The 61203-nt window shown below is 36.0% G+C and overlaps 6 protein-coding genes and 1 long non-coding RNA gene across 13 annotated transcripts; 5 read left to right on the plus strand and 2 right to left on the minus strand.

Annotated features, from left to right (window-relative positions):
* Positions 1-1976: 1976 nt before the first annotated feature.
* Positions 1977-7844, plus strand: LOC116000279 (fe-S cluster assembly factor HCF101, chloroplastic). 2 transcript variants are annotated; one of them, XM_031240344.1, is made up of 16 exons: positions 1977-2171; positions 2268-2393; positions 3362-3504; positions 3586-3636; positions 3884-4039; positions 4475-4618; positions 4686-4828; positions 5104-5173; positions 5287-5382; positions 5495-5584; positions 5998-6051; positions 6128-6251; positions 6391-6515; positions 6874-6996; positions 7393-7461; positions 7555-7844. In XM_031240344.1, exons 1-16 carry the CDS (start codon positions 2102-2104, stop codon positions 7555-7557), a joined length of 1587 nt encoding a protein of 528 aa, XP_031096204.1. In that variant the 5' UTR covers positions 1977-2101; the 3' UTR covers positions 7558-7844. The 2 variants fall into 2 exon arrangements, with proteins under 2 accessions (XP_031096204.1, XP_031096203.1); XM_031240343.1 differs by having other exon boundaries at positions 1978-2171; positions 7558-7844.
* Positions 7845-8867: 1023 nt separating this feature from the next.
* On the plus strand, positions 8868-12610 carry LOC116000289 (3-hydroxyisobutyryl-CoA hydrolase-like protein 3, mitochondrial). Of its 2 annotated transcripts, none has more exons than XM_031240357.1 (10): positions 8868-9176; positions 9541-9642; positions 10154-10206; positions 10588-10722; positions 10808-10904; positions 11036-11165; positions 11528-11706; positions 11815-11942; positions 12060-12161; positions 12351-12610. In XM_031240357.1, exons 1-10 carry the CDS (start codon positions 8915-8917, stop codon positions 12450-12452), a joined length of 1290 nt encoding a protein of 429 aa, XP_031096217.1. In that variant the 5' UTR covers positions 8868-8914; the 3' UTR covers positions 12453-12610. The 2 variants fall into 2 exon arrangements, with proteins under 2 accessions (XP_031096217.1, XP_031096216.1); XM_031240356.1 differs by lacking the exon at positions 10154-10206 and adding an exon at positions 9874-9938 and having other exon boundaries at positions 8869-9176.
* Positions 12611-14318: 1708 nt separating this feature from the next.
* LOC115999119 lies at positions 14319-21557 on the plus strand. 3 transcript variants are annotated; one of them, XM_031238894.1, is made up of 15 exons: positions 14322-14643; positions 14892-14969; positions 15154-15203; positions 15310-15363; positions 15616-15668; positions 16212-16284; positions 16463-16524; positions 17042-17110; positions 17937-18042; positions 18740-18804; positions 19409-19509; positions 20157-20252; positions 20641-20708; positions 20879-20924; positions 21203-21557. In XM_031238894.1, the coding sequence occupies exons 1-15, from the start codon at positions 14437-14439 to the stop codon at positions 21284-21286; spliced, it is 1212 nt and encodes a 403-aa protein (XP_031094754.1). In that variant the 5' UTR covers positions 14322-14436; the 3' UTR covers positions 21287-21557. The 3 variants fall into 3 exon arrangements, with proteins under 3 accessions (XP_031094755.1, XP_031094754.1, XP_031094753.1); XM_031238893.1 differs by having other exon boundaries at positions 14324-14643; positions 18734-18804; XM_031238895.1 differs by lacking the exons at positions 20641-20708; positions 20879-20924; positions 21203-21557 and adding an exon at positions 20459-20634 and having other exon boundaries at positions 14319-14643; positions 18734-18804.
* Positions 21558-31843: 10286 nt separating this feature from the next.
* On the plus strand, positions 31844-36590 carry LOC115999107 (tRNA (guanine(37)-N1)-methyltransferase 2-like). 2 transcript variants are annotated; one of them, XR_004093981.1, is made up of 12 exons: positions 31844-32038; positions 32193-32290; positions 32423-32527; positions 32710-32772; positions 32900-32973; positions 33470-33992; positions 34062-34190; positions 34312-34470; positions 34865-34971; positions 35133-35207; positions 35279-35524; positions 36345-36590. XR_004093981.1 is itself a non-coding variant. In XM_031238874.1 (11 exons), exons 1-11 carry the CDS (start codon positions 31938-31940, stop codon positions 35369-35371), a joined length of 1527 nt encoding a protein of 508 aa, XP_031094734.1. In that variant the 5' UTR covers positions 31844-31937; the 3' UTR covers positions 35372-35675. The 2 variants fall into 2 exon arrangements, 1 of the variants encoding a protein (XP_031094734.1); XM_031238874.1 differs by lacking the exon at positions 36345-36590 and having other exon boundaries at positions 35279-35675.
* On the minus strand, positions 35794-46419 carry LOC115999108. The gene is made up of 7 exons (XR_004093982.1): positions 46025-46419; positions 45448-45506; positions 45304-45358; positions 45131-45214; positions 43862-43979; positions 36168-36337; positions 35794-36082 (listed from the first exon to the last, which is right to left on the minus strand). It is a non-coding gene; the product is annotated as an uncharacterized LOC115999108 (long non-coding RNA).
* Positions 46420-47814: 1395 nt separating this feature from the next.
* LOC115999702 (serine/threonine protein phosphatase 2A 57 kDa regulatory subunit B' kappa isoform-like) lies at positions 47815-51048 on the minus strand. 2 transcript variants are annotated; one of them, XM_031239586.1, is made up of 3 exons: positions 50605-51048; positions 48862-50065; positions 47815-48433 (listed from the first exon to the last, which is right to left on the minus strand). In XM_031239586.1, the coding sequence occupies exons 2-3, from the start codon at positions 50029-50031 to the stop codon at positions 48077-48079; spliced, it is 1527 nt and encodes a 508-aa protein (XP_031095446.1). In that variant the 5' UTR covers positions 50032-50065; positions 50605-51048; the 3' UTR covers positions 47815-48076. The 2 variants fall into 2 exon arrangements, with proteins under 2 accessions (XP_031095446.1, XP_031095445.1); XM_031239585.1 differs by lacking the exon at positions 50605-51048 and adding an exon at positions 50406-50541.
* Positions 51049-55656: 4608 nt separating this feature from the next.
* On the plus strand, positions 55657-57600 carry LOC115999529. The gene has a single exon (XM_031239375.1). The coding sequence runs from the start codon at positions 55657-55659 to the stop codon at positions 57598-57600; it is 1944 nt and encodes a 647-aa protein (XP_031095235.1).
* The last annotated feature ends 3603 nt before the right edge of the window (positions 57601-61203 follow it).

The following is a 61203-nucleotide window of genomic DNA, read 5'->3' on the forward strand; positions in this document are numbered from 1 at the left end:
ATTTCTGTAATACATATTTTGGTAATATTGTCTTTGTAAAATAGATATGTCTGTCCTGGTTTTTAAAACCCAAGATAAATAAGCAATGGCTATTCTATGCTCATTTATCTGTTTTTTCTTTTGTTGTAAAGGCTGATGTGCTTCATAACTAATGAGTTACTTTTGCAAAAAGCCTTTCAAAATAAGTTTTTTCTTTAAGTAAATGCTTGTATGCATAATAACAATGTCTGTCATAAAGATTTTTCTTACTAAAGTTTGGATTCTCTTCAACAAGAGGTCTGTATATTTTAAGCTGTCTCATAACATCTCTATATTGCCTTTTCATGACAATAAACGTATCAAAATAAGTATATTCCATTAAAACTCTGTCTCAGAAATCGTAATAGCTCTGATAAGTAAAAGGGGTATGTGCCTCCGCAGAGGTGAGAGAACTAAACCTCATGGGAATAAAAATTTCTGTCTGTGATAAATCATTCATAGAGATCTTTAAGATCATCTTCGTCATCTAGATATACTCTACCAAGTAAAAGGGGTATGTGCCTCCGCAGAGGTGAGAGAACTAAACCTCATGGGAATAAAAATTTCTGTTGAGTTCCAAATCCAAATTATCTAAGATATAATCTTCTTGGAAGATTTGGAATTTTAGTGTTGTCAGAATCTTTTGGGCAAGATCCTGGTTAGGGATTCTATGTAATAAGTAACAAACTATTTTGGAATAGTTTGGGATGGAAATTGTTGATCTAATTGATATGTTTTCTGAAAGTTTGTATGTGCAGCAAAAGATGTCATAATCTGGAATAACTCTAGATGTTCTGAAAAAACTTGTTTCTGTATTTTCTGAAGGTATTGGTAAATTGCTGTAATTTTCCATTATTGGAAAGGTTTTGAAAAAGTTTTCTGTATTAAAAAGGTTAATCAAGTGAAAGGGCTTATGAAAGATCACTCCTTCACTTTATATATATATATATATATATATATATATATATATATATATATATATATATATATATATATATGTGTGTGTGTGTGTGTGTGTGTGTGTGTATATACAAGGGTATATATGTGCTGGGGCTAACTACCCCCACGGTAGCTCCACCAGTGTAATATATATTTCAAAGAAGGTTCCGAAAGGGGTAAATAAGTTTAGCAGAATATATTGCGTTTGTGGTGAAAAAATAATAATTAACAAACGCATTTGAGACTTGCGTGTTTTTTTTTTTTTCCTCAAACGCAAGTCCCAAATGCTCTTTTTTTTCTTTAAAAAAAATGTTCTTTTTCTATTTTTGTCTAGCTTTTTAAATACCATATTTTTGTCACTTTTTGAGAAAATCTTCCCATTACAATCTTTAATTCACCTACTTGTTGTATGTGCTCAACTTTTATATTGTACAATGGTAATGACTACAATAATGAACACGGCCTCCTAATAAATGCAACGACTTCCCTCCATAAGTGTAGACTCTTCAGTAATTACTGTGTGCTCTCCTTCGTAACTGCTTTTTGATGAGACAGTGTCCTACTAAGTGCATTAGACTCTAAGAATCGTTCCATAGCCTCCTGCTTCACTCTTGACCATTACCTATTCACCGTGTCACAGTGTTGATTGCTTTTACTGCTTCGGATCGAGTCCAGTTACTAATCCAATTATCCCGTTACTAACCCCTACCACCAAGCTGAGAGCTAGCTAGCGGAATATCTCATCACTAATAATAGGCAAAACATGATTTTTGCACTAGAAGATTATGTGTTTAGTTCTTATCAACATCATTTTGGTCAAGTCTATCATACATGATCTTCCTAGTCTGATTTGCCTTTCAAGTTTGAATGGGGTAGTGGGCATAAAAAAAAATTCTTAAAATTGACTTTTTCTATTTTTATAAAATTTTAAATATGTAAATTTAATAATTTATTTGCTAATATTAAAATAAAAATTATTAAAATACAGAAACAGACTTAACAGAGTCGTGGCTAAGATTCGCCAATAACGAGAGGCTGAAAACATCGCTCCATAACGTCTTCACTTTCTTGCTGCTGCGCAGTTCTACTGCTCTACTCCCAAGCAACCTCAATCAATCCTATGCAGTGATAGATTGTAAAGGAAATGCCGCTTCTTCAAGCTCCATCTTCTGCTACTCTTTCCTTTCTTCCTTTATCTTCACAACCCAAAGCAGGTAACTTTCCATGCTGCCACGCACACTCACATATACATATATATGCATTTGTATTTAATGACTTAATGCCATGTTGCTGTTGTTTCTACTTCTTAGGATTATATGTAGCAGAGAACTGTTGCCTTCTCTGCAATTCTCCTTTCCCGTCTCAAAGACACTTGAGGCCATTGAGTGTGGCATCCACCCGTTCAATTTTGACGCCTAAAGTTGCTTCTGTGAAAGGTAAATTTCTTATTTTTACCCGGAAGTTTTGTTGTTATTTTAAGGAAACCCCATTTCTTGAATTTGTGAGATTCGGTTATATTGTTTAGATTTGTGCCCTCAGTAGGTAATGTGACTTGTATGTGTAGTAAAGTTTCATTTTTTTAAGTGACGAGGAAATTCTCAGCCACTACTCAAGGGTGTGCACAGGTAAACCCCACCCTAACTGCAAAGAGCCACAAAGTGGTAAATCAGGCTATGTTGCTTATAGCTAAGCAACTCAAACCAAAAAGACCAATAGGCCGCTCCCACTTAGAGTCAATCTTATAAAACCTTATGGTTATCAAGTCAACACCATGACAAACGTGGCTAGGGTTGCCCCCCGTGAAGTTTCGTTCTTGGTTTGTCTGTGACGTGGATATGTTAGCTACAAGCTTATGGTTTATTGGTTTATGTTCAATCAGCTTCCTTTGTTTATATTAGGAATTTAACTGTGGTGTAGTCATTTAACCACTTATTTAAGGTGTACCAATAAGGCTGTGTATGAATTCCACTGTCAAAACTAGTGTTGGAAGATGCTGTCACTATATTAAATTTGTTGCTTAAAGTAGAGAGTGAAGAGATAAATGAGCAGAAAATATTGTCACACTCTAAAGTTTAAGCATGAAAAACAAATGTCTTTAACATTTTCGACATTAAAGTCATCATCAAGCAACGGGAATATCTAAACTGTGACCAAGTATTTATGCTTGGTTTTATTTGATGCCATACTGAGTTTTCCATGCATAGCTTCTTTGCTGAATTTGTGATTACTTTTGAGCCAGTCTGTAGTCAGTTAGCATATATTCTATGTCTGTTTAGCTTCGTTGTTTTTTTTTTTCTTTTTGGTAAATTTACTCTTGCTCCTATATATTTTTTGGATGCAAATACATGCTGATTATATTCTTGAGTTCCTGTCGACATATCTAACTAAACATGGCAAATTGCAGGTAGTGCTTCTGTGGTATCAAATCAAACCGCTGAGGCTGAAGTACTTAAAGCCCTTGCACAGATAATTGATCCAGATTTTGGAACTGATATAGTTTCATGCGGGTTTGTGAAGGACCTCCTTATCAATGAGGCTTTGGGAGAGGTCTACTAAGCACACAAGTTTATCGATTCCATAACTTATTTGTAAAATTTTATATTCTCTTCTAATGTTATTGGGTTGCAGGTTTCATTTCGGCTAGAGCTTACAACTCCAGCATGTCCGATCAAGGACATGGTAAATGAAACACAAACACCATTGTTTGATCAAGAATTGATGTGTGTATCAAGTGGTACATAACTTAGTTTCTATTTTGTTACCATTGGTTCATTATTCAGTCACAATGAACCTTATATTAATTCAATAACTCTTATTTTCTTCTTCCTGTAACAAATTCTGTTTTTATGGGGGTTATGTACCAAGAATCAGTGTTAGGTCAACTTTGCCTGGCATGAGAAATTTATTGATGTTCATCTTTCTGCAGTTTGAGCAAAGGGCTAATGAGGTGGTTGCTGCACTTCCCTGGGTTAAAGAGGTGAAGGTGACAATGTCAGCCCAACCAGCAAAACCCGTTTATGCTGGACAACTTCCACCAGGTCTGCAAACAATATCCAATATAGTGGCTGTCTCAAGTTGCAAGGTAAACTCCACACATTTTAAATTTCTGCTGTTATACTTTATGAGCAGTGAAAATCTGCTGAGAGTGCTGAAGACTCTGATTTAAAACTTTGCTATAATGATTCTTCTCTTTTCAACAACTTTGCAAGAAACAGAAGGACACAAGGAGAAAATTCTAGTATTCTACTGCAAAACAGATATTCTTATGTTAATATAATGCGACTATTTGATAACATGTATCATGCTTCCTTCACTTTTTCTATGACTCCTGTTCTAAAATCTTTTTGAAAAGCCAGTGGGCAAAAGATTTCCCATGTACAATTAATAAAACTTTGCATTTTAAACGAGTAACATCTCCAAGTTTGTGTCCTGTTTTGCCTATTAAAAGAAATAATTTATTATTTTTGTTATATCCTTGTTCCTGCAATCCTGCATTATGCTAATGTAAAAATCACAGGGAGGAGTGGGTAAATCAACTGTAGCTGTCAACCTTGCTTATACTTTGGCTGATATGGGTGCTCGAGTTGGTATCTTTGATGCTGATGTATATGGCCCTAGTTTGCCCACAATGGTTTCCCCAGAAAACCGGCTGCTTGAAATGGTAACTTCTGTTCCTTATACTCAAATGCATACAGCTTGCAGAAATATAACCATTAACGAACCTTTAGAACCCAGAGAAGAGAACTATTATTCCAACAGAATACTTGGGTGTCAAGTTGGTGTCTTTTGGATTTGCTGGGCAAGGGCGTGCAATAATGCGAGGTCCAATGGTGTCTGGGGTCATTAACCAACTGCTTACTACTACCGAATGGTATGATGTACTTTCTGTATAAATTGGATCTGGTTGGAGGAACCACTCTCCATTAGATTCTGTATGCATATTGAAGTTCATTGATAATTTTTACTCAGTTTTATTGCTTATTATTTTAAGCTCGTTGAAATTGTTTTACTCATGGTTCTTGTCTCTGATAACCCTTGCCCCAAATATTGCCTATTGAACCAATGAGCTAAGTCCGTTCTTGTCTCTGATATCTCTCTTCACTAAAAGTGGTTTTCTCATTGAAAATAATGCATTTCATTATGCAGGGGAGAATTAGACTACCTTGTTATTGACATGCCTCCCGGAACTGGTGATATTCAACTCACCCTGTGCCAGGTTTGCTCATACCCTGGTGACTAATGTTTATGTTTACGATAGTTCTTTAGATGTTCAGCGTTCCTCTTGTCAAACACTTGAAATAAAAACGTTTGGTTGGATGTGGGGATTAGGTTGTTCCATTGACTGCTGCAGTTATTGTTACCACGCCTCAAAAGTTAGCGTTCATAGATGTTGCAAAGGGAGTTCGCATGTTTTCTAAGCTCAAGGTCTGTTTAACATCAGTCATCTATTTTTCCGTTTTGTTTTGACTTTTCATGTGACTTAATCACGGGTTACCATATCACTGTTCCTGAATATTTATCTCCTTCCGCTGCTTAGGTACCTTGTGTTGCTGTAGTCGAGAATATGTGTCACTTCGATGCTGATGGGAAACGCCATTACCCATTTGGTAAAGGCTCAGGTGCTCAGGTTGGCTCTTTTTCTTAGATATGAGTATATGACTGTTGTTTGGTCTCCCGGCCACGAAATAGCATTTTAGGCTTCCATCTTACAGAATGAATCATATTCGGTGAAAATTTTATTGACAAGTTTAGAACCCTTAAAACCAGTAATGTAATTATTGGAATTTCCATCAAACATTCCAAATCAGTTCTCAAGTTACACAGCAATTATTGTCAAGAACCAGTAGTTTAGTCAAGTGTTAGCTCAGGATCCCGCTAGTGATCACATTTGAGTTGGTTTTGCTACTCCACAGGACCAGAACTTGAAAAATTATAATGATAATACTAAGGAAGGAATGTCTCTTCCATAATATTATCTATGCTTCTCTTTTTACAAATACTATTTCGTATAAATTGCATCATATCATTTCATCGTTACAGGTTGTGCAGCAGTTTGGGATCCCGCATCTGTTTGATCTTCCTATCAGACCAACTGTAAGTCCTAGTTGTACTGGTATAACCGACGTGCATGTGGCAATGGAAAAAAATCATTTCCCTGAATCTTAAACAGCTCTCAGCTTCTGGAGACAGTGGAACGCCTGAAGTTGTTGCTGATCCTCAAGGAGAAGTTGCCAGTACGTTCCAAGAGTTGGGCGTCTGTGTAGTGCAACAGTGCGCCAAAATCCGCCAACAAGGTACTCTTTGTTCTTTTATTCTTCTTTTTTCTCCCTTGATGAATCTTGGTTTAACCCACTAGCGTCAATCAGCTCTCGAACTCCAGTTTAGAAACTTGCTAACGACTGGAAAATTCTTTTTGTTTCCGCCTTGCTTCAGTCTCGACTGCAGTAAGTTATGATAGATCTATCAAGGCAATCAAGGTGAAAGTGCCCAATTCAGACGAAGAGTTCTATTTGCACCCTGCAACTGTAAGAAGAAACGACCGCTCTGCTGACAGTGTGGTACGTAAACAAGTTTTTTTAGCCCTGATGCTTTTTCATTTAAAAAAAAATGAAGCAAGCAGTCTAGGACACTAAGAACTACTGAAGTTTCCTTCATAGATATCCCTTTATGGTCGACTATTGTTTCTTCTGCTTAAGCTACCAAGCGATGAAGTGTTAAAGACACTAATGCAGTAATAAGTTTGGGGAACTTCGATTAACTCCAGTAACATATGCAGATAGGAAATGTTTGGGCAACTGTATATGGCCATAATCATTTTTTATTCGATTACTTCATTCAAAATTTTACTGTCTGGGGTTAGCGGTTTTGTTCCCTTGTAGCCTTACTGATTTACTTTAGTTATTGTAACTGGAACAGGATGAATGGACCGGTGAGCAGAAATTGCAGTACTCTGATGTACCAGAGGACATCGAGCCTGAAGAAATCCGGCCCATGGGGAACTATGCTGTATCAATAACCTGGCCAGATGGATTTAGCCAGGTGATTATAGTTTATTTTTCCCGTGTAGATATTTTCTTCAATCGATCCTTTTAAAGGGACTTCCATACGATCTGCACGATAGACTGAGCTCCCATGGCAAAGTCACCAAGCTACAAAGTTATTGTAGTCAGCTTTTTTGTGAAACAAAAACCAGAAACCATTGAACATTATAATCAGTGACCAAAAACCTGTTTCTTTGAGTAAGCTATGTTCTAAGCCTTCTTTCTGGCCATTGGGTACCTATAAACAATCAGTTAGTAAGCACAGCAGAATTGAGAATGGATTTACAAAATTAGTTTTTGATCGAGTTCATCAACCGTGTCTCTACATCATCAATTTCTTTCAAGTGTTAAAAAGCGGCTAAGCTCTATGTTCTGGCGTGGTTCTTTCCTGCAGATTGCTCCTTACGACCAGCTCCAAACAATAGAACGCTTGGTCGAGGTTTCTCAACTGACTCCTGCACAGGTAAAACGCGCAACCATTCTGATTCCACTAGAACCTTAAAACCTTACTACTCAAACTTATGTTGTTTTGCATTTGCTCTCCTTTTTTGCCCAGTAGCCATGATTGCAAGAAGAAAGATGGTGCTGATAGAACTGAAGATTTGTTTACACAACCTTCCAAAGTTAAAAAGATGCATATTTGTGGAGCTAAAAGGACCTCTGTGCATACTTTCTATAGATTTGTCTGTAAATTGTCAGCATGGATTTGTCATTACAACTCAAAAGTGTATCCTTGAAGTGTGCATTTAACATTCTTGATGACTTGCAAGTTTATAACAAATTCCTAAACACAACTGTTAGTATCATACGCTTATCACTACGCCAAAAGTTATTGTTCATAGTCAATGTGCAACTTTATTTTCTTATACTACCACATTTTTGAGACGCATAGTGTTGGATGCCTTGCCCAACAATTCTCCCTCCAAGCACCTGTTAGCCTTAACTGCACAGTTTTTACTTTTACTTTTGTTGGGACATGAATCTGTGACTTGGCTCTGATACCTATTTGTTGAGATCACTATCACAATTAATAAAACAAAATAGTTTCAGTCATGTAGATGCAGACACATTGTTGAACCACGTAAATTTTGTTTTCTTTACTTTCTAGCATTGCTATTGTTTCTTGTTCTAGTTCAAGATTCAAGAAAGGTGGTATATGCCTAGATAGGGGGTGCCCAAGTGGGTGTAACATGATTCTCGTACTTAAAAGTCATGCGTTCAATTCTTGCCAACACCCTCTTAATTAAACCCATTGTTTATTGGTGCACATTCTTGAATAGTGCCTGCGAGTTTTCATAGTGTCCTAAAAAAAACAAAAAGTAGTATATTTTCCTTGGTTATTTGGAAGTGGTTGTTACATCCAAATCAAACCCATCATGCATTCGTTACATTATTATTATCGTGTCAAATATCTTGTCCATTATTTTTTATTTTTGAGTTCATCTTGTCCATTATTTCGTCATTGTCATATTGTATGTTGTAACTAAGGTCTGAATTCATACCATTTAAATAATACGGAGTAAATCAAAATCTTACCCTCCTACTATATTATCAAAAGTTTTTGTTTTTGTTTTTAAATTTGTAACAGAATTAATTATGAATTTTTTAAAGTAAAAAATTAATTTCATAGAAAAATAATTTAATATGTAAACACTGTAAAAGTTAATTTAGACATAACTTTTTAAAAAGAAAAATGCTATGTTTATTTGAATAAATAAGATATTTTGATTAAAAAAAAAAAACAACTATAGTTAGTTTCGGGGGGCTATAATCCCGGAATGTAACAACCACCATCCTATATATCCAGCAGTAATTTAATACTAATTAAAGGGCAAATCCGTAAAATAGATAAAAAATATCGCACCCCCATCACTGACTCTCTCACTCTCCGACTTGTAACTTTCTCACCAAAAACGATGCAAAGGCAGTTGTTTGGAGCTTCGCAGCATTTGCTAAATCTAAGCCGATCGACCACCGCCGCTCTCGTCGCCGGCTCCGTCTCTTCGATTTTACGTGCCGGAGCTAGATTCTCAAATACGCCACACTTTCCCTCGTTCCGGACCTTCGCGATCATGGCTTCCAGCAGCTCCGATGAGTTCGTCAAAGGAAATGTTCACCCGAATGGCGTCGCCGTCATCACCCTCGACCGCCCAAAAGCTCTCAACGCCATGAACATAGGTATGTTTATATTCACCTGTGTGAAGTATCTTTAGGTATAGTATGCGAATTTCAGTTTAAAAATTGGTGATTCTGTGATTGATATGGTTAACTGTTACCATTCTCGATTTGAGATTCTCTGGTCCATTTAAGTAAGTAGTCACTGCATTGATCTTAAATATTTGGAGTGATATAGATGCAAGTCTATTGAGCTTATCGCGAGAATGTTAATATCTGAATATGTGTTTGGAGCAGCGGTTTTTTACAACCTGAATTTATTCTATTTAAAAAAAAAAAACCGCATGAAAGTTTCTATGGGATTGAGATGTTAAAGCTTTGCTTGCGGTTGTATTTTTGGAATAACGTGAGATTGAATATGATGCAGATATGGATATCAGATATAAAAGCTTTTTGGATGAATGGGAAGCAGACCCAAAGGTGAAATGTGTCTTAATTGAGGGAAGCACTCCACGTGCCTTTTGTGCAGGTAAATGACTGGTGGAAAATCTTTTAATCATTATTTTGGAATAGATACTGAGGTCTGAGGTTTTTATTTTTATTTTTTAAAATCTCAAAGTAATCTTATTGTCTCAAATCAGTCTTTTAAGGGCATACAAATGTGTGTTTGTATATGTGCAAGTGTTGTGTGACTTGTGTCTGCACTTGTATTTTCTGAGTGCTGTAAGGTGTGGAGGGTAATCATTCATTGCCAATGCAGGAATGGACATTAAGGGTGTTGTTGCCGAAATTCAAAAGGACAAAACCACTGCTCTTGTTCCAAAGGTTTTTCTGGCATCATGAGAATTTTCCTACAGCCGTCCATTAACCAATAGCTATGCTTATCTTTTGGCCGAATTCTCAATGTGTTGTGGTCATGCTGCATACTTAAACTGTAGCTTAGCTGCAGATATTGATGTCATATACTTGTATAGTTTTATCAACATCATTTTTATAGCCCAATGGATCACAGAAGTCGTTGTGTGTCATTTTACCTGCAGGTGGTGATATCAAGCAGATTACAACCAAAAAACAACTCTCAGATATTATTGAGGTCTTGTAGTGTGTTTTTCACTGTGTGATTACCATCTAGCAATAACATAACACCAAAATGAAATCAATTAAATGAAGTTGGATAATACTCAAGTAGCTCTTAATGTAAATGTGGTTTATAGCTGATGCTTTTACTCAGAAGTTGGTTGTGTTTATGGAAACTATTATATGTTGAAAGTGGAATTGTGGAAGTGACTGCATACTTGGGATCGAACTATGACTCTAAATTCTTTAGATTTCGTGTACTCTACCGCTTTTCTTCATGTCTACATTGTCAATGGAGATGGTCAATAAAGTAAAAAATCTAAGTTAGATGATGATATTTAGTCAAGCAGGTCTTACTGGATATTTAATGACTTCCAAACCCAATACAATGTAACAGGTCTTTACGGCTGAGTATTCTTTAATATGTAAGATCTTTGAGTACAAGAAGCCTTATATTAGCTTCATGGATGGCATAACCATGGGATTTGGCATTGGATTATCTGGTCATGGTCGCTACAGGCTAATAACTGAGGTGCATCTTCTTTATTAATGAAAATTTATGGTTTCTATATTTTATTTACTAATATTCACTTTTCATTCAAATGGATTTGTTTCAGAGGACTGTTCTTGCCATGCCAGAGAATGGAATTGGCTTGTTTCCAGATGTTGGCTTTTCTTATATAGCTGCACATAGCCCAGGAGAAGGAGCAGTTGGTGAGATTTCTTCTTATTTTGGTTGGATTCTTTCTGCTATGGATCTGTTAGTCTTTTATTTTTCAATCTTTAACTATGGTTGGTATCTTCTTCATAGTTTATTCTTTATTCAACCTTCTTACTTGTTTCAGGTGCTTATCTTGGATTGACGGGAAATAGAATATCAACACCTGCTGATGCATTGTATGTTGGTCTAGGAACACACTATGTCCCATCTTCAGATTTGAGTGCACTGAAGGGGGATCTCTTGGCTGCCACACTGTATGTTTTCTTCTCTTATTAACTTAGCTGAAGTTATCCATGCTATATTTGTCTTGCATATTTATTTCTGCTATATTTGAGATAGAGTGCCTAAATATGTTATATTCTTGTTGCTCAAATTGATTATGAACTTTGGCTTTTTTTTTATTTAACATTTTATTTGGTGGTTGAAAGAAAAGATTCTGCCTTTGCATATTGGTATTCCAACATGCTCAGTTCCTGTATTGGCTCATTAACACACATTTCTTTTCTAATGGAATGTGTTTTGAGTTACTTTTATAGTAAGAAGTCTGTTAGTCTGATAGAGATAGGTGATTGCATCATCTATCAACTTTATTCCTTACTATCTCACTTGTTACTAGTTCTGAGGATCCACACAACGATATTCAGAAACTACTGGAAAAATACAGCAGCAGCCCTGATTCAGAGCCACGCTTGAAGTTACTTTTACCTAGGATAATTTCAACATTTGGTGGAAACAAGGCTATCAACGATATAATGAAGGAGCTAGAAAATCATCAGGAGAGTGCTGATACATTAGGTAAGTTTTTTGTATGAAGGACTCATCCACTGGTTCCTATTAATTAATTCTACATTTGATGTGTTATTGGCATTAATCACATCAAACATCCCATTCTTTACTAAACAGTGGCTGAGTGGGCCAAGGATGCTTTGCAAGGGCTTAGAAAGGGTGCCCCCTTTTCTCTTCATCTCACTCAAAAGTATTTCTCCAAAGTTGCATCTGCTCGTGGATGCAATAACAATATCTTATCAAAGGTGAGAGTTCCCCGCTGCACCATTTCTATTATATCTTGTATTGCTTTTTTTCATGTGAGCTCCACAATCATAACTCACAGCAATATCTGATATTCAATACTAATTTGGTGTGCTCAGCTAACTGGGGTGATGAAAACTGAGTATCGCATTGCTTTGAGATCTGCTGTCCGAAATGATTTTGCTGAAGGTGTTCGTGCCGTTTTGGTGGACAAGGATCAGGTTTGTTTCTTGTAATTTAAAGCCTATATAAAACTTTCAACAGCAGCTGTACTTTGCAATAATTCAAGGCATTTCAGATTCGATGGATGAAATTGGTTTGTGTTTAATTTCAAAATAATTTAACAACACCTTGTTCTGTTTTATTTGTTCACTTCACCCCCCGCTTACTTTTGTTCCACCTTTTCACAGAATCCAAAATGGAATCCATCAAGTTTGGAGGAGGTTAATCCCAGTGAGGTGGAGGCTGTATTTGAACCCCTAAGCCCAGAAATCGGAGACCTGAATGTATAAGGTTTGATCTCTACGCTTCCTTTTTGTTCCCATCAATAGCCAATAGGGATGGAACTAGGGAAGTATTCCTCATGAATAATCAATGTAAGACCTATCCTATGTACTATTTCAAATTTAGACAGTCTTTTGATTTATGAATAAAGTTCAAATTAACGAAAGAGGAAACAGTCATAGGCCCTGTTTGGTAAATGGCTGTTGGCTGATTGGGTTGGATGTTTGGTTAGAAGGTATGATTTGTTGATAATATTAGCTGATTGTAAAAAGTTGTTTGATAAATTAGCTGTTAGCTGATATAATTTTTTTTTTCAAAAAACTAATTGAAAAGGCTACTTTGAGTAGCCTTTTGAATTTTAGCATTTTGGAGTTACAAAAAGTTTATTAACCAAACAACTAATAGTGGTCAAATAAGTCAAAATTGGCTGATAGGCTGATTATTTACCAAACAGGGTCATACTCTTTCTTCCAAATTAACGAAGTGGTTGCCTCTCCCATGAACAATTCGACAAGGGAACGGCAACCATGGTTGCTTCTGCCATCCAAATTGACACACTACAATCTTCATCCAAATTGAATGGTTATCGTGAATTCATTATCATATTTAAGGAAGAATGTTATGAAATACGGAGTATAATCTTATTTAAAAGAAGGAAGCCCCTTGTCAGCAAACAACAATATTGACGACACTTTTGGTAATGTGCATCAATATTGAGTGTTTGTTTTTTTGGGTAATGTTTTGCATGGCTGGACTAAAATATGGCTTCTTTTTAATCTTTGACAAATACATTTGCCACTTAACAAACTTCTTACTCCATGAGGCGATAAGTCTTAATTGTTTTGATAAGTTTTAATTGTTTAAGATATTCAATAAATAAAAGGGAAAAATCAAACTAATTAAAACTTTGCCAAATAAAGTACACCAATAAAACTTCTATTTCCCCCATAAATTGCGAGATATATATTTCCAAACCATATTATTCAAAAAGGATATATAAAATCGTATTTAATTTTTACTTCTTTTGCTTCCAAATTAATTTTTACTTCCTCATTATTAGGACTCTATGTAGTTGAGTCATAGTATGAGTCAACTACATAGAGTCCTAATATTGTATTAAAGTGTTCTGGGAGTTTTTGGGCGTTCTGATTCTTTTTCTTCTATTACGATAAAACTAGTTGGATGAAAAGAGCGCTCCTAAATGAAACCTTTCTCAACCTTTCTCAACTATACGATACCGCAAAATGTTTCTTCCTTCCTGATCCTTTCGCATGGGAGGGGGGTTGGCTGATGATGGGTAGGCTTGTTGTGCTTTGGCCCTTTTGTGGGCTTTCATCGAAACAGGCCCGAAACCCTAAACTGTACAGATTACATAAATATATATATACCAAATGAATCACAAGTCTACTGAGACAGAGACTCATACTATGACTCAACTACATAGAGTCCTAATACTCATCATAAAGTTGGATGAGTTTCTCTATTAATCTTTTGTTGGCCACAGTTTCATTTAGATTAGTAACTTTATTCTTGTATAATAATCTGTAAATTATATAACCTCAATTGAAAATGTGTTCATAATAATTAACTCGTAAGTTTTTAATACGAGAATTATGTTTTAAAATCAGTGTCTCAACGTCTACTACTTCTTCTCGCATATCAAGTTTTAATATGTTTTTTTTTATGAATTACATCTTAATCTATTCAATTTTATAACGTCAAAAGGTGTTAAATTTGTGAGTGGTATATACAATTAACTTATACAATTCCCTTTGATTTTTTGAGCATCCACGGCAGCGACTTTATATTTAAATTGTTTGACAGCGACTTTCTCAAGTCACAGTCAACCAAAGCATAAATAAATTCAACTAGGACGCCAAAAAACAAAAGCATAAATTCGAAATTTCCATTTCTATAATTTTCTTCTTTTCTCTGCGTTTACACAAATTGATTCGAAGAATCATTTGAAACGAGGACAGTATATCAGAATAAATGAAGTATTCTCTTCTCTGTCCTTCAACTTCAACGCCACCTTCTCTATCCAAATTCCCGCATACCAGTTTTCCCGCGCAATGTTCTCAGTATTTGCCGCCGTACCGAAGAATTACTCGCCGAGCTTTTGCAGCAATGGCGTCGTGCTCCTCCCAAGTTCCATCGCACACGGTTCGTACGGTTACGATATCCTATACCGAGCTCAAGGTGAGTTTTCTCGGCTTGGTGTCATCACCGATAAGTCAGATTATTGAAGAGCTGCACGGCTCTCAGTATCGAGTTTTTTTTTTCCTCTTTCAAAAGAAGCGTGCGTTTTTTGAAATCCTGTTCCGTTCACGTTTCAGTGTTTAAATTCGGTAGAGCGTATGCGTGCGGATATGCATTACGTTATTCTGGTGCCAACTTGTGTAGGTTTACTGATGGTTTCATTTCTGATGAATTATTGATTGAATCAGGATAAGAATGCTGACTTATCGGCGAAAATTGAAGAGGGCTTTGGGCCGAACAGCCTTGGAATTCTGTCAATTTCAGATGTAAGGAAATGATATTTACACAATACATCTGTTAATCTTTTATTTTACAATTTACTAGTTGGCTGCTATAGATAGATAGAAAGTTGTAATTGTAATTTGGCTGTCAGATTATTGAAGCTGCATTATCAGTATGATGTCAGCTTGTTATATATGTTTTGCTTTCTCATCCTTTTTGTTTTTGTAGGTTCCTGAGTATACTTTATTGCGTCGAAACCTACTTCTTCTTTCACCTAGGTAAGAATATATTCTTGACTGCAGTTCTGCACCATAGATATATGTGATGTATTATTTGGATATAACATTATAAAGAGTGAGTTGTAAAGAAATTGTTTCTTATCAGATTAGCCAACCTGCCAGAAAGTGTGAAACAGGAGCTGGAAGATCCTCATAGTAGGTAACTAAACTTATCCCATGATCAATCCTTAAATCATAGTGTGTGTGTGTGTGTGTTTTTTTTTTTTTTTCATTGTTCTATGAATGAATGCATTGCTATTCTCTAATATTTGGTTGTTTGTTCCATCCCTAATGGCTGCCATCCTCGTGCTGTCTGTATTGAACTCCATATGCAAGTTTGTGCTTGGGGATTTTATTTTCCTTTATTCACCATTTAATCTTAGATTTGCTATGGCCTTGGGACTTATGCCAGGTATAACTTTGGATGGAGTCATGGAAAGGAGAAGCTTGAATCTGGAAAGCCAGGTAGAATTGACTGTTCTTGTAATGGTTGAGAAAGAGAAAACCATAGAATTCACTTGAGAAGTTTTACATGTCAAAGTTATTATGTGAATATGTGATCATTACAATTTACAACACGTTGGTGACTAACAAATGAAATAAAAGAACCTCCGATAGAGGGCATTTCATCCCTTTATCTTATAATGAAATATTAAATGGATTGTGATAATTTTTTCGGCCTGTGGACATATTGCTACTTTTTTTTAATAAATAAAAAAAAGGGGCTTTGAAGCAGTGATTATTTTACTTTTACTCATAAACTTCATTAGTGTGTGATACACACATGGCATGCATATGCACCATCTATTTATCTATGGATGTTTTCTATAAATTATTAAATTTATATGCATCTCATGTTATGTTTAACACTTTAACCTGCTCTCTGTTGCCTGATTTGCACATGCTCACATCACGCATGGTGTCTTTATAGGTGCTGTTTTCTGAAACTTAACATATATTTCATGTTTCCTTGGACTTTCTCACTGCTACTTGATGTTTATTACGCAGATACACTGAAAGGATCCTTCTATGCAAATCCAGTATTTGATGTGCCTACAACTGAGAAATCCCTTATTGAACGGTTAAGATCTCTTCTTTAATATACATGCTATAGTCATACCTCTGATTAATTTCCATGTATCAAATCTGTAAAATTTTTGCATGTCACCTTTGAGTTTCGGCAGTTATATATTTCATATTGCTTAAAGATTATGTTCTTTACTATCCTTGTAAAGATTATGTCTTCTCTGTCCTTCTAGATATTCATCATATTGTGGACGAAATATATGGCCCCATAGCGCTCTGCCAGAACTTGAGATGGGTATATTTTATCTATTCATCTATCTATAAACTCAAAATTTATTTATTTGCATTGCACTTTTTTTTGGTCTATTTCAAATACAAATTTGCTTGATACTTGATTACAGATGGTATCTCTACTTCATTCAATGTTGTTGATAGAATAGCAACACCTAAATAGTCTATATTTTCATAGGCATCATATGATCCTGTTTTAATCAATCCTTGTACTGTAGAGGTTAATTTGACATCAATGTTTAGCCAACTGTTGGTTCTGCAATTAGTTTTTTTTGTTCATGAATCTTAAACAGTTTTTATAATACTAAATTTCTAAATTTAAGGAAAATTTATTCGTTCTTCATTCTTTTATTTGGAAAGTTATTTGGGTAAAGCTCGTGATTAGTTGACACATATGAAGACATGAAGTATTTGTTAGTTTTGATGTAGAGTTTGTGGCATGGTATCAGTGCCACACCATCTTACCCAGTTAACATGCTTGGTTGATTTATGATTTCTGAATATTTATTTTCACTATGCAGCTTTTAAAGCCCTTGGAAAGATGATTCTGGATGTTGGGTTGCTGTTGGCTCATCACTGTGACCGATACGGTAAGTTCTTAATGCTTGAGTTGCTCTATTTTTTTAGATGAATGAGTTTTCTTTTTTGTTCTTTTGTCTTGCTGGGTAATGAACTGAAGGCCATTGGCTGTTGTTTGTAGTCTTTGGGTTCCCTTTTAGACTATAAGAATTTTCAAGACTCACATTGCTGGGTGACCCATTCGCTCCTAGTTAATAAATATGATATGGATGATGGGCCCATATTTAATTTTTATTAGAGCTACATAAGGCAGAGCTCATAATACATTGTGAGCCAGCTCACTGTATCTTATTAAAGAATGTTAGAGCTTCAAATTACAAACATGAGGCATTGATAGCAACCAGCATGGTGCGTGTTTGAGTAATGGCATCTTTAATGAATCCTTTGTGTCTGTTTGGAGTCTAAAATGGATTTGTGATTTATTAACAAAATATTTAATGGTTTCATTGCCTAGGTGTCATTTTGAATAAGCTAATTTTTTAATTAAAATTTCCAAGGACTCAAAGTGGAGAAATTGTCAATTATGTGAAATATCAATACCTGGCTAAGAGGATTTGAGTTATACCCAAATAGACTGTCCTTGAATGTTACCCCTCCATCCCAGTACACAACACAGAAAAGGTCTTCCATAGTCTGTGTTCCTGTTGCTATGTAATTTGAGTTATCTATTTGCCAGTATGTTTCACTTTCTGTACAATGATAAGTAAATTAACTGAGGTATGGTGACATATTACTCCTTTCCCTTACCTGCATGTCTGCATGATGCAGGAGGGCATTGAGTTAAATTTTATTTCTTCCAACACAGATTTTTGAGTTCCATTTACTTAATTGGTGCAGTATCCAGCAGGATAAAAACAAATGAAACTGATGGCCTTGAACAGATACTTCATCGTTCTAGATGTCATAAAGGCCGATTGCTTTACTATTTCCCTGCCCAGAAAAGGTAATCTTATATTATCTCTTCTGTACCAGTTATGCTGTTATGCTTTCAGTTTATGTTGTGGGTTAAGTAAATGGCACTTGGCAGAAGACTAAAGACAGAGTCAGAACAATGACAAAGCTATTTGACAACTTGGGCTTTTCTATTTTCCTAAAATGGTTAATTGAGTTGACTGTTGGCTTGAAGCTTTTATTAAAATATTTTTTTCCACCAGTTTCCTTTGTTTCGATTAATTTGTAGTCACAATTCAGTGCCAGTTATCAACTACTATAAAATACACATATAGGACAAACTCTTTGTCCAAAATTTTTAAAGTCATCATCTTTTTTCTTTATCGTATCATCACCGGTTTGTAGCCAGCAGAGTATTATAAAATGTCATATCTCAATATGGAATTTAGTCATTCACTAGAAGTTTTTGGATGTTGAGATAATGGCCTTTGACAATATTTGTGACTTTATGGTTGATTTGTGATTGTATATTGTTCTTGTAACATTTATGAATTCTATTAGATTTCCTATTTTGTTGGTCCTCTAGATCTCTTCAAAATATAATTATAGTTTTGTATTCACTGTTTTAGAAGGAAGAAAATGGATATGAGATCTCTATATTTATAATTTAATTAATTAATTAATTAATTATTTATTTATTTTAATTGTTATGGATTATTTATTTATTTATTTATTTTTTGCAGTAGCAGCTACCAAGCTGATGAATCCATGTCATCTTGGTGTGGTTGGCATACTGATCATGGTTCACTGACAGGTAATCTAACTTCTAGAATTCCTCAGCTCCATTCTTTGAACTTATAAATATTTGCCACTTTTTGCTGTACATTCCACATACCCCACTTATGTTATTGATTTTACTATCCATATTCTGTCTGTTAATTTAAAACTGAAACTGGACTGCCACTTCAAAGGATTTTTATGAATTAGTATCACTATTAGCTATTTAGCTCACATTGATGAAAGCCAGATCTGGAGTAAAATGTTGAATTGGCTACTTTTTAATGCCTACAAAATACATATATTGTCCACAAGGGGACAATAGAGAAATGCATGCAATTGAACCTTGTAAACCCTGTATGTCAATACAAAGAATGAATTTCAATATCAGAGTTTCCTTGTGAACAGTGTTTAAAAACTATTTGAAATCTAGGTTGATTTTGAATATCCACCTTTGCAAAATTATTGAAGCCTAAGTTAACCTTGAACACTCACCTTCAAAGCGTTAGAGATACCACTATATGACTGTAATAAGACATTGTTTTCTCTCATTTTATTAAAAGAATATCTCTATATGTTACTCTTTCTTTTTCTTTTTCATCAGTCTGTCTCTCTGATTAAAGCTTGAATTCAACATGTAGGTCTTACATGTGGCATATTTATGAGAGATGGTGTAGAAATACATTGCCCTGATATTGCTGCTGGCCTTTATATAAAAACACGTACTGGTCAAATAGTCAAAGTATATTTTCTTGTGCTTGTGATATAGAGAAATGATGGTTTTGTGTGTGTGTGTGTGTGTGTATCCCTGCACTGGTGATTCTTCATTGCTTAAATTAATCACTTTTTTGTTGAAATTGCTGATGTGTATAAAATCCAGAACATTTCATAGGCCTGATATTTAGTCATTTAAGTATGTAGAGTCCATTAAACTAACACCTTCCCAAAAAAGTGTGTTGGAATATGAATCATATTGTAGGATATTGCCCTCTCTTGTTCTTTATATGATAAAGACGCTCAAAAGGTAGAAAAGAGAAGGAAAAGAGGCAAGTGGACACTAGTTATTGAAAGTGTATCAACCTTGGATTCTAGAGAAATGACATTGTCAATGAAATTTGACAAAATGAATAAGTCTAGACTGAGTGCAGTCAGAAGGTTAGAATGTCTCTCTTAGCATTCAAGAGGGAAGTGAAAAAGATAATCATATGCACTTTAGAGGCAACTAGTAATCTTGGTTAATCTGAACAAAAGCATATGCACTCTAATCATGGTTAATCTTAATTCCAATCTAGTTGAAGTTGGCTACATGGAAGCCTTATACTGATCTTTGACACATCATGCTTATAGGAATTAGGAATGCTTCTACTTGTCTGTTTTGAACTTTTTTAGGTGGAATATGGTGAAGATGAAATAGCATACCAAATTGGTGAGACAACTGAGATACTGTCAAGAGGTCAGCTCTGTGCAACACCACATTGTGTCCGGGTATTTTTCACCATTTCCCTTCTTCACTAACTTGCAGTGTTTTTGGTACAAAAGCAACCCAATAGTTGTAAAGGTTTTTGGGGGGGAGGTATTGTGCCAAAATTACAGGGGAAAGCAAACGGTTTGTTCTGCTTCTCATGCATATTGCTGTAACATATTTTCTTTCTTACTTGGTCTCCCTCTCTTCTTTTTTGGTACATCTGAAGGATGGGAAAATAGGATTTGGTCCCAGACCATGTGCCTAGAAAGGGTCTTAAGCCTAGGCTAACCCTTGAGCCCCCACTGGGTAACTTTATTTTGTAGCAGAACTGCATACAAGTCATCTTGAACTGAAACCTCTTTGTGCTGACTTATTCTACTTATAAAATGGATGCGCATAACTTCACAGGCTCCAAAAGGGGAGGATGCATCTGGTGTTGATCGTTCAACATTTGCCTTGTTCATGCAGCCTGACTGGTATGTCTATTCGCAACAAGGGAACCCCGTTCATGAATTGATACTAGTGTGTATATATACCAACCAGTTTAACTCTCTGCTATGCTTGTGTGCCATGTATCTTTGTTAAGCATTCAAGAGCCTTTATTAATTTTATTAATGTTTGATCCCTACAATTTCAATAATTTCAGGGACGAAAAGCTAAATTTCCCAGATGTGGTACATATTCACAAGGAGGTATGTATTTGGCATTGTAAATCCATTTCCAGAACACCATGCCTTTAAAGATGTGAACCATAAATAAAGGGCATTCTAAATTCCTAGTGAGAGATTTCAATATCTTTCATTATTTCCATTGATTTCCTTCCTCTTTAATTATATATAACGGGTTTAGATAACGGGTTTAGAGATTGAACTTATAATCTTATAGTTTTGTATTTTATTTTTTATTATTATTATTTTTACTTGTATTACACTTTCTTGAATTATTATGATTTGTTGTATTTTATTTGCAGTTGATCGCCTCCTCCGATGGCTCTCTAACTTTTGGAGAGTACACTGAGAAGCTGCTAGACAAGTATTATCACCTAAAACAATAAAAAGCTCAAACAGTTCCGATGGAGACACAGAATACAGTATACAACCTGGAGGTTTGGTTTCCAATTATAAAGGATGTGAAACATGTTTTCTTTTTATAGTATTGTATTGCTCTAAAATTAGAGAAATGAACTCAACAAACAGCATCAAATGGACAAATATCTTGGATAAAGCATAGAAAACTGTAATCATTATAGTCATGATGAAGCAATGATGATATGCAAGAAACTGCTTTGATGATTTTGTTGGGTCATTGCTCGAATTATTACAGAATATTTTCTAGTAGCATTGTCAACCCATAGTTAACAACAAATATAAAATATAGATATTGTTATGATAACTTTAGTGACATGTAGCCATGAAGGTATATCGGCACATTTAATCGTTTTCTTTTAATTTTGCCTATTGCTAGAATTACTTCATGTTTAAATTTTTATCATTTCACTGTTTAATAAAAATAATTAACATAGTAACATATAATTTTATCATTCAAGCTAAGTTTCTTGCTCTAATATGCAATTTTTCTCTTCCTCTTTCAAACATTTATAATTGAATAACAAAATTACATATTAGTCATATTTATAGAATGACAAATTTAAAATGAGGATTAATTGTGACAAGTAAATAAAAGTTAAGGATGTAATATGACAAAATTGAAAAAGTAAAACTAAATAATGAGTTAAGATAGAATTTGCTCTAAATAAATAAATAGGAAAATAATTTTTTCCCCTCTTAAATTTTACTTCTAATATTTTCTCTCATTCATTCATTGGGTGTCAGAATTGATTGACCCTACCACTAATTTAAAATAGAATTTAGTTAACAATTAGGTGTTGCCACATCATGAGAGATGGATTGGACGAAAAAAAAAAATTAAGAATCTCTAGCATTATTCAAATAAATAAGTGTTAAGAGTAATTTTGTAATTTGATAGGTTTGGATAAACATTATTATTTTTATTTATTTTTGGGCAAAATAAATAATGCTGTTTTTTTGCACGAGGCGTCATCTAGAAGCGGCAAACGGGGTGTAGAAACTAGAAATGCAAAAGCAACCCTAAGAAGACTAATTCAATGGAAGGTAGAGGATCATGGCGTGACATCTATTTTTCTTCTTTATTCAATAATATAATCTGTGTCATAGTACAATGAATTACGCATGTAAATCCAAAATTACAAATATATATATTTAGTCATCTCTTCCACCAAATCCCTTTGAAACATTGTGGACCTTAAAACGCATTAGTCTTATATATTTATAATGTGATTGTGACACATAAGCTAATTGAATAATCAAATTATAATCTTAAAATATCTTAATATAATTGAGTTAAGTTTTCAAAATTATCTTAAAATATCTTAATATAATTGAGTTAGTTTTCAAAATTATTTATTCAACTTCGAATCCCATCTTATACATTGTAATATTGTATAAATGGATGTCATGTTATTGACTTTTTATACAAGTTCATTTGGTTAGCATTCGGCACTATTTGACTTACCGCACTTAATAATAGTGTACTGATAAATAAATTATTAGTTGTAAATTTATGACGGTATATTGTATGAATAAAATTATAATCGATTAACATCCCTCATTGCTTATATAGAGATTAAATTAAGTTTGTAGTAATAATAGCATATAGTGTGATGACATCCCGATTGGTGGTGGATGCTTAAATTTTTTAGAGTGAAAATATTTGAGAAAGTATAGAACTGATACTCCAGACAAAAATAAGTAGCAAAACATCACGTCATAAATTACAACACAATTCCATAAGTTTTTAACGTTTGAGCGTCTAATAAATCTAAATCTAAAATAATTAAAAGACAAATTATATATCATCATCAGCAACAACAAATTATATATAATATTACATAATTAATTTGTTGTAATATCAATTAGCAAATAAATAATAAATATAGAATAAATAAAAATTATTGTCATATAAATTTTTACATGATTAATTTATGATGAATCCATCAATTTACAAGCAAGAAGTGGTACAAGAGTACAAGACCACTTAAAATTCTCTTATCAAAGGAATATAAAATAAATAAAAATTAGAAACTGTTTTTTTTTGTTTAAAAAAAAAAAGAAACTATTTTTTTTTTATTATGATAAAAGGGAATATACGGCGGGCAGCCGAGATGCTTTGCCACATCAGCGATGATAAGATGGGCCCTACTTCGGTGATATCTGTTTGATATTGTCTGTTTCAGTGTTTTGGGGCTTGCAAACAAAATGATGAGTTTCTTATTTTCATATTCATAAATACTGAAAAGAAATATAAATTCCCCTAAAATATAATCCAAATGTAATTAAATAAAAAAAATTTCATTTAATTTACAGGAATTCCAAGAATCGCTACTTGAAGATACACTTTGAGTGAAACTCATATTATGACCGACAAATTAAAGAAACGTCATAGGTGAAGTTCACCTTGTTACCCTAATCAGTATAGGATAACAAGGAGATCGACAAACCTGTTTAAGTTGTCTACTAGTTCAAATCGAAAATGTCAATAAGTCAATTGCCCTAACCAACTTGGTTGAGGTAAAATTATTACAAAATTTAAGATAAATTATCTTCATATATAATATTTTAAGAAATTATATCATAGTAAACAATAAGGAATGGCATTTGCCTTTTTTTAAAATGTAAATAACGAAAGTAAAATTATTACGGAGTATTTTCTACTTCTTGGTCATAGATCAACTAGCGGAGGCGTTTAAAGTTCGAACTTCGAAATCTTAGCTTGGTGCTTTGAAATTTTATTTTTCTTGGCATTGAAGCCATTTTTGTGCTGCACGTGGTGATTGATTATTTAGGCCAGGGTTACTTTACCATCAACTCCACTATATATCTTCAATTCATGCATAGTTCACTTGTACGTGTTAGGTATACACATTATGTATAAATAGTCTTGTAAGACTAGCTCTAGCTACTTTAGTACGGAGGATTTAAGTATGCAAGTACTATTGACTCCGTTACAATGTAGTATTTGTTCATATCTATTTTCTCAATTAAAGCACAAAGAGTCAATATTGCCTCCACTGATACTCGAACTCACTCCCTTCTATGCATAAAACAAAAAATTTGGTCATGAACTCTAAAATCGAAACCTTAAGTGCAATACACTTTCGCATTTTTGCAAGTTCAATCTTTTAATACTATATATGTAAAATGTTAAATACTAAATGTGCAAACCTGAAAAACTCTGAGAATTGCAGATTTTAGTGTTCAAGTTTGTATAGTAAAATTGGTAATAATTACGAAATTGCCGCCATATTTAAAAAAAAAAAATTGATCAGATCCGTCAAATTTTTTCAGATGCAAGGTTGAGATTGATTCTTATTTCTCTCCTAAGGATTTGTTTATATATATATATATGAGTTCTCGTATGGTTGACCTTCTCAGGTGCAGTTGTGCAGTTGCTTAGTGCGTAATTTTCCTTCTTAAGGTGCATGATTTTTATTCTTAAGGTGCGTTAGTGTTGAAACTTAAGGCGTGTGAACTTAAAGCTTAAGATGCGTGATTTTCCTTCTTAAAGTGAGTTGTTTTCCTTCTTAAGGTGCATGAATTGTTGAAACTTAAGGTGCGTCATTTTAAAACTTTAGGTATGTGGTTTGTGTACTTAAGGCACGTCAGCCTAAAGTTTTAGGTGCGCGTGGCTTGTATGTTTAAGGTGAGTAAATTGTTTACTTAATGTGTGCTATTTTAATGCTTAAGGTGCGTAACTGCACGAAAACCTTTTCTCACACCTGAACCATTATATATATATATATATATATATATATATATATATATATATATATTGACAGGAGATAAGTACTTATGTCCAATTCGAAGCATTACTACAACGATTAAATAGTCAAAGAAATGAAACATTAACAGTAATGGTCAAAACTAGGAGTTAATACAAACACATAATACAAGACCCGTTGCACTTAGGTTATGTTTGGCAAACATAGCTGAAAGCTGAAAAACTATAAGTTAGAAGCTGAAATCTGAAGTGCTGTTAAGTATTTGTTATGTTTAAAAGTGTTTGATAAAATTAAATTTTTGATAAGCTGATAAATGTAAAAAGACTAAAAAGGACATCTTCATAAAATTTAAATAGGTTTGTTTAATATAGAATAATGAAACCGATATATTTTAATAAAATATAAAGTAAGAACATATATTTGAGAATATAAAGTAAAACAAAATATTTATATTTCATAAAATTTGTTCATACAACAATTAATGTTCATACATACAAATGTTAAATTGAAATTACAACCAAAAATATTAAAGAGGAAAGACCAAAATGATTTTAATTGGGATGGGTAAAAGATGCAATTTATTTAAAATAATAAAGGTAAAGATTGGAACAAAAAAAATTAAAAAGCTATTAGCTTATTTTTGAAAAGCTACTTAAAGTAGTTTATTAAAATAAGCTCTTATTGTAAGCTACTAGCTTATTTTAGGAACATTACCAAACAGAACTTATAGTAGTAACTTAAAATAAGTTATAAACTCCTAAAATAAGCTCTGTTTGATAATGTTCCTAAAATAAGCTAGTAGCTTACAATAAGAGCTTATTTTTTAACGCTACCTTAGGTAGCGTTTCAAAATAAGCTAGTAGCTTCCTAACCTTTTTTCCATCTTTAACCTTATTATTTTAAAGAAATATAATGACATCATTTACCATTCCCAATTAAAACCTTTTTGACTTTGTCTATTCAATATGTTTGGTTGTAATTTCAATTTGACATTTGTGTTTAAACATTGATTTTTGTATGAACTAATCTTATAAATTATAAACATTTTGTTTTACTTTATATGTTTTCAAATATATGTTCTTACTTTATATTTTATTAACATATATTGATTTCACTATTTTATATTTTAATATATAAATAAACCTATTTAAATTTAAAACTATTTAAATTGTATAAAGATGTTCTTTTTAGTTTTTTTACATTTATCAGCTTATCAAAAAGCTATTTTAAGCATAACAGCTAGCTTAACGCTCTTCAGATTTCAGTTTCGAACTTATAGCTTTTCAGTTTTCAACTACTTTTCAGCTTTCAGTTACCTTTTCAGCTAGGTTTGCCAAACATAGCCTTAATGTAGAAATTGTTGTATGACGACTTGTATCCATTGCAACTGGAATTAATCCAATTACTAATAGTTGTTGTATTTGTTATTAGCCTAATATATATACTTAGTAACCCGGTGGGGTAGCTCAAGTGGCAAGTGAGCTCTCTTTGTGGGGAGAAATTTCGGGAAAATCCGGGTTCAATTCCCCACAAGTGACGATTGTGGGTGGACCCCGGACCCTTAAAAGGGCGGAGAGAAAGACCCTGTAAATTTACCAAAAAAAAAAGTATATATACTTAGTCGTTGTAACAATTAGAGGACAAGCTCTAAATTTATACTGAACAAGTTGAAGCAATATAACCATTTAAGTCTACTATATGTTTTACCATGAAATCTATTGTTAGTTTTTCAGTGTTAAATCCGACTAGCGCTATTGGTCATTATAATATTTTAATTTTTAAATTATTCATTACCTATTTTAATTCAAGTTCAATACGTAATAATGTAATATAAATCTTTTAGCCCATAATTGTTTGGTTAGATGGAAAACTGTTTTCAAATAAAATGTTTTTCTTTAAATTTGATTAAAATTGAATATTCATCAATTTGGTTCACAGAAAGCTTTTTTCACCAGAAAATGTTTTCTTAAATATTAGGAAAAAGTTTTCCAATGCTCAACATTGATATTTTATTTACATCGAGAGCAATTTATCACTTAATAGGGTGAATTTGTCCTCATAAAACTTTCTTAATTACCTTTAAACCAAAAATATATAATAATTTTTATTATATTATTATAATAAGATATATAATTATAATATTTTAATTTATGATATTCTAATTTATATATAAATTATAATATTTTAATTTAAAAATCACTATTGCTGTTATTATCATTGTTATTTTGTAGGGGCAGTAAGGGGCATATTAAACAATAAAAATAATATTCTTGATAATTTATTTTTCATAAAATTTTAATTTTATTTATTCTCGAATATTTTTTGCGAATCAAACCATCATAAAATGTTACAATTTTAATTTACACTCCCTCTAATCTAAAACTAAAGAAAAAAATGTTAAATGGTCAAAATCCCACGTGCAAGAGAGGCGATAAAATAACTTCGGCTTTGCCGGCCCACTGATGAATCTTCTTTTTTTTAACTTGGGTATTTAATAAAAGAGAAAGTTGTGTGGGGCCAGCAAACAAGAAAATACTGACGTGGCACTCAGAGTAGTTAATGCGTAGTGGGACCCGTTCACACATCTTCAGCTACGTGGAGCCCTACACCCGCCCTCTCATTGCCCTTGGCGGTTGGTTATTTGGCTTTTGTGGTGGGGGCACGTAAGTCAAAATTATCGTACACTAAAATAGTTCCTGCAGTGCAATGACCTTTCTGACCCTTGCACCAATTCACCATTAAAATATGTGGCTCAGATTCTTTTCACGGTAATTAGAAATGTGTAAAAGTTATCTAAAATTGTGGAATTCCTCCTAAAAGGTTGAATATCTAATTTCAATGGCTTGATAAAGCATTTGATAAAATGTAAATCATGGTAACTCAACTGAACACAGAGAAAAGTTCTTCACTTTGAGAAGTTGCTCCCACACTGTCGTTAGCGAGACTCGATCCCTGGTCATTATCAAGTTAATTACCTTACTAATTCGATTGAGATTGCTCTCAACAATATATAACCCTAAATTACTTTCTTTAAAAAAAAAAGACAATGTTATATGCTCCTACATCTACAACTAACAAAGTCATTATTGGATATGACAAACTTTAATAGATTGACATTTGAAATTAAAAAGTTATATATAAGAAAAAGCAAGCAAACAAACATATCAGATATTGTCACATTAATTACAGAGTGACTTTGTTTTGTTGTAAGTGATAAATTTAAGAGAACTTAGCAGTCTCTGAGAAAATTATGATAGGTGACGCTTGGTTGGAGACTTTTGTACCCATCAAAAACTTCAGATTACAAACCTAGAAGATCCCTATCATTTTTACTGGAAATTAAACTTTTTAACTGTATGGTTATTAAGTTAGCAGCATGAATTGTTTGAAACATGTATGGGCAGTTGTGTGATTTCCAGAAGCGAAAGGTCATTGTTTATTGTTTTAATAATGTACGTGAAGCCTGCCTACCCTCTAGAGTCTAGAATGGACCCTCCAGGGTGGCAAAATCTTTGGCCTATTTATAACACCTTCAACTCAATCCACGACTCAGCCTTAGCTAGCTAGCTTCTTGAATTCAACTACCTCAACCAACCAACAACCCACCATGTTCTCCTACTTCTTCCCGCCGGCATCGGATTCCCACCGGAGAACCACCCGCCGGAAAACCAGCTTCCGGAAACGCTGCCTCACCATGACGAAGCAGTACAAGACGAGGTTCTACATCCTCAGGCGCTGCATCATCATGCTTTTGTGTTGGCAGAATCACTCCGTAGCCGACTGACGATCGACATCATATTCTTAAAAAAATCTTACTTTCTTCACGAAACGTAGGTTGCAGATAATAGAGGTCGGATAAGATGCAGGATTCGAGAGTTAAGAGTTTGGTCTTAGCTGGTTAGAATGTTAGTTGTATATATGGAGTACGAGGATGCATACATGTGATGTTTGTTGAAGCTAAGGCAAGGTGAGAAGTTATATGGGATGGATGGGGTTTTCAGGTTGTACTGTGATCATTTGGAGCCATGAAGATGAGAATTGAAGAAGACTAGAAGACGAATTAACTTATATAATTTGTATATGGTATTTGTATATACACCATATATTGTGCAAAACTAAAAAGGGTTTTCTTCTGATCTTCTTCTTTGAATTTGGTTAACTTAATTCTCCAAATTTCTCTTTCTTTTGTGATGATTATGGAGGAGATCGAATCAGCAACAATTTTCAATGCCAAAATTTGTCAATTTCTTGATTTTTCTTTCCCCAATTTTCAACTTTTTCTTTTTAATAGGGAAATTAGTACCATATTTTTACAATATCTTATAGTATGCAAAAAAAATTCTGAAGCGTCAATAACACTAAAGGGGTACAATCAAAAGTGAATAAAAACATTTTCACGATTTTTATGGAGTGCAGGTAGCAGACTAGCCGGAGTGCTGATCAACACTATAACATTTCTTTATAATTATATTAATTTGAATTATGTCTTGGGACACTGTTTAGCCCGTCAATTAACCAACCAAAATAAAGAAATGTATAAAATTTTTACCTCTACAACCGGTGTTCACTTAGTATTCTAAGTTTCTAACATGGAATTGAAAGATTAAGACAATAAGACCCTTATTCTACCATTTTAGAAAAAAAAAAGGTTTTTTTTAATCTTTTAATTAAAATGACACTATAATGTTTGTTCGGTTGTGAATTGAGACAAAAAAAATATAGGAAATGTAAGGGCGGAGTCAAAAAAATTATGTGAGTGGAGACATAGACTTGTAGTTCAAATGACTTAGAAATGTTAATGACAAAATATCAAACACCTGGTTCAAATACAAAATACATTATAAATTATAATACCATATTTATAATAGACTATATGATAATTAGGGGCGAAGTCAGAACTATACTCGGGTAGGACCGTAGGGTGAAATTTTAAAACACTTCGAAATGTAATAAAAATATTTATGACAAAATATAAAACATAATCAATTAGATAAAATAGTTTGAATATAAAAGACATTATATTCATAAATACTTTAATTTTTAATTTTCTTTTAAATAGATCAACTTTAAAATTTTCTAAATTAATTTGAATACCATGAAGTATAATATAAACTTTGGACTACATAAATGATGTTAAAAAAACATTTAATTTATTGAAGGGTTGGAAGAGCTAAAATAAAGAAAAGAAACTAAAATATACAAAAATGGTGCTAATAGGATTCAATCCCAAGCTTTTTTATGTCATATCCAAGGTTACAACCAACTAAGTTAATTTAATTTTTTGATAACTAGTACATAAATATTGTTTTTATACACTATGTTACTGCTAATGAGTATATATAAGGGGGTGGGGGTTAGGGGGTAACTATTGTTTCCATTGTAGCTCCGCCTATGAGGAGATGAATATAATCTGACCTTTAAACTCTTAGACTCCAAGTTATTGTATTCATTAATATATTTAATAGTACTATTAGTCTATTATTATAAAGATTTAATTTTTTAAAATTTATCCAATATAATATTTTAATGACAATAATGATAGTGATTGATAGCCCACCAATTAAGCACAAGTTGCCTTATTATGTAGAAAATTTTGATTTGTTCATTATTTTTTTGGGACTATACCAACGAATTTGATTACATCATATGTATCTTTCATTCCATCTGCATGATGTTTCAAATGGAAAAAAGCCTTCATATTTGACTGATATATAGATAGACTTGTAAACAAGATTTGCCATAACATTATGGATCGGATCTCAATCTTTTGCCATGTTTATTTCATTGATTTCATATGTAAAACAATTAATTAACTATTACCCACAATTTGCACCGAGGAGACTTTTATTTATTTATTTATTTATTATTATTTTGGGGAAAGCGGGTTAGTGCCCGCTCTCCACTCTAGTCGAGGAACGGCGCCGTAGAGAGATCTTATCATTTTCCACCAACCTCTTGATTTTCACTGGAGGATCGAAGACTTCGATCGAAGCACATTTGTTGCTCAAAGTGATCTTAACAAGTGCAAGCGCCGAGGAGACTTTGTTCCTTAAGAAAAGCATTGGATTTGAACTTCGTAAATATTGTGTGTGTATATATATGAATTCAGAATATAATTTAAGAAATTCATATAAAAATATCATTGAAAACAATTATGTAATAAAAATTAATGATGATTTTCATATTGAGCATGAAAAACATGTTCTATGTGCTTATATTTTGAATGAAAAAGATAAATCTTTATTCCAAAAGTCTTAACCACCATTACTCCAATTTTACTTTTTGAATATAATATCTTGACTTTAAACTCATTGAAAATAAACAATTTTTTTTACTCCACATTAGTACATTTGTTTGGGCACATTTAATCCACACCTATATTGGCGCATAAACAATCTATGCTAAAACTTACTCGTCATGCCACAACACTTGAATCGCCTCTAATAGGTGGAGATGGGTTCACACATATCACATGTCTCTTTAAGAGATCTCTTGAACAACCAAGAGTAAGTCACTCTCACTCGTCACTGTCTCCTAATTAGGATTCGAATATGTGACCAGTCATTTAAGAGAATCACGTTATACCGCTTGATCATAAGACTTTGGTGATTGTTATTTTATTTTGTTGTATAAAATACAAAAAAAAAAAGTATAAAGGTGAAGGTCACCCTAGAAACTTTTGGGCCAAGCCCAAATTTGAACTATGGACTCTCCAAATTGACCCATTAACTTCTGAGTACTGACCAAAACCCTTGATCCCAAAATCCCCTTCTCTTTCCTGAGCTATACTGCATTACTTTTATTCGCAAAATTTTCATTAATTTTACTCCATTTCAGTTTTGAAATTGTAGAATTTGAGGATTTCTGTTTTCTCAGCCAGAAAAAAATGGTGGAATTGGATGAGAGCATGTTTGATATGCACCTGAAGCTGTGGGCGCTTCGAATTCCGCGCCAGCATTGTAAAATCGCCACTCGAATATTCAACGGGTACGCCATAATTTTTATTATTTCAGAGTAAAAAATTATGCTTGGGAATGCTGGGACTTGAGTATTGCTGCACTTCAGTTCAGTTCAGTTCAAGTTTTTTTTTTTGGTTTCTGGATTGATCAGTTGATGACTTAGACAATGTCTTCTGTTATAGATATATGATTAACAGGCCACGCATAAAGCCTATCGCAGAAGATCCTACAAGTGAAAAGAACCGCTACGTAATTTTATCTGAAAACATCCAGAATCCAGGTAAATCATGCTAAACCAGTTTGTACAGGTGCTGTGATTGGTCCTGTATAACATGTACCAAAATGTGTTGATCAGTTGAATTGGATAATGCTGTGAAAAATCATTCTCTATTTCTTGTCCTATGTGAAACAGATTTATCAGAAGTTCCAGCTCAAAAGCTTGCTGAACTGAAAGGTCTTTGCGAGATTGAAGTAGTTCCTTATTCACTGACATTGGGGTATTCTTATTGGAGTGCAGGTTACATACTAAGCTTCTAATAAACTCAAAATATAGTTTTTGTTTACTTGTCCATGTTTGATAAAATTTTCTTTGGTTAATTATTACCATATATAGTTTGTTTCGACTGAAGATGTTTCCAGCAGTAACATATTGCCTTAGTTTTGTTTTTGCTATTCAATGACTTGACTAGTTCATCGCAGACCATATACTAAAACAGATTCTGCCTCCTGGACTTGAAGTTCCATCATCCTTTGAGACAATAGTTAAGTACTTCATAATGACTTTTGTGGGTTCATGTTTCCTTCTTACTATTTGGACTGGAAGTTTGGAATATTGGAGCTATCTCTGTTGGGTTCTTGATGATATTGATGACATGATATTTGTCTGCAGGTCATATCGCTCATTTGAACATAACCGATGAGCTTATTCCGTACAAGGATCTCATTGCAAAAGTCATCTACGATGTACGTTCATTTAATTATGCCTTTGTTTATCAACATAAAGCTATTTGTCTTTTTTTTTGATAAACATGAAGTTCTTCTCATGTACAAGTTACTATTTTGGTCAATTTCCCAGATAATAAATTATTGTAGTAGTAGTAGTAATAATAATGATGATAGTTGTATTAGAGGCATAGAGCATAGTAAACATTGTGATTCCACTTCAAGTGAACATTTTAAATGAGTTTGTTATGATTAATTAACTAAAATTGTTGATGTTATGCTTTCTATATTTGTCTCCCTCTTTGAGTGTGTGCATAATGCTACTGTTTACTGCACTGAAGCAGTCCTGCAGATAACTGTATCATTACATGTGTTAACAGAAATTTTACTCCTTCACTTTGATTATTCTGTTTTACCAAGTCTTGGCTTTTAATGCTCTATGCCAAATATGGCAAAATATATATTTAAAATTTGGAGTTGATGCCCTTTATATTCACTTTTCTTAACTCTTTTTCAGAAAAATTACCCCAGAATTCAGACAGTTGTGAATAAAGTTGGAAGCATCACAAATGAATTTCGAGTTCCAAAATTTGAAGTATTAGCTGGGAAAGATGATATGGTAACAGAGGTAAAGCAATATGGATCAACTTTCAAGCTTGATTATCGCTTGGTTTATTGGAATTCAAGACTGGAACATGAACACCTAAGGCTGGTCTCACAGTTCAAGTCAGGAGAGATAATATGTGACATGTTTGCTGGTATTGGTCCATTTGCTATTCCAGCAGCACAGAAAGGTTGTAGAGTTTATGCAAATGATTTAAACCCAGATAGCGTCCAGTATCTGAAAATCAATGCTGAAATCAACAAGGTCAATGATCTAGTCTTTGCATATAATATGGATGCAAGGAAATTTGTATCTCTACTGATGGCTGTACCTTCTAATGAAGGCAATTTTGAATCTGATGTTCAACTGAAATCATCTAGGCCATTTGATAACCAAGCAAATGGAGGACTAATGCCTGGAGAGACAACTGTATCAGGTATTTTGTATACCAACATATGTTACCTTGATGTGAAGTATGGTTTGGCATAATACTGTCTCCTTGCAGATGAGATGAAAGAAATGCCAGATAAAATTTCAAGGAATACTGTTAGTGTTGATGGTCATGAAGGCTCATCTGTTACGGTAGATGTGAATGTAACAGCTGCTAAAAGATGTTCTGAGAGTTCTCTAGAAGGTAGTGTTATGGTCAGTTGGAGTTATTTTCTGTACAGTTAGCATCCCCAGGTGTATTTATCAAATCCTTTTCCCTTTGGAATGGTTAATAAAAACAAATGGCTGAATTTCTGCATATGAAGGAAATGATACTGTTGATGATAGCAGTGCTTCTCTGAATGGTGCAAGAAAGAGAGGGTCGAACAAGAGGATGAGAATTTCTGAGCCATCGGTTGCAAATCCATGGGAGCATGTAGATCATGTTATAATGAACCTACCAGCTTCTGCCCTGCAATTTCTTGGTAATGTGATGTAGCTCGTTTTTCCTTCTCTACATGCATGTCTTTTGATTAAAGCCAAAGTTTGTGCGTCTCTTATCATCCTACGGCATTTACTATGTAACTAGCCTCCTCATTGTCCTAAAACCCTAGTGAATCATCTACTAATATGGATGCGGAGTAATTTTTGTTTTGTTTTCTTTTTCTTCTGATTTGGGGTACACAATGGTTGTGGGGAGGCTAGCATCCTCTTCTGCTTGATAACTTGCTGCCAACCAAAAAGATATGGAAACTTGAAACTTGTCTATTTATAAATATAAATAAAATACATCTACTTAATTTTATGTCTCTTTATTTTAGTTTGCAAAGGAATAGTGGGAATTGGGAAAGTAGTTTATTTTTCAAATTTCTTCAACAGATGCATTTAGAGGCCTCATAGAAAGGAGATATTGGAAGGGCTCTTTGCCTTGGATTCACTGCTATTGTTTCATGCGCTCAACTGAGACAAAGGAATATGTAATTTCCGTGAGTATCTTATACAGAGTTTTATTTTGTAATTTTTGCGTTCTTAAGAAGATGCTCTATGTTGCATTGTTTTCTGACACAAGGAAGTAGATTGTCTACCTTGGATGCTAATATGCATTATTTTTAATTTACTATACGTTGTCCTTGTTATATGATTGCAGGAAGCAGAGACTGCCTTGAATGCTAAAATACTGGACCCAATATTTCACAGGGTTAGAGATGTTGCTCCAAACAAGGTACAAACTCACACCAGTACTGAGTTTCTTGACAGCAAAGTAGCAAACTAGTCTAACAGTAACATATGCAGGCGATGTTTTGTTTAAGCTTTAGATTACCCAAGGAAACTTGTAAAGATCACGAAGTTGACCATAGCACTCTTCATTCCTCTGGAGAATCTTGAGCAGCCTCTGAAGGTCATGTTAGATTCCCGGATATCCTCTAGTTGGAAGAATTGGCTCTGTGTTTTCCTATATTGAAAAGACAGTGCAGCAGAGGAGATGCTCAAACAATTGACAAAAGGAATGCATCTCAGATGATCTCTGCTGTCAATCAGGTATTTTGCTCACTCAAGTGGAAACTAGTTAGTCTTAACTCAGAACAAAATTCATAAAGAGGCATTCATTTTCTTCTTTCTTTGAACGAAACTTGAAACTCCATGTAGCTTTATTTTCAGATTAGCAATGAAGTTTATGTTTATTGTCTTGGTTTGCCTGGCAAATAACCATAGGGTCTGTTTGGTTCAGAGGGAGATTAATCCCACCTCCTCTGATCACGTTTAAAAGAGTCCAAAAAACTAACAAAACAAGGAATTGAGTGGGATTATTAAATCAACTAAACCTTGTTTATATAATGAAATTATAAAGCTAGACTAGAACACACCACGACCTTTACATTATTTCCTCATAACATGATATAGAAATGAAATATGAAAAGATTCCATTTTCCCCTTTATTTGTTAAAAAAAAGAGTGATAATTCCTGATTGTCCTCCATGGATCTCAAATAGTTTGTTCTGGTAGTGCTTTAACTTTCAAGGGCAACAGCAGCATAGACAGTCTAAGCAGCATTCACAGGTCTCAACACAGCAGAAACAGCAACACAAGGTGAACAAACTGCAAATTTAAGATTCAACACAAGACCAAAACATAGATTTACCATTAAAAAAAAACCAAGTAAACTGGGAGGGATCACACAAACCAGGCATAAATGCATCCTTTCTCTTCACGTCGGCGCTGAATGTGCTCATAGTATGACATTTCTTGATATGCTGGTGGTGCATTCATTTCTATTTCTTGTTTCTGTTCTCACTTTTCACCTTCTTCCTAAAGCTTGAAGTGATGATACTGAGGGAGTTTCTAACTCCGAAGCTGACAGGAAATGGAGACAGAAGGTATGGATATAAAGCAGTAAGTATAAGTAAATGACGGAAAGCAAGATGTGACACCATTGAAAGTTGGATAGCAGTTCACCATAATTGACTTTGATCCTTCTGGAATTTCCACATACTACCTTCTTAGGCAGTTAGGCACTGGAAAAATTTTCAGGTACATTCGACTATGCTATAAGAAGATAGGTTTCTCAAATTTTATATATATGAATTTATAATGCAACATTTTTGAATTTTAATGCGCCCACCAAATTCATTATTTGTTAGCACTTAGCATTGAGGTATTATGCTATTATTATTAATCATCATTAATATTATTGGTTTTTGAATATTGACTTGGTAAAATAATACCTCTCACATATGATACTCAATAGATAGGAATGAATATAATATAGTTGTCAACAAATTTACTTAAAAGAATAACTAGAAAGAAGGGAACACTTTATTCAAGTTGGTTAAACTATTGACTTGGTAATTACAAAGTTACGAGTTTGACTCTCAGCTGAAGTGACCGATTGACTTTCTTTGTTTGAGCTGGTTTACTTCTTTGTGATTTTTTACCGATGGTCATAAGATGGAGTTTATCTAGTGCACACGCTTGGACAGTGGTTAGTGATTGTGGATTTTTTTAGTCACTAAAAAAAAATCTTTTAGCAACATATGGGTAAACGTGGCTTTCCTCTATTGGCAGTGGTAAGAGCTAGACATTGAGTTCATGTGACAGACAGATGAACAACATTTATATTAACAAAATTTCGAGCCGCCATGAATAATGTGACAACTATCATCATTATTTACTTCACGGATTCAACTAAATCAGTGTGCCATTTGCTCCTTTTTCTTAGAATTTTTTTCTTTAAAATTTCATTTTTCTGAAAAGTGATTCTAATAAATTTCTGTTTATGGGAATGTGATTCCAATTTCCAGGGAATATGATATTAAGGAATTTAAATCTAGAATTCTTTACTATACATTTAAAAGTGTTAATTAAATTCCTAAGAAAATAGCTTTTTTGGGTGTATAATATATTCTGTCGCATTTTTTTTTTTTTTAAATCACATATAATTGAACAAGGCATTTATCAAAGAAATTATGGCGGCTTAACTGGCATTTGGTTAGACACTTTTATAAGCCTTACTATTGAATTTGCTTTCAATTAATATATTTGCTAGCCTACTATCAGACTCAAATTTTTTAGTATTCATAAAAATAATTTATCTTTGGCAAATTACATGGGGGACGACTGTTCATTTTTAATAGGAAAAATGGTCAAATAAGCTTTGCCTTTAAATTTTACTCAAAAAATCAATTAGGTCCTTAAACTTTTAAAAGTTGCAATTAAATTTAACATGTCATTTTGGTGCATTAAATTTCAAATATTGGAGTAGGCCACTAGGGTTTCAGCGACTCTCTAACCACCTTCGACGACTTCTTAATCTAATTTCGGTGACCCTACCTGAGAAGGCGACCAAAATGGTTGCCTTATGCTCTGTCGAAGGAGGCGACCATTTGGTTTTCGGAGTTAGCTGGAGTTGGTTGGATGGTCTGAGCTCTAGTGACCATGTATTATTGTCACTAATAAGTTTTTGCGCTCAATGCACCAAAATGACATGTTGATGAGTTTAATTGTAACTTTTGAAAGTTTATGGGCTTAATTGACTTTTTAAGTAAAATTTAGGAGTCTAATTGACTCTTTTTCCCTCTTTAATACTCCATTAAATGTACATTATTTATGTATTAAAGGTTCATTGTTTGGTCAGTACTCAAATAATATACTTTCAAAAAAATACACTATTAGTATATTAAAAATATGCTTTATGTCAATGGTCAATGATATAATGATTTTTTTTATCTTCCCCTCCCTTACTTACACACACACACCAATCATTATTACATGGACCATGGTCCATACAACTGTGTGGGCCATAAATAAAAAGTATATTTTTAATATACTAAAAGTACATTTTTTTAACGTAAAGTACATTATTTGAAAGTACAAAAATAATGTACTTTTAATATATTAAAAATGTACCTTATATTCATGGCCCACACAGCTACATGGACCATGGTCCAAATAATAATTTGCCCACACACATTGTATATGTATTATATATTTTATTTATAATTAATTAATTATTTTGATTTAGATATTTGTTAAGGAATAATGGTCAAATAGGCCATCAAACTAATTAGATAACTGAATTAAAAAAGTGCAATAATCCATCGAACAACCTAAAGTTGTGCTATTATTTTTATGTGGCGTTGATATTAATTATGTGGCGTTGGCTTAGGGTATGAAAGAAACCATGGTGTTGATATAAATTATTTTTATTGTAAACTTTTTAAAAAATATTAAAAATAGCACTGCTTTCAATTAGTCTTCGATTGGAGATGTTGGTCTCAATTGGAAATTGATGGTCTCCATCTGAAGACAAAGGCAGACGAAGCCATGGTGTTGGCTTAGGGTATGAAAGAAACCATGGTGTTGTCTTAGGGTTTAGTGTTGGTTTGGGGTTTAGGGTTAGGTTTAAGTTAGGGTTTAGGGTTTAATGGTATAGGGTTAGGGGTTAGGGCTTTCATTTTAGGGATATGGAGCTCTCCGTATCAATGGAGACCACGGATATGGAGAAAGTATATGGATAAAAAGGAGGGTATGAAAGAAACCATGGTGTTGGCTTAGGGTTTAGTGTTGGTTTAGGGTTTGGGGTTTAGGGTTAAGTTTAAGTTAGGGTTTAGGTTTTATGTTTAGGGGTTAGGGTTTGGGGTTTAAGGTTTAGGTTTAGGGTTTATGGTATAGGGTTTGGGGTTAGGGCTTTCATTTTAGGGTTTGGGTTTTGGGTTTTGGGTTAGGGGTTAGGGTTAGGGTTTTGGGTTAGGGCTTAAGTTCATGGTATAGGGTTAGGGGTTAGGGCTTTCATTTTAGGGTTAGGATTTAGGGTTTAGGGTTGGTTAAGGATTAGGGTTAAGGTTTAGGGTTAGGGTTTTGGGTTAGGGCTTAGGGTTTAGTGTTTAGAGTTAGGGTTTAGGGTTTGGGTTTTGGGCTTAAGGTTTATGGTATAGGGATTAGGGGTTAGGATTTAGGATTAGGGGTTAGGGTTTAGGGTTAGGGTTTTGGGCTTAAGGTTTATGGGTTTTGGGTTAGGGCTTAGGGTTTATAATTAGGTTTAGGGTTAGGGCTTAGGTTTTAGGCATTAGCATTTAGGGTTTAGGGTTTAGGGTATAGGGTTTGTTTAGGATTTAAGCTTAAGGTTTAGGGTTTATGGTATAGGGTTAGGGGTTATGGTTTTCATTTTAAGGTTAGGTTTAGGGTTGGCTAGGGAGGGTTTAAGGTTTTAGGTTTAAGGTTTAAAGTTTAGTTTAGGGTTTAGGGTTAGGGAATAGGGTTTAGGTTTAGGGTTAGCTAGGTTAGGGCTTAGGTTTTAAATCTCTATCATCCATTGAGGAGGTGGTAATGGGGGCTCATTTGAAAACCATCCAAAATTCAAGAATCAATCCAAGAATTATATCCAAGTGAGGAATCCAAGTGTAGAAATAATACAAGTTCCCTACAAAGTTCGAGTGTTCCTTTAGCTTCTTGCCTTATTTATTTCCGTAGCTATCTAATCGCTTACTTTGCATACTTTCTAAGGAACGAACGAGGCCGACTTAGCTATTTGAGAAGAAAAATAGCTGAGGCCGCACGAGACGTCGTTAAGGGAAATCAAGTTCGTGACATTAGGGCTTAGGGTTTAAGGGTTAGGGATTAGGGATTAGGGGTTAGTATTTAGTATTTAGTATTTAGGGTTTAGAGTTTAGGGTTAATTCTTGGCTTAGGGTTAGTGTTAGTTTACGGTTTAGGGTTAGGTTTAAGTTAGGGTTTAGGTTTTATGTTTAGGGGTTAGGGTTTGGGGTTTAATGTTTAGGTTTAGGGTTTATGGTATAGGGTTAGGGGTTAGGGCTTTCGTTTTAGGGTTTGAGTTTTGGATTAGGGCTTAAGGTTTATGGTATAGGGTTAGGGCTTTCGTTTTAGGGTTGGTTAAGGGTTTAGGGTTTAGTGTTTTGAGTTAGGTTTAGGGTTTTGGGTTTATGGTTAGGGTTTAGATTTTAGGTTTATGTTTAGGGTTAGGGTTTAGGGCTTAGGGTTTCGAGTTTAGTGTTTAGGGTTAAGGGTTTAGGGTTAGGGTTAGGTTAGGGCTTAAGGTTTATGGTATAGGGTTAGGGGATAGGGGTTAGGGCTTTCGTTTTAGGGTTAGGATTTAGGGTTTAGGGTTAGGGCTTAAGCTTAGTGTTTAGAGTTTAGAGTTGGGGTTAGCGTTTAGATTTTAGGTTTAGGTGTTAGGGTTTAGGGTTTGGGTTTATGTTTAGAGTTTGGGGTTTAGGGTTTAGAATTTAGGGTTAGGTGTTGGTTTAGGGTTTAGGGTTTGTTTAGGGTTTAGGGTTAAGGTTTATGGTATAGGGTTAGGGGTTATGGTTTTCATTTTAGGGTTAGGTTTAGGGTTTAGGGCTAGGGAGGGTTTAGGGTTTGGGATTATGGATTAGGGTTAGGGGATAGGGTTTAGTGTTTAGGGTTGAGGTGAGGTTTAGGGTTTGGGGTTTAGGGTTTACATTTAGGGGTTAGGGTTTAGGGTTAACCGGGTTAGGGTTTAGATTTTAGTGTTTGGTTTTGGGTTAGGGTTTAGGATTTAGGGTTTAGGGTTAGCTAGGGGTTAGGATTTAGGGTTTAGGGTTAGCTAGGGGTTAGGATTTAGGTTTAGATTTTTGGGTTTGGTTTAGGGGTTTAGTTTTAAGGGTTTGGGTTTGGGTTTGGGGTTTGGTTTAGCTTTTAGTGTTTGGGTTTTGGTTTAGGGAGGGTTAGGGTTTATTTAGGGTTTAGGGTTTTAGGGGTTGGGTTATGGGTGGTTAGGATTTAGGGTTTACTGTTCAAATTTATGGTTTACAATTAGGTTTAGGGTTAGGGGTTTTTATTTATTTATTTTTTTGAACCGAACAAATGCATTTTGCTCTTCACACGGCTCATAATTTATGGTTTACACCTTCTCCAAACTGCATTTTGCTCAATTAAATCATTCGGCCATCAACCTCATATATTCAAACCCATTCCAATTTAATCCAAACTCAATTCAACCCAACATGCAAAATATAAAGCACCATTCCAGTAGCTTCATACTCCATGCTCCAATCCTGTTCATCAAAATTAATTTCCCAACCTCAACCAATCATAATCTGCATATCAGAAATATAAACTCAGCATCTTAATCATACTGCTGCAATAACGCCTTGCTACTGCAATTCATACAAACATCAAAGCTTTAAACCATTTTAATCCAACATTCCAATGTACTCCATAATAGCAGTTCAGACACTGCCATTATAACAGTATAGCAGCAAGCATGCAGCACATCATCAATCCATTTATCCAAAATCAGTCTCAGATCACTAACAACCAAAACCAGACAGCAGTCATTCATCATAGCCCTACTGTCACTATTTCTATGCAACTTGATCATCCATGCTTAATCAAAATTTTAGCATCATTCCCATAAAGGCAGCAGCAAACAGACCATTGCATCCCTACTAAACATCCTTATACCAGATTTCCAGACCTCAACTCTCAACATTATTCCTCTTCCTCATACTATCACAACCCTTTAAATCTCATTAAAAACCAGCAGCAAGATTATACTGCATTAAATTCCAGTGCTCAAAATTCAATCATACAGTACCCAACTTTTTCATTATGCATCAGATATACAGATTCCATATGCCCTCCATGCTCATCTACACAACTTTCCCCCTAGCCTTTCTTGATTTGCTCTTAGTTAGCAACCCAACCTTGTATCCGGGCCTAGACACCCTCCCGATGGGTCGGCCTCATCCATTTCCATCAAAACAATACATGCCTTTAACGCCATGGCATCTTCGTCCTCCACATGAATCTTTTGTACTTCATCATATACCACATCCATATAAGATTTTATTTCCATCAAGACTCCATTAAGCCATTTCACACCCGTCCATTCTTCTAGTTCATCAATCCATGCATTACAACTCTCAAGATACCCCTCATTCTCACATTCCTCTTCTTCACCCTCACAATTCACCCCCTCATACTCACAACCCTTCCCATTTTCCCCCAAACCTACCTCCCCTTCTTCCCCTTGTGGAACTTTAATCAATTGAATTTTGTCCCAGAAAACTGCAATAGCCTTATCCACCACCTCCTCCGTCCTCTTCTCATACTCATCCCATCCCATTTCCTCAAGAGTTTTTGGAAAATAATCAACAGCCTCTTGTCTAGCTCCCTCTAATACTTGCACCTTTCCTTCATCATAGTTCAATTTCTCCTTCACCTTTCAATCCAAGAATTGAAACTGACAGAAAAAGAAGAGCTAGCATTACTTACACGAGAAGAGCTGGATGCACTCATTGCCAATCCCTTCTTTTTCCTACTATTTGATTCTGCCAAGGGGGTGTTGTTATTCAGAACTTTCTTAGCAGCCTCATCATATTCTGTCTCCTCTGCTGCATTCAGGCTTCCAGCTCCATCTCTCACCTCCAACAACTCAGACCTCAAACCCAACTCAACACTCCTCCCTCTTGCCCCGCCACTTTCCTTAGGAAGATTCCATTAGCCTTTTGCACCAACTCATCAGTTTTCACATCATATTCTGCCCTGCCCATTTCCTTTAATGCCATGTCAAAAAAGCTTTCCACCTCCTGCTTGGCATCCTCAACCAAACTCAGAAGATCACTATCTTTTCCCACTTTAGTTTTTAACCTTTCAACCCAAGTATTAAAACTAACAGATTGACTGGATTCCTCCTCCTCAGAACTGGAATCCCTCTCACCCTGCAAACCCTCATTCTGACCTCCCTCATTCTGAATCTGAGAGTACTGCATTTGCTCTATCTCCTTTGCAGGCAACTCATCAACATGAACTCCCTCATCACTCACCTCCCCTTCATCTCTTACTATTCTACCTGCAGTTTCATTAACTACTGCTTCTTTATATAATTGATTTTCTCTCATTGGGTCATTACCACAAACAGTTGGCATACCCCTGTTTTCAATATCAGGTTCATCACCCTTCTCACCTCCATCCCTCTTCTTTCGACAGTTACTTATAGCATGGGGTTAGGGGTTAGGTTTTTGTGTTTAGGGTATAGGGTTAGGTTTAGCGTTTAGGGTTTTGGGTTAAGGTTTAGGGTTAGGGGTGGGTTAAGGGGTTTAGTTACTTGCTAACAAGGGGTATCTGAATTGTAGTTTGCTTGTTGGAGTATGTGAACTAAGTTATTTCCGTTACAGATACACATTTTATACGCTACAACTTTAGGGAGGATTAATAGTATAGTCACTAACTCGAAAAAACTATAATGAGCTGAAAAAAATGTCTTTAAAAACAAAAGAATACATCTAAAGGAAATAAAAGAAAGAGCAAAAAAAAAAATGAGGCGTAAACATCTCAATAAAACAAGAAAAATAAACTAAAATTAAAAATGATAAAATAACACTTAATAAAGCATACCTTTTGAGTTATTTCTTCATTTTTTTAGCATCATGCTGATGAATTGTATGGATGGAATACCTTGGCATTGATTGTCAATAGTAGTTACAAAGAAAACAACTCTTGAGACTTGGGAAAGCTCCATAACATATTATATGCAAGGACACAGAGGGAGGAAGAAAAATATCAAAAGACCTTATAATAATTGGGTAGAATATAGGGAAAACAACAATGACAAGTAGGCTAACTATTGGCAAAAAATCAAAAGCCTTGCACCGATGCTCAATCCAGACCATTAACAAATAGGTTGGGGAATAATATACTAAACAAGGGTGAAATATGCATATAAGAGGCATAGAAACAATAGTAGATTTACTCAACGCTATGCAGACTAGAGAAAAAGTTACTGATATTAGTATAGCACCCCATACAACATACACCTACACTAATATTTTTTTACATTTTTGGCACTATAGGCATCTGTTTTGTCAAGAACAAACGCCTATAGCCTCTTTATTAAGATTATTACAGACTATACACAGACACATACCTTTTTTACTATAGTAGCAGAACCAACCATCAATTTCTTTCCAACATCAGTTGAACCGGTAAATATAATTTTTCAACAGGGAGTAATCAATCAAAAACGTCCACATGAAACCATTTGACAGATGGAAAATTACATGATATAACTCATAAAAAATGTATTCTAACACTGTGGGCTTGCAAGCAAAGCTTCTCCAATATCAGAAGCATTTCCCATAACAACATTTACCCCACCCTAAACATCATATGTTAGCACATAAGAAACAAAACAAGGGAGCAAAGACAGTATGAACTTCCCAAAAAGGAAGTGAAACATCATATGTTAGCACATAAGAAACAAAACAAGGGAGTATACAGTGCGATAGTGAACCACTACATTTGAAACAGATATTATCAGGTAAAATCTTGGAAGCAGATGGTTAAGGACTTGAGGGAACCAAAAAAGTTGTCCATTCACTGTAGTTTCTATATTTCACACAGACATAGTAGACGACATTTAAAAGATAAAACAATTTATGGTTTTATCCTGGATTAAATTTTATTAGTAAAACACTAAAACTGCCTTGTCAGTTATAACATCTCACAAAAGAGAAATGGTTAACAAGCACACATGAAGACATGTTAACATTTCCAGCTCATGTATTCTCAGACAAATAACCGAGACATGAATTCATGTTCATAATAATAATATAATATATTATATATTATAATAATAATAATAATAACCAATGAAGAAGTGTAAACCTTTAATACAAGATGCTTCATAGTAGAAACACATTCCTCTGTCAAGTTTTCGACATAAACACCCGTTTTTACATCTTCTCGTATCTGAAAGGAAGCCCAGATTTGAGAAATGCTTACAGAAATAAAATCAAGGGTGATGGGGTTCGGTACTATGTATTCCATTTAATTTTTACCTGTAGGTTTCTTTGATTTTGGATCCAATAAATCAGTGATCTGTTCATTGTAAATCTGTAATTTCCACACACAAAGAATTGAGTAAAAATGTAAAATTATGGACATATTTTTGTCATTAAAACGGATCACATGCAGAAACTCACCTCAAGAAAAGAGCAACGACACTGGTACTTGAGCTCTTTGTCAGCATGCTTAATTTGCTCTAGTAAAATATAAATGCAAATGAAGAACAAGTTACATCTGCTCTTCTGTTTTGTTGCCATTTTCCAAGTTACCATATAAAGCAGTGGGAAAAAACAATTGTTTGTTCCCAACTTCAGCCAGAACTCAAAAGAGTAAATAGATAATCCAAAATGCAACTAAAATTTACTCAATTATATAATTTTTTTTAAAGAATCATTAGAATGCAACATCCAGTAGATCTAGAAAAACACAATTAATCCAATAAACCTGAACAATAAGGTTTATAATCTAAACGCAAAAGAGAATAAATATCCTAACTATTTTGCATTTAAAATAAACAGCTGAGGTTTACTATTTTCTTCCAAAAGTGAATCCTAATCGTATCATTTTAACTTTTAAACTGAAAGAGAAGAAATGAAAGTCAACGAGTTTAACAAGCTATATTTTAAGTAAACTGGTAGAAATGAAATAACGACAATTTACAAATCAAATGATAAAGAATATAGCAAGAACGGGGTTGATTTTCAAAGAAATTACTTTGACTCCGGAGCCAGAAGACCCAGAAACCGCAGTCTCAGACCCCGTCGGACTCTTATGTTTCGAGTTCGGCGGCCGAGGAGAATGCGAACTCTTATGTTTCGTCGCGGCCGACGGCGACGTGTACGGATCTGGCGGCGGAGCATTCTCCTTGGGAAATTTATGCTCCCGGCTACTGCCACTGGAATCCGGTAGCGGCGGCGTAGGCCATTTCTGCAATTGCTTGACAGAGCTAGGGTTCGGAGAAGTCACCGAGGCCTCGTGATTCTCCCTCGAGATAGCGTTTCTCGGTTCCGAGAGAGAGAGAGCGAGCAAGAGAGAGAACTAGGGTTCCATTGAAGAATCTGACAAGGCAGCGAGAGAAACCAGCCGGGAAGATATATAGAGAGAAAGATGAGAGAAGTAGCCGTTGGAGGGCTGGGGCCGGAGGTGATGATTTTGAATCAGATTTGCTACAACTTGCAAGAACTTCTTCTTTTTCTTCCTCTTATTTTTCCTTGTTCCAGTTTGTAATATTATTTTAAAAATTAAATCGGATATTTCAACGGTATAATATTCAAAACATATTAATAAAATAATATTTGTAAATAAAACATATTTAAATGAGTCTAAGTTATCTAAGCTAATTAATATGATTTCATAAATATGAATGAATATTTTGTAATCTACAAATCTATAATGACCATATAGATTACACTTTTGACCTATAAAATGAATTATGATAATATGATTGTAGTGTAGTACATTGAAATCCTTAACTTGTTGGAATGCAAAAATGGATTATAGTTCTTAAAGAGGATTATCATCATATATTAATTACTAGAAATTAGTTAAATTACCAAAACAAAACCATTTTTTAAAATCAAATTACAAGTCCCTACAGGCTCAACTGGCGAGCCGCCGAGCCCATATTGTTTCCAAATAAGATGCTCCGCTCATTTGTCATTTGTTGTCTCAAATTTTACTGTAAAGAATTTACAATGTGGATTGTTGAACCAGAATAAATAAACCAAGTGTTACTATTAATATATGACATATTGAATTCAAAACAAATAAAATAAAAGATGAGATTGTACCTTTTTCATACATCCACTTCTTAAATTTAGCATAGTCTTTCTTCATGGACCCATTCTTTCTTCATGATTAAACTTTTTACCTAATTACATTTTTTGACTTTCCATCATACCAAATTACTTCTGCAGGTAGATGAACACCCACACAAAAAGAGCAATTGAATTAACTTCTTTAAATTTTATTTTTAAAAAAATAATATATTATAAAGAGCTTATTCTTACCTCAATCCACAAGAAAAATTGAATTTGGTTTAATAGTTGAAGCAAAGTAGTATGATGCCCACAGGAAGAGTTGGGAGATTGAAATTTGTAAAGTGGAGAAAATTTCTTCATGGGTAGTTAGATTTCATACTTTTTTTACTACAATTGATGTGTATACACATCATATTTACGTGGATTTCGCATCATCTTTTAATTTCAAGAAAATCTACAACCTTATCCAAATATGCAATCTAAATAAAATTCGCTTTGTAATCTTAGCTGACAAAGGACCACAAAGAGATAAATCAGTTTAGAGTATCCATAGCGGACCGCCCAATAAGCACCTCCTACTGAGAGCTGAACTTAAAAGCTGGTTGTTACCAAGTCAACTACATCAACTACATGACCAACTCAGCAGGGTGGCCCCACAATCTATTATATACTTCTAAAGGCAAAGAAATGGTAATCCTGGAGAGCTACACAGAATCCATATTGAGTTTTACACACACACACATATAGAGAGAGAGAGAGCTTGGTATGCTTGTCTCAGTTAGAGGGAGATGTGGATTTAGCCAAACTGCAACTCAACAGTTAAGAGTCAGAAAAGTTACTTGAAACTGTTTTAAGCAAAAACCAACCTTGTGGACTCCTATGTACACCCATATCTGATCAGACAATGCTTGTCTAACTTTCCACACCCAAAAAACCACAAAAAAAATAATAATAAATAAGCAAAAACCAAGAGGGATGAGCTAAGAGATGCCTTCTAATTGATCAATCAGCAGCTAACAAGGCATGTGTGTGGTTTCGCTAGACCTGAAAGATCGCTAGGCACGGGTTGATAAGTAGCAGCCATCTCGAGGCGTTCCCATGTTAACCTTCGCCTCTCAGCAGCACCATTCGACACTGAATTTTCTTCCTCGTATTTAGTTTGGCAGGCGAGCACGAGCTCCTCATCCATCTCGGAGAACACTTTTCTCACGTTTAGTGTCAGGTTTAGGATCGGTTTGCTCCAGTGGCTCTGGCTGTTCCTCTCTAAAGCTGACACAACAATGGGCATGATCACTTGCTTGTTACGCATAACAAGGTTAAGGATGCTGTCGTTGCTCCATAAGAGATGTGCTCGTTCTGCCACCTGAAAGTGGTAATAAGCATAGCTCTGATTTAGCAGGATATGATTGAGAAACGAAAACATATAGTTTGCAAGTCCCTGGCTACAACGCGCAAAGGGGAAATAGATCGACAGTGAGAACAGAATAGAACACTTCATTTAGATTAAAGCCACATTCCAATTTCATTCATGTGTTCCATTTCAACTAAAAGCCTAAGCTAGTAGTTAGACCTGATACCAAATATGTGCTCTATCTCAACTAAAAGGCTTAGCTGATAGTTGGACTGCATATTTATGTTTATATACGGAGTATTATATATGCTCAACATGGATGACATATTGTTAGTTCTCTATGACATCCTAAATGGATATCACTCTATCCCTAGGCTCTCAGTATTCGTTTTCATCTTAATTCTTTTGCCACGAGAGAGAGAATCGAGAGAAAATATTACCTGGAAATGGGAACTATTGAGGCAACATCCTATACGTCGAAATAGAGGCACCATGATCTTCTCAAACTCGGAGACGCTTATCATTTCCAAAACCTCTTCTATTTCACTGATGAACATCAACTCCTTTTGGCTATTTGTCACGGGCCAATATCTCAAGAGTCTTGTTATGGCAGTGCTAGCAAGATTTTGCTCCTTTTCTACAAACTGTACAACGCAGTACGCTAGCTGTTGATGATAGACGCCCAACGACTTTGGCTTGTGTAAAGGTATCAAAGCTCGGGAAAAAAACACTTTGTGCTCCTCCTTCAATGGCAACGCAAAACCGGTAATCACACTCCCAAACACTTCTAACAGCTCTGCAATCCCATTATGCCGTTGTGTCTCAAAAACAAAGCGATAAAACAAATTACAGACAGCCTTTCTGATAAAAGGCCTGTGCATCATGAATTTTCCATAAAGCCGGTGAAGAATTGATTTCAAGCATTCTCTTTCCCTCGGGTCTTCAGAATCGAATAGGTTTAGTACTTTTAATATGAAAGAATGATCTATAAATTTCTTGGCCACCTTCGGATCGAGCGAGCATAAGCTTACAAATCGAAGGAGCAGGTCATACACGAGCTGTAAATGGTACCAGGCGGGATCAAAGAACAGTTCTTCATCTTCGCTCTCGCCCCGAGCAGAGTGGGAGGCGTACTTTGGTGGGAAATCTCTAAACAGGTTAACTGCACACATTCTACAAACTGCAGCAATTGCTGATTCAGTGCATTTTGCCGACCCCGAGGCAACAAAATCATTGAGCTCTAGTAATACCTGCCGCTTCAGATCTTTCTCAGCTGCGCTCTTGTCTGGATCACTGAAATCATAAACCGAGCAGCAAAGGTTCAATTTACTCACAAGCAGGCCTTGTTTCTCCCCATTCGAAACATCCTTAAAGCACAAATGTGGCGAAATGGATTCCCCTCCAGCCACAATGCTGGCTGGGAAAATTGCTGACGACACGCGTTTCACTACATTTAGTCGGTTCGCTATGACATTGCAGCTGTTAGTAAATTGCATCCCATTGCCAGAGTTTGTAGGATCATTGCAAGAATTTGGTTGAGCCCCAGATGAGTCCAGAGAATCAGATTTCAATGATTTTCTAGGAATTTTTGCAAGAATTTGCTTGAGCATAGTAACAAAGCTCCAATGAATGCCAAGATCAAATCTAAGCCAACACAAACAACATATACACAATAAGAACAAAGAAGATAAACACAGAAAATGGTAAGATGACATAACAAGGACCAAAAACAAGAAATGCAACAAATTCAGAAAACATTTAGAAGACCATAAATCCCCAAATTTCTTTTCCCAGTTCAGTTTAGTGATGAACATATACACATTGCTAGCCCTTTCTGTCAAAACTGCAAATTTCATCATAATCATAAAGTATGCACTAATTTCTAAGCTGACAAATATACAGTCCAGTATATATACTACTATCCCCAACCTGACTACTCTGAAATTTTAGATCAGGAACCAAAAACAAGACTGCTAATACAAACCTGTACATCCATAATTAAACAGGGCATACAGAAATCACAGATCTGAGATAAGAATCATTAACACAGCAGCACACCAGAAGAAAGAAATCCAAGGGATTCAGGAAATCCTTAAAAGATACAATTTTGTATCCACCTATATGTATGTATGTATGTATATATATATATATATATATAGAGAGAGAGAGAGAGAGAGAGAGACCTGAGTTAAGAGGAAAGTAGAAAAGGGCATATAGCAGATTCCTGGGAGAATAGCAGAGCTAGAGAAGAAGAGAATGGGAAGACTATAAGAGAGGGAGAAAGGGTGTGTTAAGAAGTGGGCAATCACATCAATGGCCTTCTTTTAGCTTTGGATTGAAGACACAATGATGGGGTTTTGAAGGGAGCCTACTATTTTTTTCTCTCTGAAAACACACTTTAATTTTCTTTTTCTCTCTCTCTCTCTCTGCTCTTTTCCTCTTTTCTTGGTACCAAGAAAACACACAAAATGCATAGCAGGCAGCAGCAGTGCAGTGAAATGGTTTTTCTCATCAGGTCTTGATTGATCTTCTTTTGTCTGTTTTACACAGCATCACTGATACATGGGCGCCACTCTCTGCTCCCTCAATAGAGAGAGAGTGCCACTTTCACAGAATTTGCAGTCATCGGACGGTGCTCACACTTCTACTTCTATTATTACTGCCACCCTCCCCCACCATTGTTCCTCATCACTTCTATCCTACTATCTTTTTTTTTTTTTTCTTTTCTTTTCTTTTATTTTAATTTTAATTTCTTACAGTTTAAAATTTGTTTGAATGACTCGAGGGTGTGGATCGGTAAATTTCAATTTTTGCTGGAGTCGAATTTGTGACATTTTGAAAATAATATTTATAATTATAATTTTGATACACTTTTTGTCTCATTTTATTTAGGAATAAGATTAAATAAATCTTAATTAGGTCCTTCAACTTCAAAAAGTTTCAATTAGGCCATCAAGCTTGTTATTTTGGAGCAATCAAACTCTCTAACCTATTTGTGACCTGTAATTGCATGTCAACCAGAGTTCAGACCAACTCTGGCAAGCTTCCGACCAACATCCAACCAAATTCCAGCGACCAAGTCAAAATATCAACGATCGATGACCGCTAACTGTCGCGTCTGGCCGTGCAGAAGGCATTGCCGGTCGTTGATATTTTGACTTGGTCGCTGAAATTTGGTCGGATGTTTGTCAGAGGTTGTTGGAGTTGGCCGAAACTCTAATTGACCTACAATTACAGATCACAAATAGGTTATAAGATTTGATTGCTTCAAAGTAATAAGTTTGAAGGCCTAATTGGAGCTTTTTGAAGTTAAATGGCTTAATTACACAAATCAGTATAGTTTGAAGGTTTATTTGACACTTATCTCTTTTATTTATCATATTTACTATTCATAGACCAAATTAATCATTTTTTTCTTTGCTTATTTTCTTAAATATTTTTAAATTTAATTTTTTTTATGTTTAATAGTATTTGTAATATAGTTTCTAAATATATAGCTTTTATATATTAATAAAATTAAATTAAAAATAACTTCAATCAAGTCTCATTAATGAATCATAAATTTGAAATGGAATGAATAGAGTATTAGTTTGTTTTTTATTTTTTTTGCATAACGCGTATAAATAATTTGATATATGGAAAAACTTGCCGTGACTACTCGAAAAAAAATGACAAATGACCATAAAAAAGTAAAAAAAATTTGTGAGACACGAGGTGCTCTAAGCAAGCTGAGGTTTGAACTTCCAATCTTTCTTAATGGATGAGAGTGCACGATCACTCACACCAACCAAACTAGTTCCCGATTATCTTGGTTAGGTTGCTACATATCGTATAAATAATAGTATTACCATATGAGGCAAATTTAACATGATTCTTTAATGGTTTTAGAAATTTAAGTTAAAAAAAAAAAAGATTTTTAAAAAATAAAGAAGTCTGCATTGTTGGTGTTGGATATGATTTTTGACCGGAGAGACTATGATAGTATGATCAGCCGACGTGAGCTTTCCTTTTCTTGTTTTATCTTTAAATTAATTTAATTTTTATAAATATTAAAAGATGATGTGACAATGACAAATTAAGATTATTAAAATAATTTTAATTTTTTTTTATCTAAAATTATTTAAAATTTAAAAAGATATTAATTAAATTGAATAAAATAATGTAATGCAATTACCTTATCTAGTGCGGGTTACATCTCCCGTGTGATTTGTGAGATATTACAAAAGAACAAAGTTTACTCAATATACATATTCGAATAGTTGTTGTGTGTTCCTTATCACTCAAAAAAAAAAAAAAAACAGTTGCTTTTGTAAATATTGTATATATTTATTATGGAATGTGTTTTAACATGAGGATGTGGTTGAGTGGAGAGGAATTCATCCATCCTTAATCAAATGATTTCTAGACTAACTGTTCCACATAATAAAAGTGTCTGCATTTTATTAAGGAGATTAGTCCGTGTGTCCGATAGTGGAAACTCTGGACTACACTTGAAAAAATTATGGAGTATGTTTATACTTTATATTATCAAAATATAACAAATTAAAATAAGATAAAAGCAATAAGTTTGACTTATGTAAACGAAAATTCAACTGGTAAATTTATTAAAAATATAATTCACAAAAAAATTGAGAAAATTGTGAATTGTAAAGAATGTAATGTAAGTTTTACCAATTTTTTTAAATTTAATTAATTTTAATTACGTACCCATTAGGTTCGTAGAAAACCAACACCTCATTGATTAGAATCTATTAGTTTTTTTTTTTAATTAAAAAAATCCTTTTTTCTTGTCTTTTCTCTTTGCTTTTTGCTTTTGGACGTGCTCTCTAACCTCTCTTAGTTTGGCACTTTGGCACAATAACTAAAAATTATAATTAATATCAAATTTATTCATAAAATGTGATGAGTTCATTGAATGAGTTAGATGTGACTCTGTACTTATCGTTAATTCGCTGAAGAGAGATAAATAAAAAGGAATAATAAAGGATTCGATTGTCAATTGACTTATGTTATATAAAATAGAGATAAAACGTCAAGTTGATGTTATCTATTTGGAGCGTACCGGTGATTATAAAATCTCAACCCTCTCTCCAATTTTGAGGTTTCACTAGTAAGATGTACTAGTCGCCCTCTGCGGAGTGACTTGCCCTATATAGTTTTGTTTAATTTTTTGAGTATCTCTTTCTTGGGGGGGGGGGGGGAACATAGTCATCAAATTTGTAATTTTAAAAAAATATAATTTTCAATAAATAATTTCATCATATTTTTGCGTTAACTATTTTTGGGGGACAAAAATATGAAAATATTGGGAAAGGGTACAACACAATAATATTAGCATTAATAATTACAATAATACTTGGTTAAGGTTAGGTAGCCTTTTTATTGGGATCTAAAAAGACGCAAAACTTTTTGACTTAATTCTAATTAGCAAAATCTTATAATTTATTAAATATAAAAAAACAAAAACAAAATCATGATAGATTTTTTTTTTTTTGAAAACAAATCATGATAGATATTCCTTCACTTTTTACCATATAATTTGAGAATTCTTTCGATAAATAAAAATATTTTGAAAAAAAATCAAATATACTTGATGGGTAAATATGCACATGTACTAGTCGGTCCGTAAATCACCTGTACGTCAACGGTCACCCAATCAGTCCGTCGACGGTCACCCTCGACGGTCACCCAACCGCAGAAGCAACATGCACATGTACTAGTCGGTCCGTAAATCACCTGTCCGTCAACGGTCACCCAATCGGTCCGTCGACAGTCACCCCACCGGTCCGTCGACGGTCACCCCACCGGTCCGTCGACGGTCACCCAACCGGTCCGGCCGCATGATCGGAAGCAACACACCTTGTGGATTGGAGGCTCACGAGCGCAACAATAGCTTGACGTGACGACCGACAACTTTTCAGGAACAAGGGATCCGTGTTTTCTTCACCTCGATTAACTCAACCATTTCGAGCAAACCAATGCGCATTTTGCGGAGTGACTATTCAGCCCATGCAAATATGCCCTCCACTTGCATATCAGACACCATGTGCATAGTAAATCCACTTTGTATAAATATAGGGGTCATTCCCCTCACTGGAAAAAACTCATGAGTACTACACTAATACACTTGTGATTTGCTCATTCGTCTATCTTGCTCTCTCCTTGTTACTGTTCGTCACCCGTAGAGCGATATAGCTTCTTACCACTCAGTCGTCAACCGGTAGAGCGACCGATTGACCGGCCGAGCGGCATCCTTCACCACACATAACACACGTATTCGTAGCGTAATCGTAGACCCGTTTACATTTACGCTATCATTGGCGCCGTCTGTGGGGAATTGAACGAGTCACTCTGTTCTATCCCTTTATCTTTTCTTTCTTCACACTATTATCCATCTTAAAATGACGAACAGTAGGAAAAGTTTGAGCCAAACTCATGCGCGTAGGGGGAGCCCGACTCGGTTGGTCGGACCTCACCCTGACAATGTAATTGAAACACTCCCTGAAGATGATCTACGTCGCCAATTGGAACGATCCAGGAGCCTAATGAACGAGTTGACATCCAACCAGAGGCAAGATGCACGACCTACCCAACCGGTCAACCCGAATGTAGGCGGACATGCAAGGCAAACGAGCTTTCAAATTCCAGTGACATATGCCATGTTGCCCCCAACTGGCCAAATGCTGACTCCACCACCAGGTGCACTTGGGGGGAACCCGTTGCAAGGGACTCCACAACAAGGATTGACTCCGGTGTACCAACCGTGGCCGGGAACTCCCGGATACTATGTTGTATCACCCACTCCCCAAATGCTTGCAATTCCTCAAATCCCTGCCGTGGAACAACAGGCGCCCCGACCTTCCCAGAGGCAACAGTCGCACCCCCAACCTCAAGATCGTAACTTGGAGGAAGTCCAATCTAAGGATCGCACACGGAGGTCCGATCGAGAGGGACGTCGGTATGACCCCATTCAACGTAGGAGCGCTTTTGATCGCATCCGGAATAGCGTTAGATCTCGGTTGGGGCCCCAGAATAACAATGAACACGCGAGACAAAGGCCCCAAATGACTGTAGAGGAAAGCAGCACTGGGAGTGCACAACATGGGGACGCCCATTTAGCTGACAGAAGGGCCCGACCTGTCGGTCGGGTGAGTGATCGGTAGACCAATCGAGTAGGCGATCAACCGGTTAGGGAAGAGAGGCAACTCAATGAGGAGGATAGTCCCCGACTCCAAATGGCCAGGATGCAGGAAAGAATAGATCGTTTACAACAAGAGCTTCGCGAGAGAGTCGGCGCGGGAAAAGAACCATCATGCTCGCTGGTTGCCACCCCCTTTACGGACGACATCATGAGTGCCCACTATCCGCAGGACCTCCAAATCCCGCTGGCTCACACTTATTCCGGAAGGCACGACCCGCAAGAGCATGTCGACATGTACTATGGCAACATGTTGATGTTGGGAGTAAGCGATGCAGTCATTTGTAGAGCTTTCTTCGCTACCTTAGTCGGTAAGGCGGCCGAATGGTTCAAGGGTTTGGAGCAGGGGTCGATCAGAAATTTTGGTCAGTTGGCCGATAAGTTTGTAAAGCGTTTCGCTGCAAGTAAATTGAGAAAGAAATCTTACACTTGCCTGAACAAGGTAAACCAAGCTGTGCGAGAACCGTTGTCTACTTTCCTATTTAGATGGGAACGTGAGGTTGATGAGGTTGAACCGATGGAGGACCGGGTGGCAATCCAAGCTTTCCTTGCATCACTTTGTTCCGGGACGCTCTACTACGACCTCATAGTTAATCCCCCCCGAACCTATGAGGAGGCCATCACCAGAGCCAAGCATCATGCAGATGCCACCGAAGCTAACATGGCAAAGAGACGCGATGAGCAGCCGGTCAATCGGGACAGAGGCCACGATCAAAGGAAAAATAAACCACCGTTCAGACACGTCAAACAATACAATCGACCAGAAGATGTACCACGTTTCACTCCGTTGAACAGACCCCTGGTGGAAGTCTTGCAGTTTGCCGAGCAATGCAATTTGATCCACCCACCGGAGCCGATACCCGAGGGGGAGGACAAGAGAAAGTATTGTGCTTTCCACAGAGTCAAGGGACACAATACTTCGGAGTGCATGGCCTTGCGCATGCTCATTGAACAACTCATTCAGAAGGGAGAGTTGAGGCAATTTGTGATGAAGGAGGATAGAAATCAAAGAAAAACGGAAAGGAATGTGATGAAAAGGAATCCCGAAAGGCACGACGAGGCATTCGTCCCACCCAGGTTAGCTGATGAGAAGGCGGTCGGAAAGAAACCAGTGATCCACGTCATCTACGGGGGCCCTGAAGGAGGCGACTCTTCACGACAAAGGAAGCAATGGGCGAGAAACTTATACGTTGGGACGATTCATTCGGAACCTCGAGAGAAGAGAAAGCGTACAGAACCAATACTTTTCACTGACGATGATCTACCACTCCATGGGGAAGCCCAAAATGATCCACTCGTCATCACATTAGATGTCAACGGAACGGATGTCCAGCGGGTGCTGGTTGACACGGGGAGCTCGGTGAACATCTTATATTTTGATGTCTTTGCTCGATTGGGTCTGTCCACCGATCAGTTAACCCCCATTCGGACCCCGTTGTCGGGTTTCACCGGTGACTCCATAGAAGCAGAGGGAGTCATCAGCTTGAATGTGGAGTTGGGCAGCCAACCAAACATATTGAAGACTACCATGGACTTTGTGGTAGTGAAATTGAAGTGTGTTCACAACGCCATACTTGGGCGACCAGGTATCACTCGCGCAGCTGCTATTATATCCATGAACCATTTGTGCATGAAGTTTCATACACCCAATGGGGTTGGAGTGGTTCGAGGAGACCAACGTGCTGCTCGACAGTGCTACGTGCGAGCAGTCAAACAGTCGGACCGGGAGGAAGGCAGGATTCACACCATATCCCAGCAGGTAGACCGCGGAGAAGAGATAGTGGTCTGGGACTCCCTGCAGACCTACGTGAGGACATCATCGGAGTGTTGCAGGAGTACAAAGACGTTTTTGCTTGGGGACCGGAAGACATGCCCGGGGTTGATCGGTCTGTCATTTGCCACCGCTTATCAATTCAACCAGGTTCGAAACCAGTCAAGCAAAAGAAAAGGCACCTGTCAAGCGAAAGGAGAGAATTCGTGAAAAAGGAGACCGCCACCCTCTTGTCGGTAGGGCACATCCGAGAGGTCCTCTACCCGGAGTGGTTAGCTAATGTAGTCCTCGCGCCTAAACCGCCAACATGGAGAATGTGTGTTGACTACACTGATTTGAACAAAGCTTGCCCGAAGGATCCATATCCCCTACCAAATCCTGACCAGATGGTTGATGAAACGGCTGGGTGTGAGCTGTTGAGTTTCATGGACGCCTTCAAAGGATACCATCAAATCTTCATGAGCAAGGAAGATGAAGAGAAGACTGCTTTCATCACTCCGGACGGAGTGTTTTGCTACGTGGTAATGGCGTTTGGTTTGCGGAACTCTGGAGCCACATACCAACGGATGGTGAACAAATTATTTAAAGGTTTGCTCGGATCAACTATGGAAGCATATGTGGATGACATGCTCATCAAGAGTCGATTAAAAGAAACTCATCCTACCGATCTTGCCCGGGCGTTCAAGGTGATGGAAACTTTCAACTTGCGTCTGAACCCAAGTAAGTGTACCTTTGCTGTTCAGACGGGAAAATTCTTGGGGTTCATGATGACGGGGCGGGGGATTGAGCCAAATCCCGAGAAGGTCAGAGCGATAATGGAGATGCAACCCCCCCCGATCGGTCAAGGATGTTCAGCGACTGACTGGTCGACTAGCAGCGCTTAGCCGTTTCCTATCCAAGTCAGCCGAAAAGTCTCTGCCGTTCTTTCAGATTCTGAAAAAATCAAATGGCTTTGAGTGGACACCGGCGTGTCAATCGGCTTTTGAAGGTCTGAAGGTATACTTGAGCTCCGCACCAGTCCTCTCGAAGCCGGAGAAAGATGAGGTCTTATTCGTTTATTTGGCCGTGTCCGACCGAGCGGTCAGTTCCGTGCTTGTCCGCGAAGAAGCTAAGGGAATTCAGAAGCCGATTTACTACGTGAGCAAAGCTCTTCAAGGAGCAGAGCTGAGGTACACAAAATTTGAGAAGACCGCGTTGGCGCTCTGGGTGACGGCCAGAAGACTTGCAGCTTACTTCCAAGCTCACCCGATAGTAGTGTTAACCGATCAACCGTTGGGAACGATCCTCAGGAATCCAACATCATCAGGACGATTGATCAAATGGGCCATGATGCTCACCCAGTTCGCGATTGAGTATAAGCCCCGTCCTGCCATCAAGGGTCAAGCATTGGCTGACTTCATCGTCGAATGCACCGCACGCGATCCGGAACCTGACCGACCGACTGCCCTAGAAGAACCATGGTGGGAAGTTTCTACTGATGGGTCGTCAAGTAAGAAGGGATGTGGGGGTGGAATTGTGCTCACATCACCCGAAGGCTTCAAAATTTATCAAGCCTTGATTTTCAAATTTCAACCTACCAATAACGAAGCAGAATACGAGGCACTCATAGGCGGGTTGCGATTGGCCAAGCAGATGAAGGCCGAACGGTTAAGGGCACGGTCAGACTCCCGGTTGATAATCGGACAGCTATCCAGCACGATCGATGCAAAGGAAGATCGAATGATACAGTACAAGGATATTGCGCTCGAATTGTTGCAACAATTCAAAAAATACGAGCTGATCCAAGTATCAAGGATGGAGAACACGGACGCTGACATGCTCTCCAAGTTGACTCAAGAAGCTCCTGAATACGTGTCCAAGGTTGCACGCATTGAAGAAATTGGAGCGCCAAGCATTGATGTCATAGAAGTCAGACCGGTTGAGATAGGCGAGCCAAATTGGATGTACGACTTGAAGAATTACATCGCCAACGGCACTCTACCGGACGACTCCTCCCGGGCAAAGAAAGTTAAGTTAAGGGCACCACGTTTTCAATTGGTTGATGATAGGCTCTACAAAAGATCATATGGCGGACCGCTGCTCCGGTGCTTAACCAGCGACGAGGCGAAAATAGTGATGGAAGAAGTTCATGAAGGGATCTGTTCTGCCCATCAAGGACCAAGAACACTCGCGCAAAAGATCATTCTGATGGGTTACTATTGGCCTTCGATCAACCTGGATTGCGAACAGTACGTTCGACGATGCGCCACTTGTCAAGAATTTCATAAGTTACCTGGTCGACCAGCCACCTACTATCAACCGGTCAGCGAAGTAATACCTTTTGCAAGGTGGGGTGTGGATCTGATCGGAGCATTCCCGATGGCAGCCGGACGCAAAAAGTATGTGATAGTGGCGATCGACTACTTCACCAAGTGGGTGGAAGCAAAAGCGTTGGCAACCATCACTTCTCAACAGTGTCAAAAGTTTCTTTGGAAAAATGTGATTACTCGCTTCGGGGTACCTGTTCAATTGATCACAGACAACGGGACACAATTTGACAGCCGACCGTTTAAGAACTTCATGGCTCATTTGGGCATAAAGCATACCCGAGTGGCCGTAGCATACCCACAATCAAATGGTCAAGTGGAGAACACCAACCGGACGATCTTGGATGGATTGAAAAAGAAGTTGCAAACTGCAGGTCGAGGCTGGGTTGATGAGCTTTCATATGTTCTTTGGACATATCGAACCACCCCGCGTCGCGCAACGAATGAGACACCTTTCTCGCTGACATATGGATTCGAGGCAAGAGTCCTGATTGAAGCATGGCTCCCTGCCACCCGGGAAAGAAATTACGATCCGGAAGTGAATGATGAGATGCAAGGTACGGAACTCAATTTCATAGACGAAAAAAGGGACATGGCAGCTCGAAGGTTAATAGAATATCAGAGGAATGCCAAAGTAGCCCATGACGGTCGAGTAAACCCACGATATTTCCAAGTAGGAGATCTGGTCCTACGGCGGAGGGAAGCTAGCAAGCCGACTGATCACGGAAAATTTGCCAAGAAGTGGGAAGGACCCTACAGGGTCTCTGCAATGGTTCAGCCAGGTACCTATAAGTTAGAGACTCTTTCTGGTCGATTAGTCGCCCGAGTGTGGAACTCTGAGCACCTTATTAAATTTCACAAGTAGTTTGGTTGTTGGAATGTAACTTGCATCTAGAATAATTAAGTCGCAGTGTTTTTGGAATTTTTTTCACTGTAATCTTGCTTGGTGTAAGTAAAAAAAAAAAAATAATAATAATAAAAATAAAAAAAAAATAAAAAAAATGACCTGCACGGATCTCCGTTTGGGGTTGTATTCGACCTGCACGTTTGGGGTTATGATCGACCTGCACGGATCTCTGTTTGGGGTTGTATTCGACCTGCACGGATCTCCGTTTGGGGTTTTGTTCGACCTGCACGGATCTCCGTTTGGGGTTTTATTCGACGTGCACGGATCTCCGTTTGGGGTTTTGTTCTACCTGCACGGATCTCCGTTTGGGGTTTTGTTCGACCTGCACGGATCTTCGTTTGGGGTTTTGTTCGACATGCACGAATAAATGTAACCATCAAGCAGCCAAGTTGTGCAAGTTTGTTAGCAGCAAGAATTGGGTGGAAGAATATACTACTTGAGAAATTACAAGAAAGCATAGAGAAGCTTGAAGAAATAAGAGAATGTACTACTTGAAAAACTGCAAGAAAGCATAGAGAAGCTTGAATATTATCTTATGTCAAGGAATTTGCAAGATGGTTGATCGGTCGACCAACACCTTGAAAATCAAGCAACATGCAC

This window comes from Ipomoea triloba, chromosome 12 (assembly GCF_003576645.1).
Source record: "Ipomoea triloba cultivar NCNSP0323 chromosome 12, ASM357664v1".
NCBI classification, from domain to species: domain Eukaryota; kingdom Viridiplantae; phylum Streptophyta; class Magnoliopsida; order Solanales; family Convolvulaceae; genus Ipomoea; species Ipomoea triloba.

Excerpts from the sequence above, each read along its gene's own strand:
- LOC116000279 (XM_031240343.1), top strand. The coding sequence starts at position 2,102 with ATGCCGCTTCTTCAAGCTCCATCTTCTGCTACTCTTTCCTTTCTTCCT. Across the intron at positions 2,172-2,267 it reads ATCTTCACAACCCAAAGCAG|GATTATATGTAGCAGAGAAC; the intron begins GTAACTTTCCAT and ends TCTACTTCTTAG. Across the intron at positions 6,516-6,873 it reads ACCGCTCTGCTGACAGTGTG|GATGAATGGACCGGTGAGCA; the intron begins GTACGTAAACAA and ends TAACTGGAACAG.
- LOC116000289 (XM_031240356.1), top strand. The coding sequence starts at position 8,915 with ATGCAAAGGCAGTTGTTTGGAGCTTCGCAGCATTTGCTAAATCTAAGC. Across the intron at positions 9,939-10,587 it reads CCACTGCTCTTGTTCCAAAG|GTCTTTACGGCTGAGTATTC; the intron begins GTTTTTCTGGCA and ends ACAATGTAACAG. Across the intron at positions 10,723-10,807 it reads GCTACAGGCTAATAACTGAG|AGGACTGTTCTTGCCATGCC; the intron begins GTGCATCTTCTT and ends GATTTGTTTCAG.
- LOC115999119 (XM_031238893.1), top strand. The coding sequence starts at position 14,437 with ATGAAGTATTCTCTTCTCTGTCCTTCAACTTCAACGCCACCTTCTCTA. Across the intron at positions 17,111-17,936 it reads TCATCACTGTGACCGATACG|TATCCAGCAGGATAAAAACA; the intron begins GTAAGTTCTTAA and ends TAATTGGTGCAG. Across the intron at positions 19,510-20,156 it reads GTACTGGTCAAATAGTCAAA|GTGGAATATGGTGAAGATGA; the intron begins GTATATTTTCTT and ends GAACTTTTTTAG.
- LOC115999107 (XM_031238874.1), top strand. The coding sequence starts at position 31,938 with ATGGTGGAATTGGATGAGAGCATGTTTGATATGCACCTGAAGCTGTGG. Across the intron at positions 32,039-32,192 it reads GCCACTCGAATATTCAACGG|ATATATGATTAACAGGCCAC; the intron begins GTACGCCATAAT and ends CTTCTGTTATAG. Across the intron at positions 34,191-34,311 it reads TTCTGAGAGTTCTCTAGAAG|GAAATGATACTGTTGATGAT; the intron begins GTAGTGTTATGG and ends CTGCATATGAAG.
- LOC115999702 (XM_031239585.1), bottom strand. Across the intron at positions 48,434-48,861 it reads TCAATAGTTCCCATTTCCAG|GTGGCAGAACGAGCACATCT; the intron begins GTAATATTTTCT and ends TACCACTTTCAG.
- LOC115999529 (XM_031239375.1), top strand. The coding sequence starts at position 55,657 with ATGGCCAGGATGCAGGAAAGAATAGATCGTTTACAACAAGAGCTTCGC.